The 72,089-nt window shown below is 42.5% G+C and overlaps 1 protein-coding gene and 2 pseudogenes across 2 annotated transcripts; all 3 read left to right on the top strand.

The window, feature by feature from the left end:
• The first annotated feature begins 22,645 nt into the window (after positions 1-22,645).
• LOC114885427 lies at positions 22,646-23,218 on the top strand (annotated as a pseudogene).
• A 7,138-nt stretch (positions 23,219-30,356) lies between these two features.
• On the top strand, positions 30,357-32,093 carry LOC114885425 (annotated as a pseudogene).
• A 27,119-nt stretch (positions 32,094-59,212) lies between these two features.
• NANOG (Nanog homeobox) lies at positions 59,213-64,077 on the top strand. 2 transcript variants are annotated; one of them, XM_029206606.1, is made up of 4 exons: positions 59,213-59,475; positions 61,830-62,098; positions 63,424-63,510; positions 63,657-64,077. In XM_029206606.1, the coding sequence occupies exons 1-4, from the start codon at positions 59,325-59,327 to the stop codon at positions 64,071-64,073; spliced, it is 924 nt and encodes a 307-aa protein (XP_029062439.1). In that variant the 5' UTR covers positions 59,213-59,324; the 3' UTR covers positions 64,074-64,077. The 2 variants fall into 2 exon arrangements, with proteins under 2 accessions (XP_029062439.1, XP_029062440.1); XM_029206607.1 differs by having other exon boundaries at positions 59,325-59,475; positions 63,424-63,506; positions 63,698-64,073.
• Positions 64,078-72,089: the final 8,012 nt, after the last annotated feature.

Genomic DNA, 72,089 nt, shown 5'->3' with positions numbered 1-72,089 from the left:
ACGGAATGCAAAATCTTTTTAAGCACTGATGAAAAATACAAAGAAGGGGTGTCTCTGGACCTCTTCAGCATCAAAGGAAAATCTTGCCAAAATGCTAATACCCAATTTTCTGAATTTTCTCTGAAACACATTGGTTCAGGGAACTAATCTGCTCAATACCTATCTAGTAAGTGTGTCAGGTGAGTGAGCAGACATAGAGGTTTTTGAGTATGCTTTCCTTCCTTTGTCTTTCTTTTATTAGAAAAGACAGAGTAATATGGGAAGAGCCTAATAACATGCCCTCTGATAATACACATGCTCTTCCAGACCACTTCTCCACTTTACATGCCTGATAGGAGTTATATAAACGGATAGGCTGATTGTTTAGGGAGAGTGAGTCATGCTTTATTCAGAAGGTTCTACTTAGGCGAGCTGACTTCAGCTCCCAATAAGGCGCCATGGAGAGCTTGTCTGTGGCTTGAAAGCCATAGAATTATAACCTCTAGGGAACACAGAGGTTTTTCTGCATATGAACGTTCTAAAAAAGACACAGCACTTTGCTACAATTAGACAAATCTAATGAAAGATTTTAAAGGTCTGCACGTTAGTGACCTTCTCTGAAACATCTTGGTAAGCTCCTTAAATTCCGGAAAAAGTTGTTTGGTTCCGATCCATCCCCACCCTCAAGCTGCCTCCTTCTCCCAGTAACAAGCAGAAATACCAGGTGATGTATTTTCACAGGGTGGTGAAAAGTGCCTAGTGAGATCTTACGGCAAAACACAAACAAGCTTTTGGGCCAACTCAATATTACCGATGCTGTTAGCTTCTGTTTGAGGAAGTACTACAACATGATCCTCCCTGAGATCACTTTATAGAGAGATGACGCCATGAGCTCTTTGATGACAGTGAGTGAGCTGTTTTCCAATGGAAAAGGAAAACTTTGTAATAGCTTCAATCTCAGGTCTGAACGAGAAAAGGAGAAATTCTTTTAAAAACTTGATTCACTACAAAAAGCTCTTCATCTAGTTTCCTGAGAAAATGTCCTGCTTTAGTAACGGAAAGGCACTGGGTTACCAGGCTGAGTGCAAACTATATACAAAACCCTGAGTACAAATGCATAATCTTACTTGACCCCGGAACGCACCCTTTTCGGTTAGAGGTGGATGGTGCAGCTCTATGGGTCAGCAGTGGCCCCTAGACCAGCAGCATCGCTCAACTTGGGAACTTGTCAGATGTGCAGATTCTCCTACTAAATCAGAACTCTGGGGAGGGTGGTGGAGGGAGGGTGGAATCCAGCAATCTGTATTTTAACAAGCCTTCCAGGTGACTCTGATGCCCCCTGAAGTTTGGGAACTGCTGGTATAAAGCAGATCCTTTGGATGCACCTGGCAGAGTCTCTGCAATTTCTCTAAAGTTCCCACAATGTCTCTAAAGGGCATGTGGTCACGCAAGCATCGTTTACATATATTGAGAGGAAATGGTTTTTTTTTTCCTTTTTCTTAATACATTTATTTATTTGTTTGTTTGTTTATTTATGGCTGCGTTGGATCTTCGTTGCTACGCGCGGGCTTTCTGTAGTTGTTGCAAGCAGGGGCTACTCTTCATTGCGGTGCATGGGCTTCTCATTGCGGTGGCTTCTCTTTTTGCACAGCATGGGCTCTAGGCAGATGGGCTTCAGTAGTTGTGGCTCGCGGGCTCTAGAGCGCAGGCTCAGTAGTTGTGGTGCATGGGCTTAGTTGCTCTGTGGCATGTGGGATCTTCCCAGACCAGGGCTTGAACCCATGTCCCTTACATTGGCAGGTGGATTCTTAACCACTGTGCCACCAGGGAAGGCATTGTTTTCTTTTTTATAAGAAAATTTTTTTTGCTTGTTCCAGTCCAAGAATTTCACCTCTGGAGATGCAAGACAGATGCCCCCTTGGGACATTTAGAGGGATGCCACTTAATCATGGCCTCAGTTCCCAAAACCAACAAAATAGATCCCTGGTCCTATTGCATTATTCCCAGAGGTCATACCCAGGTGGCTCAGGCCTGCTTTGAACAGTCTTTTTTATTTTCTCCAAAGTAAATGCTTTGGGACATTCAGCTAAGAGTATGGAGGCAGGATGGAGAGGCAAGGGGTGGGACAGGTGGCCCCTCTGCCTCACTGCCCTACTCCCCACCCTGCCACTCCCAAGATCCAACTGCAGCAACTTTAATATATGCTGTTGGAGCTGGAATTACCTCGGCTGCAGTCACCAGACTTGCCCTCCAAAGGATTCTCGTTAAAGGATTTAACATGGGTTCATTTCAATTACAAGGTCTCTAAAAGAGTCCTGTATTGTTATTTTTTGTCACTACCTCCCTTCCACGAGGAGTGGGTAATTTGCCCACTGGCTCCTTCCTTGGATGTGGCATCCACTTCTCAGTTCTCCTTTCCCCAAACAAAACCTGATTTCCTATCACCTATGGTCTCCAGCGTAGGAGAGAACATTTTAAAAGGCTGGAGGGAAAGAAAGCTTTCATGGTAACTCATTTCGTGTGGTTGGATATTTGTTTGTTTATTTATTTATCTATTTTCTTCATTCTTTTTATATTTTTCAAACTTTCTACAAGGAAATAAGATACATTTACTTAAAAGGGAATGCAGGGCTTCCCTGGTGGCACAGTGGTTAAGAATCCGCCTGCCAATGCAGGGGACACAGGTTCGAGCCCTGGTCCGGGAAGATCCCACATGCCGCAGAGCAACTAAGCTCGTGCGCCACAACTACTGAGCCCGCATACCACAACTACTGAAGCCCACGTGCCTAGAGCCTGTGCTCCACAATAAGAGAGGCCACTGCAATGAAAAGCCCGCGCATCACAATGAAGAGTAGCCCCTGCTCGTGGCAACTAGAGAAAGCCCGCGTGCAGCAATGAAGACCCAACGCAGCCAAAAATGAACAAATAAATTCGGGGAAAAAAAAGAAACAGAGTAGAACAGTGCTGCCAGGGGCTGAGGGGGTGGGGAATATGGCGAGATGTTGGCCAAGGGTGCGAACTATAAGTTATAAGTTAAGTCCTGGGGATCTAATGCGCAGCATGGTGACTATAGTTAACAATTCTCTGTTGTATACCTAAAGGTTGCTACAAGGATAGAGCTTAATGTTCTCGCCATAACAACAAGGGAATTCCTGGTGGTTCAGTGGCTAGGACTCTGCGGTCTCACTGCCAAGGGCCCAGGGAAACTAAGATCTCATAAGCCATGTGGCGAGGCCAAAAAGCTAAAAATAAATAAGTTTTCTGGAAAAAAAAAATGGTAATTTTGTGAGGCAAAGGATTTAACTAACCTTATTGTGGTAAACATTTTGCAATATGTACATGTATTGAATCATCACACTTTAAACTTACACAACGTTATACGTCAATTATACCTCAAAAAAAGCTGGGAAAAAAAGAATTGAAAGCCCATATAAAAATGAAAAAATTCCTAGGAAATCACAACATACCAATAGTGTCTGAAGCAAAATATCTGAAGTTATATATGTATTTTTTCAGAACAATTTATTCCTTTAATAACAAATTCATTCATTAATGCATTCATTCAATAAATTCAGTGAATATGAACCGAGGATCTATTATATGTCAGGCACTGTGCGTTGTAATGGGGACCCACAAATGAACAAAACACCATCGCTGATTGCCGTAGACTGAATGAGTTCCCCCCAAGTTCATAGGTTGAAATCTAATTCCCCATGTGATGGTATTTGGAGGTGGGGCCTTTGGGAGGTGATTGGGTCATGAGGATGGAGCCTCATCAGTTAGATTAGTGCACTTATAAAAGAGACCCCAGCGAGCTCCCTTGCCCCTTCTGCTATGTGAGGATGAAGTGAGAGGATAACTGTCTAGCAGACTCTCATCAGACCCTGAATCTGTTGGCATCTTGATCTTGAATTTCTCAGCCTCCATAGCTGCTGGTCTCAGAGAGTCTCCTGGGGGCAAGGGTGGTGGTGGCTGACTTCGGCTCAACCTGGGGACATAGAGACTGGTGGCAGACACACTTAGGAACAGTCAACCGTGCAAACACTGCTGCAGGCTACTGCCATCCTGGCCCATTAGCCTACGTATGGTATTTTTGTGTGTCTGAGGGGGGCCGCGCCCCGCGGCATGCGGAATCTTAGTTCCCCGACCAGGGATGGAACCCGTGCCCCCTGCAGTGGAAGCGCAGATTCCTAACCACTGGACCACCAGGGAATTCCTACGTATGTATTTCTAACTGACTCTAAGTAAAACCTTGTCATGAGGGAAAAAGAAAACAGGTTGGAGTACCATTGATATAACAGCAGCTGCAGACTCAAAGTATAAACAAACAAACACTGAGCCACAAATGCTACTCACTCAGTCCTCAGTCCAGGAGGATTCTGATTAAACAGCAGCAGAAGGAGGCCAGTGGCTCTTAATCATCACTGACTTTGCCCCGCCCCTCTGTCTAAAATGTGAAGGAAGAAGTGCTGTTCCTCTTCCTGGCAGCAGATGGAGCCATTGGGACATCTACAACTTGTTAGAGGTAAAACGCTAAATGCATCTCAGAGATTCTTCTGTGATCGATTCAAAAGAGGAAGGCAAGGGGTCCTTCGTGATCGAAACTGGCAATCCTGACTCTAAGGCATCAAACCTGGTAGGAATTGTAAATCCTGGTATGTCCAGATCCCAGGCACACGAAAGCTTGGCTCAGTTGTGCGTACTGCGGAGAAGCAGGGATTTTATTTAGGTTTCAGGATTTGCACCCCAAGAGAACTTAAAAGTGAAGCCTTCTTCATGCCTGAGACATCTGTGACTAGAGATCATCTTTCACTCCTATCCAAGAGAAACACAAAGATGTTTACCAGGGAGCCTGTCCACAGGCAGGAAATGAGTTAGCCAAGAGGCTCAAACAACCTAATGAAAATACGATTTTTAGGACTTCCTGGTGGTGCAGTGGTTAAGAATCCAGTTCTTCCTTGGGGCTTCCCTGGTGGCGCAGTGGTTGAGAACCCGCCTGCCAATGCAGGGGACACGGGTTCGATCCCTGGTCCGGGAAGATCCCACATGCCACAGAGCAACTAAGCCCATGCGCCACAACTACTGAGCCTGCACTCTAGAGCCCGCGAGCCACAACTACTGAGGCCGCGTGCCACAACTACTGAAGCCTGCGCACCTAGAGCCCGTGCTCTGCAACAAGAGAAGCCACCACAACGAGAAGGCTGTGCACCTCAACAAAGAGTGGCCCCTGCTTGCCACAACTAGAGAAAGCCCTGGGGCTTCCCTGGTGGCGCAGTGGTTGAGAATCTGCCTGCTAATGCAGGGGACACGGGTTCGAGCCCTGGTCTGGGAGGATCCCACATGCCGTGGAGCAGCTAGTCCCGTGAGCCACAACTACTGAGCCTGCGCGTCTGGAGCCTGTGCTCCGCAACAAGAGAGGCCGCGATAGTGAGAGGCCCGCGCACCGCGATGAAGAGTGGCCCCCGCTTGCCGCAACTAGAGAAAGCCCTCGCACAGAAACGAAGACCCAACACAGCCAAAAAATAAAAAATAAATAAAGCCCACACACAAAAGCGAAGACCCTATGCAGCCAAAAATAAATCTTTTTTTAAATATGATTTTTAATTAAGGAGAAATGTTTCCACCACTACTTCCACCAGTGCTGCAAACCATCCTTGGGATGAGGGCTACTTTGTGCAGAAGAGAATGAAAATATCTGCTTTAAGAGAAGGAAAATCATCCTCTGATCAAAGTACCTGTGTTTGAATTGGGTAAGAATGCAAGACATGGGTCACTAAAGGTGTCATTCAGGTTTCGTTTTATGTTGTTGTTTCCCTTTTTATGAACCATCTTGTCACTTCACTCATTATTAACAAAATATGTGATCTGATTATAGGAACACCCTTACCCAACACACACACACTACTGACAAAGCAAAGTACAAAGTGATGGCCATGGGTGGTAATCATGATTCTCTGGTACTAACTGTCTGGAAACAAAACATCCATAGCTTTATTTATTTATTTTTTTAAGTATAAGAGTCATTTGATAATGAACACGTTCTAGTGGAGTGGTGAGTCTAGAAAAGGTTTTAAAAAAATTAAATGGCTTTTTCATATGTAACACTTTGTGCAGTAAATATTATGTTGCCTGTTACACAGAGGTAGAAATGAAGTCTTAGAAAAACTACAGTTTTGACTAAGTCACACAACGAGAGAGTGGAGAAACCGAAACCAGATCTGACTGTTAAAAATTATGCTGTATAGACTCATTCTCTGGGCCAACTCCTAAAGTACATGTTTGGAAGTCAGGAGATGGGGTGTGCAGGCAGGCACTCTCTTATCTAGGATGGGTACCTGCTGACACCACCAGAGCTCTCATCTCATCCGTTCCTGCAATTAGGAGGCTCTGCCAACAATCCTCTTTCTCAGAAATTAAAAGGTTTTGTCCATTATTCATCCTCCACCAGCTGAGAAATACATTCACTTTTTCTACTCCTGGGACCAAATAGAGAAGCAATTTATGGTGCTAAAAACTTGGTTGATCTGGATGAAAGGGAGTAGAGGGGATGGTTGAGGGAATCAGAATTCCAGACAGAGATTCAGTTGCTGTGTGAACCAAGAAAGCAACATTTAATACCATTAGAGCAGTGGTTCTCAACTAAGGGCAATTTTCCCCCAGGGCATATTCAGCAATGTCTGGAGACATTTTTGGTAGTTACTGGGGGAGGAGTTGCTGCTACTGGGTATCTAGAGGGTAGAGGAAGGACACGGAGTAGCATGGGGCAAGTAAGACCAGGGCAAATGGAGGAAGAACTTTAATTTTCAAAAAAGATTTTTTTGGATAAATTTATTTATTTATTTAGGCTGCACTGGGTCTTTGCTGCTGCATGCAGGCTTTCTCTAGTTGGGGGCTATTCTTTGTTGTAGGTTGCAGAGCATGGGCTCCAGTAGTTGTGGCTCACAGGCTCTAGAGCGCAGGCTCAGTAGTCGTGGCTCATGGGCTTAGTTGCTCTGTTGCATGTGGGATCTTCCCGGAGCAGGGCTCGAACCCCTGTCCCCTGCATTGGCAGGCGGATTCTCAACCACTGCGCCACCAGAGAAGTCCCAAGGAAGAACTTTAAAACCTCAGTATTCAAGATAAATGTTTTCAAACGTTATTTTTCTTCCACATTGATATAATCCACTAGTTTTATCCAGATTTCACTAGTGTTACATGTATTCAACTTGTGTTTATGTCTTTGCATGTGTATTTAGTTATATGCAATTTTTCCATGTGTGTAGATTCAGATTCAATCACAGTCAAGATTCAGAGTGATTCCATCACAAGCTACCATTTTATTTTATTTAAAATTTTTAAAAAATTTTATTTTATTTGGCTGCACGGATCTTAGTTGCCTGACCAGCCATCAAACCCATGTCCTCTGCACTGGGAGTGTGAAGTCTTAACCACTGGACCACCAGGGAAGTCCTTAATCTTTATTTTATATTGGAGTATAGTTGATTAACACAAGCATTATTATTATTATTATTATTTTATTTGGCTGCACCGGGTCTTAGTTGCAGTACACGAGCTTCTCTCTAGTTGTGGTGAGCAGGCTCTAGAATGCACAGGCTTAGTTGCTCTGCAGCATGTGGGATCTTAGTTCCCTGACCAGGGATCGAACCCGTGTCCACTGCATTGGATGGCAGATTCTTAACCACTGGACCACCAGGGAAGTCCCACAAGCATTATTTTTAAAAATCTAAATTAATGCAAAAAAATCCATGATGGACAAAATATCAAAACTTTAAATAAAGGCAGGATCAGTAAAAATGTTGAGCATTGGGTTAAATGGAGAGCACATGTTGAAGAGGGGTGGGAGGTGTTGTGAGTAGATCAGTTAGGAGGATTTTAGAGCATTCCTTGCAAGAAGTAATGGTAGACTGGACCAGGGACAGGGTGGACATGGAGCAATGTGGACAAATTCAAGAGATGTTTACGAGGTTAAGTCCACATGACCTGGTGATAGACTGGAAATGGAAGATTGGGGAAAGTGAGGTTTCTAGGACAACTTCCAGGTTTCTGAATGCATGACCAGACGGCAGGGGTTGCCTTTTATAACAGAGAACACAAAATTGGGTAAATGATATATACAGTGGACACTAGAGTGTACAGTGAGAAGAAGAAGAGTTCAATGCTTTTATGTCATTTTTTGGTTTTGGCCATGCCATGCAGCTTGCGGGCCCTTAGTTCCCTGACCGGCGATTGAGCCCGGGCCCTGGCAGTGAAAGGTCCTAACCACTGGACCACCAGGGAATTCCCAAAAAAGTTCAATGTTTAATTTTTAAAATTCCAACCTTAAATATATTGTTTTAGGAGGATTAGAGGAGATAAAACTTTCTGAGCTACATTGCAGAGGATAAGGCTACAAAGGAGACAAACAAGAAATGTTGAGAGAAGTAGGAGGAAAACCAAGCTTCCAGGAAGCCAAGAGCAAAACTAAGGTCTCACATCGATAAAAATGTTTCCATATTTGTATGAACAGCCATGTTCAAATATAGTAATATTTTTCAGCTAGTAAATTTTTTCTTCACTTATGTGGTTGCCTTAAGTAAACCTGTACGCTGTGTTTCACAAAGAGCACCAAGACTTACAGATCTCTGCCATCCAAAACTATGCACATATAGTTTTTGTCTTAATGAAAATGAAATTTTATAATAAAGCATCATTAGTCTAATATACATATGCCGGTGGATATAATTACAGCATCTATTATTTTATACCTTAGAGAGGATTAATTCATGATGTCTTTTGGTGTTCCTGGACCCGATTCCAATGTCGGGGTGTGCAGGATGCATTTCCTCACACCCACAACAAGCAAGTCTCAGGACATCCACTGGGTGTCTGACAATTCATCTCAGTTCTGACGCTATCCACCCCAATTCCACGGTTTAAGAGCTCAGTCCTACAAGATCGCTCCCATGCCCCCGACCCTCCAATTTCAGAAGCCAGTTGTTACCTGGGCTTCTGATGGACCTGCTGTAGATTGGAGGTTCCCACAACCCCCTCCTTCGGTTTGATTAATTTGCTAGAGCAGCTCACAGAGCTCAGAGAGACATTTTACTTACTAGATTGCCGCTTTATTACAAAGGATATACCTCAGGACCAACCCAGATGCAAGAGAGGCACAGGGAAAGGTCTGTGGGAAGAGGGTCCAAGCTTCTGCACCCTCTTCATGTGGCGATGCTCCCTGTATTTCCACTTATTTACCAACCTGGAAGCTCTCAGAACCCCTTTCTTTGGGACTTTTGGCGGGGCTTCATAGCAGACATGATTAAATCCTTGGCCATTGGTGAGTAATTCATCCTCCAGCCCCTCTCCCCTCCCCAAAGTGTATGCATGTTCAGTGTGTGTGTGTGTGTGTGTGTGTGTGTGTGTGTGTAAATCATAATACACACACACAGCCCATATCATAAATACAGGCTATTATTATAGGAGAATTTTTAGTAAATATTTTCCTCCTTTTAAGTGATGAGCAAGCACAAGGAATATGGTTTCCATAGGAAAGAAGTAATAAAATTCATATAATATGGAAGAAATATATTTCGATGGGTTTTTTTCTAATAAATTTATTTATTTATTTTTGACTGTGTGGGGTCTTTGTTGCTGCAAGTGGGCTTTCTCTAGTTGTGGCGAGTGGGCTTCTCATTGTGCTGGCTTCTCTTGTTGTGGAGCACAGGCTCAGTAGTTGTGGCGCATGGGCTTAGTTGCTCCATGGCATGTGGGATCTTCCCGGACCAGGGCTCAAACCCGTTGTCCCCTGAATTGACAGGCAGATTCTTAACCACTGAGCCACCAGGGAAGCCTATTTTGATGTTTTTGCTTTACATTTCTTTGTATGTCTCTAAAATGGGGAAAGAAGAAAGAAGGAACATATTTCCAGGATTTTTATAACTAGTTAACCCCAGAGAAGAACTCTGCAGAAAGATTGTTTTTCTGTACACTTTTCCAAGTATTTGAACCCAATATCTTCCTAATTGCTCCACACGTTAGGGGGAGCAGATACTACTAATCTTGTTTGAACACACGGGGTTAACAAAGAAAAAGTAATTGACTTCTTTTGGACCAGTTTGACTAAGTGAAAGGGATAGACAATATGTTCAGAGAACCTTCTCTCTGGTATCTATTTTACTGCTATTTTGATTATAAGACACCAATCTGTCCCCTCTTAATCTAGTATAAAAATGAGAGAAGGGCTTCCCTGGTGGCGCAGTGGTTGAGAGCCCGCCTGCCGATGCAGGGGACACGGGTCCGTGCCCCGGTCTGGGAAGATCCCACGTGCCGCGGAGCGGCTGGGCCCTTGAGCCTTGGCCGCTGAGCCTGCGCGTCCGGAGCCTGTGCTCCGCAACGGGAGAGGCCACAACAGTGAGAGCCCCGCATACCGCAAAAAAAAAAAAAAAAAAAAAGATGAGAGGAGATTACAAAAAAAGTTCTGAGAATAGTGCCCGAACCATAATAAACAATAAATGTTAGCTAATACTATATAATTTAATATCTTATATGTTATTAATTATCATTTAATGGACCACTAAGAAAATAAAGATGAAAATAAACTATGATGCTTAGACTGTAAGACATATCCATCCAATTTCTGAGTTACTAAAACATGAAATATAGTACTATTTTTAATATTATTACTCACAAACTAAGTTACTTTGTTTAAAATATTGCTTTAAAGTTGTCTTATTTTGGACTTCCCTGGCGGTCAAGTGGTTAAGACTCCACGCTGCCACTGCAGGGGTCACAGTTTCGATCCCTGGTCAGGGAATGAAGATCCCATATGCCGCGCGGTGTGGCCAAAAAAAAAAAAAAAGTTGTCTTATTTTCCTTTTTTTCCCTTGCCATATATTTCCTGTCTAAAGGAAACCCACCCAATGGCAGTTGGTTCCAAAATTGTCATAACCAAATTGAAATGTAATAAACAAATTAATCCACATGTCTCTTTTCCAGAATGGATCAATAAATAAAGGAGTAAAATGTGAAAACGTATGTTGCCAATATAAGATGAATAATCCTGAAAGCAATGAAGAGGGAAACACTAAAAACTATGACTGATGGAATTAGAGAAAGTAAACACATCTGTGTTAGTTCTCATTTTAGTACTTTGTTTTCCTGCTCATACAGTTAGGCTCATTATGGGATATGCCGAAAGGAATTTACTCTATCAGAGTAAGTAGACTAGATACCAGTGCTTTTTACTTTCCCGTAATGTGATTTTGGTCACGTCATTTTCCTATTTGGCTCTCTAACTGCTCCCTACCTAGTTCTTTATCATTTTTAGCATCTATGTAATTTTCTAATCTGATTGATGTTTAAAATGCTACCACTAAATTATTGGCTGGCCCTAAGGAGAAGCCCTGGGACTCGTGGAAAGCGTGAGTATTTCAGAATTTTGAAGTCAATGAGGACTGGAAGGCAAATTCAAAGATGAGAAGCAGAAGCTTCAGGCTAAGATGAAGATGAGTCGCTGTGTCAGGCCAGTCATCTGCTGGGAACAACTAGGGAACCTGGATGAGACAGAAAGGCAACTGTTTGAAAGCATCAGAGAGCTTTCGCTGGAGCAAGGAATGTAAGGGACCGAGACCTGAGAGACAAGGGGAGTCTGAACATGGCATCTGCTGACTCTTAAACAGTGCCTGAGAGTCTGGATATCTGCAAAGAAAGGGGCAACCAGGAGACTGATAAACTGAACAGAGTCTTCAGAAGTCTCACGGGGCAACAGGGAAAAACCGGAGTTTTGGACCCAACAAACAGCACCCTAGGAATAAAAGAGAACTGAAAATAGACTCTTACTTCCTAAGGACTGACAGAAGCGAAAGTAAGTCTTTCTCTGGAAAAAGGTGAGACCATCTAGCACCTCATTTCTGCAATTTTTAAAAAGAAACTTAATTTTTTAGAATGGCTTTAGATTTACAGAAAAATTGAGAAGGTAGCACAGAGGATCCCCTGTATATATTATACATGCAGCTCCCCTTGTTATTAAGATCATATATTAGTGTGGTACATTTGCCACAATGAATGAACCAGTAGGGATACATTTTTATTAACTGAGGCCAAATTGTATTCAGACTTCTTCAGTTTTGCCTAACGTTCTTTCTCTGTTCCAGGACTTAAGCAGGTCACGTCTAGTCCCCTTAGACTTCCCCAGATGATGACAGTGGATCAGACTTTCCTTGTTGCTGGTGACCTTGACGGAGAAACACTGGGCATGTATTCCATAGAAGGTCCCTCTGTTGGAATCTGTTTGATGTTTTTCTCATGATAAATTGGGCTGTAGATTTTGGAAAGGAAAACCAGAGGTAACATGACATTTTCATCGCAACACATGAAGGGTACATATTATCCACTTGCTCATTGCTGTTAATGGTGACCTTGATCACCTGGCTGAGGAAGTGATGGTCAGGTTTCTCCACCATAAAGTTACTCTTTTCCTCATTTTTACTGCACGCTTGGAAGTAAGTCCCTATGCACAACCCACATTATTTTTTTTTAAGATATACAATTTGGGGGGGGCTTCCCTGGTGGCGCAGTGGTTGAGAATCTGCCTGCCAATGCAGGGGACACGGGTTCGAGCCCTGGTCTGGGAGGATCCCACATGCCATGGAGCAACTGGGCCCGTGAGCCACAACTACTGAGCCTGCACGTCTGGAGCCTGTGCTCCACAAAAGAGGCCGCGATAGTGAGAGGCCCCGCGCACCGCGATGAAGAGTGGCCCCCACCAGCCGCAACTAGAGAAAGCCTTCGCACAGAAACAAAGACCCAACACGGCCAAATAAATAAATAAATAAATAAAAATTTTAAAAAGATATACAAATTTTTTCCTTTTTTTTGGCTGTGCCACGCACGGCATGTGGGATCTTAGTTCCCCGACCAGGGATCGAACCCATGCCCCCTGCAGTGGAAATGTGGAGTCCTAACCACTGGAGCGCCAGGGAAGGCCCGGATTTGGAGCTCTTGATGTTCCTTTGACAGATTTCTGTGGCCCTCCCACCCCTCCCCAACCACCACCCGTTGCTCCTGGGCAGAGACTATAAAAACCTGCATATGAATAAAGAGAAAAAGACACATACAGGTAATATCAATGAATCATTCCATGAACAAAACAGTTATTACTTCTGCCAGTGTACTGACTAGATTGCACTTACTCGGAGAATACACAGATTTTTCCCTTGTATAGGGCATTTCGAATTTTGATTCCCATCCTTAAAGAGACACGTCAAGAATGGAGGTAGTTGAACAGGATTATGATTTGAACCCCTCGGGGAAAGCTATTGATGGGCGGGGAAATAGACAGCAACATGGGAGAGGCTTGAAACATGGTCCAGGAGTGTTATACTCAAATTATTAAGTATGTGTTTATTACCCAGAACCACTGTTTCCATGTGGGATAATAAGTATTCTGAGATATTTGTCCTCAACAATCTTTCATTATCATGCAAAAGCTTTTAGCATTATGTTGAGACTAGCTCTGTCTTGATGGATTAGGAATATTTCCCAGAAGTGGAAAAGGGGAAAAGTGTGTATGGTTGAGCCTTGAGGATCATTAACTGAGAGGCAATAATATTTTACTCAGGAAAAGTATGAGAATTTTTGGATATGTTGCAAATACCCCTATTGATCTTCCTTGATGATGAATTTGATGAGGAAGTAAATAACTATTAGGCTTGAGCTGAAAGCTTTGCTGGTGGTATTTAGGATTGACTAGTTACAGAGGAATAAACCCTTTCAGACACCTAACCTTGACACCTAACATAACCCCAACCCAATCCCATCAAAGCCAAATACCTGGGCAACTGTGGTTCACACAGCGAGTGTTAGTTACTCTTCAAACAAAACTATTTTGGAGGACAGCTATACCTATCAAAATGTAAAACACGCCTGTCATTTGAGGAAATTATGCTCCTTCTATAAAACTATCTGAAACATGTGCAAAAAGGACTCATTTCAAGTATTTTCATTTCAGCATACTTTGTAATAGGAGTATTATAAAGTGAATGTTTTAACAAGGTAAAGTATTTTTATATTGTGGAGTTACCTTCTGAACTTGTAGAAATGAGTTAGACTTTCCAGAACGAATTGGGCAGCGTACCCGTAACATTTGTATTTCTATTTTTTAAAAGTTATATATAAATGCTTTTAAGAAGTAAATCAAGCTGATTTACTTCTCTCTTTTTTTTAAATTTTTTTATTTTTATTTTTTGGCTGTGCCATGTGGCATGTGAGATCTTAATTCCCCTGCATTGGGAGCACGAAGTCTTAACCACTGGACCTCCAGGGAAGTCCCTCACATCTATCTATTGAATGGAGAAGACTCTTACAACCTAACTTATCAGCACTTCTACTGTACTTGTACTCTGACTTTTCTCCTGTTACAACAGACAACCTCTCTGTGCTCCTAATGCTAAATTCAGCATTTGTGCATTGGATCCCATCGCCTCCTGCTTAGTCGAGTATGTTGCTCTAACAATCCTCCCCTATCTCCTTCTTTATCAGCTTTTTCCTCTCTGTGGATTATAATCTATGAACATCAATTTTGTTCTCATTTCTTCCATTCTAAATAGGCCTTCTCTTAAAACTCTTTCACCATCAGTTACTGCCCTATGTCCTTGCTCCTTTTCACAGTAAATTCCTCAAAGACTTCAGTAGTCCTTGCCGCTATCACAGTCCAACATGAGCACCCTCGGAGAGGTGGCTTTCCGCATGCAAGACCTAGGCTTCTTCTAGCATGTGTGCTGCCATTTTCTAGGCTGTAAGAGTCTTCTCCATTCAATGGATTGATGCAGAAAGAGAGAAAGGATCATGCATGGGAAGGTTTTTAGAGCCCAAAATGGAAGTGGTATCCGTCACTTCCGTTCACATTTCATTGGCCAGACTCAATCACATGATCATCTTTAACTTCAGGGAAGGCTAGGAAATGTACTGCAGCGATGTACCCCCAAAGAAGAAAACACAGATACTGGTGAAATTAGCAAAGGTGTCTTATCCCCATCATCCAGGTTGCTTTAAAAAGGGCAAGACCCTTGTGTTAGCAACAATTTTCCATACCTTTGCACAACCTCTAATCCTCTAATCCCTCAACATTCTCTCTCTCCTTTAGGGCCATCTTGCTGCATTCCCCTCCTTAACCATGGCCTATAATTACAACCACTCTTGCAGACAGTTTAGCATCCTGGCCTTCCTCTTTCAGTCATTTCTACTACATAAAAATCCATCCCTGGGACTTCTCTGGTTAAGACTAGTTAAGACTCCATGTTCCCAATGCAGGGGGCCTGGGTTTGATCCCTGGTCAGGGAACTAGATCCCACATGTGGCAACAAAGACCCTGCCACAACTAGGACCTGGCACAGCCAAATAAATAAATAAATAAATATTTTTAAAAATCCATCCCTCCAGATCAGTCTGTAATCCCACCAACCCAGGGGTCAACCTTAGCCATATTTATTGTGGGATGACTAGAAATTCCACTTGTCCTGATATGAAGCTATATAACACAGGCATCCATGATTTTATGTTGTTGTCAATAAGATTATAATATTACCAAGCTTATTTAACTTCCAGTTTATAGAAAACATAGGGAATATAAGAATAAGCTATATGATATCAGGAGGAAATGACCAGAAAAAATCCAAACTATGACACATTAAAGAGTATCCAGTCTCTTCGGCATGTCAGTGTCATGCAAACACACTGTCCTAGATGACAAGAGACTTAAAGGATGTTACAGACAAATGTAATGCCTGGTTTTAGATGGGATACTGGATTGGATGGTGGAGCTGCTGGACCAGGGATTCTGAACAAGATCAAACTCCAAGAAATGGATGGAGATAACAATCTTCGTCAAGACTGAGGAGAAGTGGTCTGATTTCCATTGTTTCCTGACTCACTAAAACCAAATATTTCAGATGAGATAGAAGCAGTAACTAGAATGATTGTTGAAAAACCACTGGACTCCTGCGGCTCCCATGAAGCACTTCATTTCTTGGCCAACTGAAACAGACATGGGCAGAACTGTCAACTACTAACCATTAAAAACGACCCTAGGAGATAGGTAGGTACTCATTTCCCTCTGCCAACCCCCTAGCCACCATCTACCCCAAGGTCTTTTTTTTTTCTTCCTCATCTGGTCATTTGTATCCCTGAATATTTCTTCCTTATTGTTGCTGTATACTTAGGTGTTATGACTGCATATAGCAGTTAGTGTGGTTTGGTTTTTCAGCTTCTCATTCTTGAAATGAAGTCTCATTGGCCCTCCTCTGGGCCAATCTTAAGAAATATGTCTTGAAAGTCAGGACAGATCTTTTTTGTTTTTTTAATATTATTTATTAATTTTGCTGCACCGGTTCTTAGTTGTGGCAAGCGGGATCTTCATTGCCACGTGCAGGATCTTTAGTTGCGGCACGCAGGATCTAGTTCCCTGAATAGGAATCGAACGCAGGCCCCCTGCATTGGGAGCACGAAGTCTTAACCACGGGACCACCAGGGAAGTCCCGGAAGTCAGGACAGACCTTGTCTAGCCAATGCTGATACCATGTAAGATACCAGCAAGTGTCTCTATCTTTTCCTGGGGTCAACATGACTTCAATCTTCTTTCTCTAGAGAGATTGCACAAATAGTCAGTCAGTGACACAGGAAAAGAAGGTCTGTCTAGTCCAGTGGTTCTCAAATTCGGCTACACATTGGTGTCATCAGAAGGAGCTTTAAAAAACACAGACCCCTGGGATCTACACCCCCCCAAATTCTGATTTAACTGGTCTCTGGACATCAGGATTTCTTAAAGTTACTCAAGTGATTCTGGTGTTGAGAACCACTGATCTAGTTAGTCTAGTGCTTTTCAAACTTTTATGAATCACCCAGGGATCTTGTTAAAATGCAGACGCTGATTCACTAGGCATGGGGTGGGACCCAATTCTGAGATTGTCTCATATGAACACAATTACATCAAGAATTTCAATTCTCTCATTTTCTAGAGCAACTGGGAAAAAAATTAACAGCGTAAGGAATTTTAATGCCTACTATCAGATATCCCCAGAGGGCTCAAGAATTCTGCGTTAATAGCTTGTTTGTATGCTGACGGGAAAGATCAAGTTCTGAGGGAAATAGTGATGATGCAACCGAGAGCAATGAGAATTCCCAGAGTTATGACCTTGAGCAGTTAGGGAGGATGAGATTAAGTGCGAAACAGGAGGTTCTGGCCTTCCAAAGGAGTGTGGACATGTCATGCAAGGACTGTTTTATGATGCAGAACTGTACCGGCTTTTTAAAAATGTTTTATCAATAGATCAATCTATCAGTTGATCGGATAAATAGGTATATCAGAGAGTTTTTTTAACAGTTGGACTAGAGAAAGAAAATTTTTGATTCTCCAACTGAGAAATGAGCAAATGGTGGTTCTGCATTTTGTACTGAATGCTGAGATTCATGGATAATTGCTTGAGAAAAAAGATGATCCTGCACCTCTGTGTACAGAACTCTCCTTGATGCCGTCGGTGCCTCTCTGCTAAAACAAGAACCCAGGCAGGGGGCTGCTTAGAACTGATCAATAGCCACAGATCTATTTGATTACAGTTTGCTTCTCAGATACACTCATTATTTCTGTTAACGGTATTTCTGGGAAGATAGCTCCAAAGCTTTGTATCTTAAAGTTAATTCATGTCAGTTAATAAAAACATGACCTTGGGCTTCCCTGGTGGCACAGTGGTTGAGAGTCCGCCTGCCGACGCAGGGGACACGGGTTCGTGCCCCGGTCCGGGAAGATCCCACGTGCTGCGGAGCGGCTGGGCCCGTGAGCCATGGCTGCTGAGCCTGCGCGTCCGGAGCCTGTGCTCCGCAACGGGAGAGGCCATGGCAGTGAGAGGCCCGCGTACCGCAAAAAAAAAAAAAAAAAAAATGGTACCAGTTTCCAGAAAAAAAAATCCTGCCTATGAATTTAAAAAGTATTTAGAAAATTCTCACCCATTCTAAAGGTTAACTGTGATTCCTATGCTTCTTGTTTTCTGGAGAAAGTTCACCAGTCTTGGAAGTATCTCTCTTTTCTCACTACAGTGTAAGCTCTACCAGTTCTGGTCCCTGTCTTCCTTGTTCACTAATGTATCCCAAAGACCTAGAAGATTGCCAAGCACATAATGGGCCTTTAGCAAGGACTTGATGAATGAATTAATCAATAATGACTTATAATGCAGTCCTGTCCTCTTGCCAGATTTAGGAATTTGTAATAGTGACAGTATCGACCAATAGGTTTTCCCTGGAAGTTTCCTTCATTTTTTAGTGTCAATATCATGTACATAAAAGCTCTCTTTTTCCTTTTACTTCTCTTTTTGATCCCTGGCTCCCCAAGGCTGAAATGAGCTTGGACTACTCCCCTCTCTCTTATGAGCAATTATACTGCATTGAAAAACGCAAAGCTTCCAAGCTTTGCTTCCAAGCAAAGTCCTGCATGTGTGTTGCTCACAGGCCCGATGGTCCTTCCACACACGTGTTCATTTCCCTGCCTCACTGTTTCCTGTGTCTGTCTCCTATCCTGTCATTTCTTTTTTTTAATTAAATTTATAATTTAATTTTCCACTCTTTTTTAGATTCTTTTTCCATACAGGTCATTGCAGAGTATTGAGTAGAGTTCCCTGTGCTGTACAGTAGGTCCTTATTAGTTATCTATTTTATATATAGTAGTGTGTATATGTCAATCCCAGTCTCCCAGTTTATCCCTCCCCACTATCCTGCGGTTTCTTAGGAGAGTGACCCCTACCTGTCAGAGAGACATCCCCAACCTGTTCCCAAATGTACTCTGAGCAGAAAATCTTCCCCCAAACTATCAGAAAGGTACCTTGAATTGTTGGAATCTGTCCAGTAAATTCGCAGCTGAAGGAAATGTCTCCGAGTTGAAGCCAAAGAACTGAGTTAGACTAAGAAGTTGTTTTTTTTTTGTTTGTTTTTTTTTTTGTGGTAAGCGGGCCTCTCACTGCTGCGGCCTCTCCCGTTGCGGAGCACAGGCTCCGGACGCGCAGGCTCAGCGGCCATGGCTCACGGGCCCAGCCGCTCCACGGCATGTGGGATCTTCCCGGACCGGGGCACGAACCCGTGTCCCCTGCATCGGCAGGCGGACTCTCAACCACTGCGCCACCAGGGAAGCCCAATTTTTTTTTAAATTTCAATAAAAATGCTTATTAGAACAACATAGAACAAACATAATTACAAAATATACGATAGTATTTTAAATTGAAAAAGCATTAATGACTGCAATGGATTGAAAAATATCAAATATATAAAACTCTTTTTCTTTTTGGTTGAAATGGTAAGTTTACTGTATATTTTACCACAATTTTTTTAAAAAGTTTTTAAAATAAGGCATTTGTTGAGTGTAAGGCCATCTCTAATTATCTTAGAAAGGACCTGGTATAGATTTGTTTCAAATACATAAAATTCTTGAGTTCATAATGATAATACTAATAACAAAGCCCATTGATTGTTACTAGGGCACCAATATATTTTTAATGATTTGGATTAAATGAGTCAGACTTTCTACCACTTGCCACTGTGATACTCCTACTATGTGTTAGGGTCAGGCTAGGTCCAGGGGGTTCACAGTGAATAAACTATATCCATCTTCTTAAGTTAGTTCAGCTTGGCAGCCTGCACAATATCTAGCTTTGGGGATCAAGATTCCTTGAAAGCTAGACTTTTTGGCTGGTGACTTCACCTCTTTTAGCCCTTCATCTAGGATTGCTGGACAGTTACCTTTTCTAATCTAACTGAAGTCAGTGAAGTTTGTAATTCACTGGATGTGTGAAATGACTTGTCACCTTTGAATACCCCACTGTAGATCCAATTTTAGGAATTCCTCAAGCCACTAATCACTGGCAGAGATGAAGGACTTCCATGGTAATTTGGTAACTTCCATGGTCAGTTAGCAGTGGGGCTGTCCATGGTGGCACAATTGATGCCCCTCACCCTTTAGCCTGTCCTTGTAACTCCTAGGAAGTGACATAAAGAAAGAAAGAGAAGAACAAGTTTTGAAGATGTGTGAAAAATTCTTGAGATGATTCATGAGGGCATTATGCTAAGTGAACTAAAAGTTAGACAGAGAAAGACAAACACTGTATGATGTCACTTATATGTGAAATCTAAAAAATACAACGAACTAGTGAATACAACAAAAAAGAAACAGACTTACAGATATAAAGGACAAACTAGTGGTCACCAGTGGGGGGATGGGAGAGGGGCAATATAGGGTTGGGGGAATGAGAGGTACAAATACTGGGTGTCAGATAGGCTCAAGGATGTATTGTACAACACGGGGAATATAGCGAATATTTTGTCATAACTATAAATGGAAAGTAACCTTTCAAAATTGTGTAAATGTTTTTAATTTTTTTTAAAAATAAAGGGGGGTTTGATAGGTCTAACCCCCCGACACACACAGTTCAGGTATTACTATACAATTTATACATGAGAAGACAAACAGATGGCATAAACTTATCCAAGTTCACAAAAGTAAGTCAATAATATTTGAATCCATGGCTTTACCTCTTGACTGGGTTCTGGGCCATTATATAAATGGTAGAGTTTTAAAACTGTTAGAGGGTTGTTTGAAAGGACTAATAAAAATTAAGTAAGATTCTTCCTCTGAAAAACAAGTGAACAAAAAACCTAATCAAAAAATGGGCAAAAAAAAAAGGGCAGAAAAAAAAAATGGGCAGAAGATTTAAATAGACATTTCTCCAAAGAAGACATACAGATGGCCAAAATGCACATGAAAAGATGATCAACATGGCTAATTATTAGAGAAATGCAAATAAAAACTACAATGCAGTATCACCTCACACCAGTCAGAATGGCCATCATCAAAAAGTCTACAGGGACTTCCCTGGTGGCACAGTGGTTAAGACTGCGCTCCCACTGAAGGGACCCAGGTTCTGTCTCTGGCGTGGGAACTAGATCCCACATGCATGCCACAACTAAGAGTTCACATGCCACAACTAAGGAGTCCGCCTGCTGCAACTAAGACCCTGTGCAACCAAATAAATAAATAATTTTTTAAAAAGTCTACAAACAATAAATGCTGGAGAGGGCATGGTGAAAAAGGAACCCTCCTACACTGTTGGTGGAAATGTAAATTGGTACAGCCACGATGGAAAACAGTATGGAGGTTCCTCAGAAAACTAAAAATAGGGCTACCATATGATCCTACAATCCACTCCTGGGCATATATCCAAAGAAAACCATAATTCGAAAAGAGACATGCACCCCAATGTTCATTGCAGCAGCATTTACAATAGCTAAGACATGGCAGCAACCTAAATGTCCACATGTCCATTGACAGAGGAATGGATAAAGAAGATGTGATATATACACAAACACACACACACACACACACACACATACACATACACACACACAATGGAATATTACTCAGCCATAATAAAGAATGAAAAATGCCATTTGCAGCAACATGGATGTACCTAGAGATTATCATACTGAGTGAAGTAAGCCAAACAGAAAGACAAATACCATATGATATTACTTATATTTGAAATCTGAAAAAAAAGATACAAATGAACTTATTTACAAAACAAGTAGAGTCACAGACGTAGAAAACAAACATATGGTTACCAAAGGGAAATGGAAGGGAGGGATAAATTGGGAGTATGAGATTAACAGATGAATACTACAACAAGGTCCTACTGTATAGCACAGGGAACTATAGTCAATATCTTGTAATAATGCATAATGGAAAAGAATCTGAAAAAGAATGTGTATATATAGTGTGAATCACTTTACTGTTCACCTGAAACAAACATTCTAACCCTCCCCCGCACCCCAGCTTCTGATTAAATTGCTCTAAGATGTAGCCCAGGTGCCCACAGGCGATTCTAATGTGCATCAATGGTTGAGAACCACTGGTGTAAGGATGCTCTGTTGCTGTAGATGTAGGTGTCTGGGGGCGGGGAGGATATGGGGGAGTGTCTGCTGCTCACGTTACCTAGGGAGTCATTAGATCCTTTGCACAATGCACACTAGATAATCTGTACAGTAGCTGCATCTCCAATCAATACACTTTCATAATCATCTGAGATAGAGATCAAATCATAAAGAGAACTTTCATACCACATTACAAAAACGATTTATATTCTTTGTTTGCTGGGAAATTTTCTACTTAGCTGAGGAAAAATCTAACCCTTAATATTACCCTCATTTCTTCCTTTAAAATTCTCCCAGAATTGGGTAACTGGGTATGCTAGATGCACTATATGCCTAGCCTATTTTTTCCTATTTATTTGTATTACACCAGTGGTCCTGTACATTACAAGCAAAACAATAAAAATTAAAAGAATCACTTCCAGGGCTTCCCTGGTGGCGCAGTGGTTGAGAGTCCGCCTGCCGATGCAGGGGACACGGGTTCGTGCCCCGGTCCGGGAGGATCCCACATGCCGCGGAGCGGCTGGGCCCGTGAGCCATGGCCGCTGAGCCTGCGCGTCCGGAGCCTGTGCTCCGCAACGGGAGAGGCCGCAACTTGCGAGGCCCGCGTACCGCAAAAAAAAAAAAAAAAAAATCACTGCCAGCAGAGACTTCTGGCTGTGTGTGTCTGAGGATCTGCTGTCGCCGGAGCTGCAGCCAGTTTGCCCAGGGGATCGTGTCCCTGCTGAGACTCATGCTGCAGTCGTGTCCCGGTACCTGGGCCCCTCTCCCTCTCCCCCTCAACAAGTCTCTCTTTGTAAGGAACATGGCCGATGATACCAGGTCTTAAGATTTACAACATGAATTCGGTCGTTATGGTCCTGTAGTTGCTGTGTATGTTCCACTTGATTTCTAAGCTCACCCCCAAGAGGATTTGCATATGTTCAATTAGAGGATGTTCGTGATGCCGAAGATGCTTTACATAATTTGGACAGAAAATGGATTTGTGGACACCAAATTGAAATACAGTATGCACAGGGGGATGGGAAGACTCCAAATCGGATGAAAGCCCGGGAAGGGAGGAAATGTGTATAGTTCATCGCTCTATGATAATTATGACAGATACAGACGTTCTAGAAGCCAAAGTTAGAAAAGAAGGCGATCAAGAAGTCAGTCCTTTGATTACAACCATAGAAGATCTTATAGTCCTAGAAATAGACCGACTGGAAGACCACGGCGTAGCAGAATCTACTCCAACAATGATAAGCCAAACTGCAGCAGGAGTATCCAGTACAGTTCTGCTTACTATGCTTCAAGAAAGATCTGAGAAAGCAGAAACAGAACCAAAAAAGAGCAGTTCAGGCGACCAAAGGGTGGATGGAAAGTGTTCAGCATGAATACTGTGCGAATATTTGGACTCCGGTCTGGAAAGATAAAAGAATGTTATCGAAACGACATGGAATCATTGAAAGTAAGCATTTTAGGACAAATAAAAGGTAATTTGGGGTGGTGGTGGTGGTGGGATGAATTGGGAGATTGGGATTGACATATATACACTAATATGTATAAAATAGATAACAAATAAGAACCTGCTGTATAAAAAAATAAATAAATAAAATTCAAATTTAAAAAAAAGGTAATTCAACTTTGTACTTGTGGAAACTAATCCTAAATCTGATTCGGTTTATATTGATTCATGGGTAGCAGGTCCATGTTAAATTATTGGAAACTAGGACGTCTGGGACTTCCCTGGTGGTCTAGTGGTTAAGACTCTGTACTTCCAATGCAAGGGGTGCGTGTTGGATCCCTGGTCAGGGAACTAAGATGCCACATGCCATACAGCATGGCCAAAAAATTAAAAAAAAAAAAAAAAAAAAGGAGACTAGGATGTCTGAAAATCAAGGAAGACATCCATAGTCTCTCACAGTGCCTCTACTGGTTTGTCTCAAACTGAATGCAGTGAGAAAAGGTATGGTCCAATATAAACTTTTCCTTGGGTATCTCTTAAAGTCAGTTCTATTTTCACTATTGGCAAATCTTGCCTTTGCTTATTCCAGTGCCAGTGTTTTCTGCTTAATGGTTTGCTTTGTTGGCATTTGTTTCCTTACTTGTGTGGCACATGTGGTTTACATCTTAAACATTCTCCCACTGTAAATTCCAATTATAATACTTGACATCCAGCTAAGAGGGTCCATCTCTTCTCCCCTCTCTCCTAGTCAGTATATTCAGCAAACATTTACTGAGCCCTTACTGTGGGCAAAAATTGTACTGGGTAATTAGGGAGAAAAATAGATAAAATTCAGTTATTCAATAAATGTCTACAGAGCACAGTCTAGTGAATCATTACACTGTGGCCTCATTGTTTTGTTTGCGATATATTATTCATAACAATATTTTACACCATTTATATCTTATGTAATTATGAAACCCAATATATTATCACAGAAAAGTCACTTTGTGGTTATTTACCATTTAAAAGTATCCAGTATTTGCATCCCATTAATACAAATAATGAAAAAATGATCTGTTTTAATCTGTAATAAACTGATTTATTGTACAGTGACTGTAATATACTAGAGTTATATTAAATTGTTAACTCTGCCTCAAACACACATTAGGAAACAATTCTCACAATAAGTATTCAAGGACTTCCCTGGCGATCCAGTGGTTAAGACTCCGTGTTCCCAATGCAAGGGGCACGGGTTCAATCCCATGTCGGGGAACTAAGATCCTGTGTGCTGCATAGCACAGCCAAAAAAAAAAAAAAAGGTCCCTGAGTCACCATTCTCATTTATTGATTCACTCAGCAATACTCCCATTAATTCAGTATTCTTTTTTTTTTTTTTTTTTAAGTATTTAGTGACTTCCCTGGTGGCGCTGTGGTCAAGAATCCGCCTGTCAGCGCAGGGGACACGGGTTCGGCCCCCGGTCCGGGAAGATCCCACATGCTGCGGAGCAACTAAGCCTATGCACCACAACTACTGAGCCTGTGCTCTAGAGCCCACGAGCCACAACTACTGAGCCCACGTGCCACTACTGAAGCCTGCATGCCTAGAGCCTGTGCTCCGCAACAAGAGAAGCCACCGCAATGAGAGGCCCGTGCACCGCAACGAAGAGTAGCCCCTGCTCGCCGCAACTAGAGAAAGCCCGCGCATAGCAACAAAGACCCAACGCAGCCAAAAATAAATAAATAAATAAAGTATTTAATTTTGCATCAGATATAAAAGATACTCTGGGTACTATAATTAGATTATTTTGAGGCAGACAGAGAGCTGTTATCCCAACTGATTTAGTATGTTCTGTAATCAAGAAAATGTTCACCAAATTATACTTTTTAGTGTTTTTTATGTACATTTTATAGGGGACATGTTCTGTGTATAGTGAATAAATAACTTTTATAGTATCACACACACACAAAAAGAATCACTTCCATATCTATCTGCCAGAAAAAGACCCTATTTTAATATTTCGGTATATAATCTAGACTTCCCAACACAGTTTGCTGATTACCTAAGTGGTAAATAAATATTTATGGAATTAATATATTTTTAAATAAAATTGCATCATAATGCAAATAATTTTTTTGTATATGTACATCTCATTATTTAAGATTTGGTTTCTTTGCACCTTAATTAAATTGAACATTTTTCATGTGCCAATTGGAAACGTGTTCTTTTTGTGTTTTTTGTTGTTTATACACTTTGCCCACTTTACCACTGGGGCTCATTTTTGTGGCCCATTGACATCCAAGATTTGAATGACAGTTACCTTAGTTCTAGTCGCCATCATTTCTGTAACCTCCCCACCAGCAAATTATTGGTCTTTCCATCTCCTTCACCCAATCTGTCTCTGCCCTAGAGTTCTCCCCATCACTTCCAGCCCTTTTAGTACAAAATCCATAGCCTGAATTGGAAAGTCTTCAGGCTGGTCTCCAGTTTAGAAGAACTCTCATCAATTCTCAAATCTAAATTTTACCTAATCAGGGCTTCCCTGGTGGCGCAGTGGTTGAGAGTCCGCCTGCCGATGCAGGGGACGCGGGTCCGTGCTCCCGTCCGGGAAGATCCCACGTGCCGTGGAGCAGCTGGGCCCGTGAGCCATGGCCGCTGAGCCTGCGCGTCCGGAGCCTGTGCTCCGCAACGGGAGAGGCCACAGCAGTGAGAGGCCCGCGTACCGCAAAAAAAAAAAAAAAAAAAAAAAATTTACCTAATCACAACCCAGAATAAACCCCCCAGGAGGTTCCATTAACTCTCATACTCTAATCCCAAATCCCTGTCTTCTCTAACGCTGACTGCAGCCTCATTTTTGGTCACTGCCTTGTCAATAAGTGTACTGGAAAAGAAACCAGAAGAAGGTAAGAGAACAAGTCTTACTTTTATCTGGAGAAATAACTTTCTAGGTGGAGTAAACAGCAAGTGCAAAGGGCTCAGTTGGGACCATGCTTGGCTTGTTAACTGAAAAGCAAGGTAACCAGAGGGGACGGAACAAAATGAGTGAAGGAAAGTGTTAATAGGAGTCAGAAACGTAGCAAGGGATCAAGCCAGATTTTTTTGACAGGTTTAGACCAAGAGTAAAGAAGCAGAGTCACGATGCTGAGGTTCTTGACTCAATCAACTGGACTAATGGAATTGGCTTTACTTGAATGGTGAGGACTGAGAGTGGGGCAGGGGTCAGTGCAGGGCATCATGGTTGAGGTTGGGAGTTTTAAGCTTGACTTATGACCTATTAGACGTCCAAGTAGGGATACTGAATTGGGAGTTTGGATATGTATAAACCTGGAGATTAAAATCCAGACCTAATCACTGTGTGGGTGGTAGCAAAATCCTTGTGATTAGATTTCCGTGCTTGGACAGTATATATAGGAGCTCAGAGCTCTCGGGCTTTAGCTTTGAGAGACATAGTAGGTCCAAAGTCAGGGAGAGGTAGAGAGAAGGAGAAGGAAGAAGCAAAGAAAACTCCCAAGGAGCAGCCATTGACATAGAAGGAATCTCGGGAAAGGATTGGGTCCTGGGAGCCACGAGAAGAAAGCCTTTAAAGTGGAGAGATCTCCGGATACTTCAAGTAAGAGAGGGCTGGGAAATGATCACTAGAGTTTTGTAATGTTAAGATCATTAACTGGTGACTCTGACAAGAGGGGTGTCCATGGGATGTAAAAGCCTGACTGGAGTAAGTTCAAGAGACAATGAGCGAAATAAATCACCAACATGCAAACAGCAACGAGAGAGAATGCTTTAAAGGGTTTTCCTGTAAAAGAAAACTTAAAAATGGGGTGATAGCAATAGAGCCTTGTGGGATTCAAGGGACTTTTTTCTTTCCTAACCTGGTAGTAATTACAGTATGTTTATATTGTGGATGGAAATGACAGAGGAGAGAGGGGGGGAAAGGATGTAACTAATGATTTGAACCTCACACATTTGAAGTTGCAAATTTTAAAACAGAATTAGTAACCTTGAATTTAAATTTTTTAAATTAGTTTATTTATTTTTGGCTGTGTTGGGTCTTCATTGCTGCCCGCAGGCTTTCTCTAGCTGTGGCGAGCGGGGGCTACTCTTCGTTGCAGTGCGTGGGCTTCTCATTGCAGTGGCTTCTCTTGTTGTGGAGCACGGGCTCTAGGCGAGCAGGCTTCAGTAGTTGTGGCACGTGGGCTCCGGTAGTTGTGGCGCATGGGCTTAGTTGCTCCGCGGCATGTGGGCTCTTCCCAGACCAGGGCTCAAACCCGTGTCCCCTGCATTGGCAGGTAGATTCTTAACCACTGCACCACCAGGGAAGTCCCTTAAGGTATTTTTTGATGTAATTAAAATCCATATCAATTGACTTGAAGTAATAAGATTATCCTAGATAATCCAATAAGCCTGATCTAATTAACTAAGGCTTTAAGAGTAGAGTTGAGGCTTCTCTGAAGAGAACAAATTCTGTCTGTGGAGAGCAGCTTCATCGGTGCCAAAGAGTGCCAGCCTGCCTTTTCTGACGGCTGCCCCAAGGACTTCAGACTTGCCTAGACAGTTCCCACAATCCTGTAAGCCAATTCCTTGCTGTAAATCTCTAATACACATCTCCTACTGGCTCAGTTTCTCTAGTTGATCCCTGATTGATAACACAGGGTAATTAATACTGACCTCTTAGAGTGAGCTGGAAATGTTCCTTTCTCTTCTGTATTTGGGAAGGGTTTAATTATTATTTTCATGTTAGTAGAATTTCCCAGCGAAGCCGTCTGCTTATGAGAACCCTTATCAGATATGCTTTTCAATCTAAGAAATTTATTCTGCTGTAAGTGTTCATTTGATTTATCTCAAATATATCTGGGATGTCAGTTCACATCAGTATTTATTGACCTACTTCATAGTGTTTTCATTGCTGCCTTATATTCCATGGCATAATACATGAGGCTTTTTAGCTTGGCAGAGCTGAGTGTAGATCCTAACGACAAATCTTACCAGCAGTGTGAGCATGGGCTGCTCTTTTTCTTGTTTTTCAGGGACTGGGATAGACTGGATAAACCCAGGACTGAGGAGCTTGGGTTCTCTCTGTGGCCCTCCTGTTCTCCAAGGGCCACATCCCCTTGTAAGTTCTCAAGCCTCCTGTTTTTCCTTGGTTTTCTTCACTCTGTCTCACGTTATGTAAACCTTGACCTTTGGAATTTTGTTGAGGAAAAGCAAATGAAACAAACAAAACACAAATGCCCGGGACTGGAGTTGCCTGACCCTATTGCAGTCAGTTACCACAGGCATCCTCAGTGAACAGTAAATTTTCTCTGCTAATACTTACGGATTTCAGTGATAACAGAGCAGGTTCAGCTGCAGCAGAACTGAACAGCTGAACAGGAAGAGAGGCTTTATTATACAGAGAATATGTAATCTTCTGAGTCACAAATGGGGAATGAACCTGTGTGTGTGTTATATATTTTTTTCTGTCTGCCAGCGCTTGGTAGGTGAAGTTAAGCAGGCTGTGTAGACTGTAGCTGATTCGAGAAACCAGATTCCATCTAAAGGGGGCAAGTCCTCCTCAGGTCCAGACAATGGCTGTTCACCTGGGGATTTAGGATCACTCATAGCAGATTTTATTTTTCACGTCATAATTTGAATTTTAACATTGAGCCTCTTGATTTCTTTCTTTTTTTTTTTTTTTTTTTTGCGGTATGCGGGCCTGTCACTGTTGTGGCCTCTCCCGTTGCGGAGCACAGGCTCCAGACGCGCAGGCTCAGTAGTTGTGGCTCACAGGCCCAGCCGCTCCGCGGCATGTGGGATCTTCACGGACCGAGGCACGAACCCGTGTCCCCTGCATTGGCAGGCGGACTCTCAACCACTGCACCACCAGGGAAGCCCAAGCCCCTTGATTTTTAAATGTTGGCTGTAATTCAAGATTTTGCTTGAAAAAGAACATTTTACAATATAAACAAACTATGTGTTTGCTGCCTTCTGCCCACAATGGCCAATTTTCAGCCTCTCACTTAGTGATCTCATTAATTTCCTGGCCTCAGTGGTCTTCAAAGGGCAGTAGATTCATCCCGTCCAGAGTAGACTTGGGATCTTCTCCACTAAATCACTGTCTGCAGGGGACACTGCTCTGTCTCCCTGGATGGAGCCAGAAACCTGGTGGTCAGTGGCCTCACCCCCTCCCTCCCCACCAGCCCCCAACCTTCGATGGACCCTCAGTATCTCTCGGTGATGCTCACTCCTCCACCCCTCCCCCTCCCTCTCCCTGCAGCCCACATCCGCTATCAGCCTAATACCTGTCTCCCTACTGCCCCCTTGTCCCCAGTGGCTCCCTTCTCAGCCATTCTCCCTCGGCAGCCACAATCTCTTTCTGCTTAAACTATTAGAAAAACTTACCTTTGTTCTTAGCTCAAAAACCAAAACCTTTCACTGTACCTAGAGACAATTGCTTGGCCCACGTATAAGTGTTGAGATTATAGTTAAATGAATAAATATGTAGCAGGAAAAAAATTAATAAAATCAAGAAAGAGAAAATTCTAACTTGAATGGAAGATTCAATGAATGAAGAGGCATAGCAATAGCATATAAAAATACAAGGCATTTGATCTTAGTCACTAACTTTGAGTCAAGATTTGTTTCAGAATTATTGCTTTTGATCTCTTGAGTGCCAAAGGTTAAAGGGACATGTGATTAGATTTTGACAGAATATATTAGTTGTCTGGAGAAAGTACAGTTTTTCCTAATTTTTAAAAAGAGTAATAATTTTATCTGAGTATACATGCAGCATGAGATCATTATAGAGAAGCATCTCAATTGGCCAATGAAATCACCTCTGGGACATAAGACTCAAATTACAACAAAAGTAGACAGTAGAACTGTCCCATTATCTACGCAGGAAAATGCATATTCCTATCAGGAAAGATCAGTTTTAAGTACTAAAGCTTTGAAAAGAAGGGGGAACAGATAATAATCCTGTTTCTCTTCCTAAACAGTCAGCCAGGGTAGAGGACGGCGAGGGCCCTGACAGGCGTCAGCATGGACCTGGACCAGGTCGACTTCGGGAGCGCGGCAGAGTTGGGCGGCCAGCAGGAGGGGGGCGATGCACAGGGAGAAGAGGATGCCCAGGTCCAGCAAGAATGCCTGCAGAAATTTTCTACCAGGGATTATATCATGGAACCCTCCATCTTTAACACTCTGATGAGGTACTTTCAGGCAGGAGGGTCTCCGGAGGAGGTGATCCGGCTCTTATCAGACAACTACACAGCTGTGGCCCAGACAGTCAACTTGCTGGCCCAGTGGCTCATTCAGACAGGGGTTGAACCAGTGCAGGTTCAGCAAACCGTGGAAAACCACTTGAAGACTTTATTGATGAAACAGTTCGACCCCCGCAAAGCAGATTCTATCTTTACTGAAGAAGGAGAGACCCCCACTTGGCTTGAACAAATGATTGCACATTCCACGTGGAGAGATCTTGTTTACCAACTGACTGAAGCGCACCCGGACTGTTTGATGCTGAACTTCACGGTCAAGCTGATTTCCGATGCAGGATACCACGGGGAGATCACCGGCGTGGTGGCAGCCTGCCAGCAGTTGGAAGTGTTTTCTAGAGTTCTCTGTACCTCTCTGGCTACACTTTTGGATGGAGGAGAAGACAACCTTGCAGAAAATCTCCCTCAGTTTGCTAAGATGGTGTGCCACGGGGAGCACACGTACGTGGTGGCCCAGGTCCTGATGTTCGTGCTGGCCCAGGAAGGGCAGGGGGGCTGGGCCGTGCGCAGGATTGCACAGGAGGTGCAGCGGTTCGCCCAGGAGAGAGGCCGCGATGCCAGTCGGATCTCTCTCGCACTGGGCACAGCTGCCTCCTACCCCCGGCTGTGTCAGGCCCTTGGGGCAATGTTGTCCAAGGGGGCCCTGAATCCGGCCGACGTCACTGTCCTTTTCAACCTGTTTACCAGCGTGGACCCGCCTCCTGTTGAACTCATCCGGGTGCCGGCCTTCCTGGACCTCTTCATGGACTCACTCTTTAAACCAGGGGCCAGGATCAACCCGGACCACAAGCACAAGTACATCCATATCTTGGCTTATGCAGTGAGCGTGGTGGAGACCTGGAAGAAGGACAGGCGTGTGAGCGTCAATCAAGGCGAGCTGAAGTCAACGGCCAAAGCTGTTGAAACTGTTCACAGTTTGTGTTGCGCTGAGAACAAAGGGGCTTCTGAACTCGTGGCTGAGCTGAGCACCCTCTATAAGTGTATCAGGTTTCCAGTGGTAGCCATGGGTGTGCTCAAGTGGGTGCATTGGAGCGTATCAGAGCCGAAGTACTTCCAGCTGCAGACCCACTGCACCCCCGTGCACCTGGCGCTGCTGGACCAGATCAGCACCTGCCACCAGCTCCTGCACCCCCAGGTCCTGCAGCTGCTGGTGAAGCTCTTGGAGACGCAGCATTCCCAGCTGGACGTGATGGAGCAGCTCAAGCTGAAGAAGACTCTCCTGGACAGGATGGTGCACCTGCTGAGCCAAGGCTACGTACTCCCTGTGGTCACTTACATCCGCAGGTGTCTGGAGAAGGGGGACACCGACATTTCCCTCATTCGCTACTTTGTGACCGAGGTGCTGGATGTGATCGCACCTCCCTACACCTCTGACTTTGTGCAGCTTTTCCTCCCCATCCTGGAAAACGACAGCATCGCTGGCACCATTAAAACAGAAGGTGAACAGCACCCTGTGACGGAGTTTATAGCTCACTGCCGGCCTAACTTCATGCTGGTGGACTGATACACAGCATCCTCCAGAGCTGGAGCAGAACATTCCAGGAGACCCACTGCGGAAAAACCCTTTCCAGAAGCTATCGATGAAGAGGCCCAGTCAGCACGCTGGCAATGGGCTCTGGAGGGAGGAGGTGGAGAACTTTCGTAAAAAGGAAAATGTTAGCAATGCAAGTGGAGAACTGCAATTAGGAACAGTCCCCTTTCCTTGTAAATCCAGGGCTACCCCTAAAATCCTGTTTTCGGTATTCATTTCCCCCAATATTGGAACTAGGTTCCCGTTATCCTTCGTGATGTAGCCAACGGGCAGCCCCAGGGTGGTGGAAATTCAGGAAATGGGGCACTTAGATGAACTATTTTCAAAGTTGACTTAAGTTTTCTCACAAGACCTGAACAGTCAGTTCGTATTGCTGTGAATGCTTTAATTCTCCAAGAACAGATAAAAGCCTTTCTGTGGGTGAAACATGTAGATTCCAGTGTTATGTTGTTCTCGTAAATTAGACACTCGTCCTCAAAATAAAAAAATAAATAACTAAAAATTTTAAAGGCATATGACTTTCTAAGTTTTTATGGAATAGATGCCGTCACCCCAGAGTCAAGAGGCAGGATTAAGCGTAAGTCCATCACCAGCATGAGGAATTTTTCTGCGTGCGTAACTGAGCACACACCACTGAACCCACAAATGCACCCACACAGGCAAGTCTAAGTGTGAGACAGGCTGGGACCTGGGACCCTTTGCTGCAGGGCTCGCACCTGGACACACCTCTCCTCCAGCAACAAAATACAAAGAAACTATAAGGGGCTAAAAATCACTGCATGCGTGCATCGTTGGGGCAAATTATGGACAACAAGATACAAAAGGACCGAAACCCCAACTGCCACTTCTGAAGAGCTGGGAGCAAAAACAGGGTGTCCGGAGCAAAAGCGGGGTACTGCGCATGCCCCCTGCACTCACCACCACCAAAGGGGCGAGCATACCCCTAAAGCAGCCCTCTGGCCTGACCCCTGGACACACCTCTACCTTCGCCCCATAGAAGGAACCATCTCGCCCCCTTGCGGAGCAAGCCAGTGAGCAGGGGAAACTTACTTGTTCTCACTCCCTCCTGCTGCAGCAGGGGCCCCCATAAAGCCTTGCCTGAATTTCTTGTTCAGGCTTATTATCAATTTCTATTGATTAAGGAAACCAAGAACCCCGGTCGGTAACAAGGGCAGGTGAACAAAGACTTTCAAGGAAATATTTACTGTCTCTATTGTGAATTATCAGGAGACAATTACTCTATTTGATACTTGGAGAGATCTAGATGATGGGAAACAATGATACATTGAAATTAGAGTCATTGTAACCAATCCAGTGCTGGACAGTGGTCATCGAACTTTTAGTAATAAACATATTCTTGGTACTTTATATTATTTTGCTGTAAGCATGTTACTTGGTAACATTTTTATTATAAATAATACTTATTATACTTGGAACTTCAGTAACTTTAATGTCCTTTTTTTCAAATCAGAGACTTTCTAGAAAATAGAAAATTCAGTCATTTATTTATAAGAGCTTTTGAATGCGTTTCTATAACAATAAACTATATTTTCAGGACTTTTCTTAGGTAAAACTGTCTGGTGCTGAGAAGTTTATCTCTGAAATTCAAGCAGAGCATCTGGGAGAGAAGACCTAGAGAAAGACAACCATGGACCTATGTCAACAAGGGCTAGAAGCTGGTGACAACATCACAAAGTCTGAAAGTTGGAGTCAGGGTGAATTAAGTAGAAATCAAATAATAAGCAAATTCATTGCCTCTTATCTTAGACTCTATTCTTACACCTATAACCAAATCACAGAAACTCATTACTAATTCACTCTTAATTTTTAGGCCACACAGGCACATCTAGTTCACCGAATAACTGGATTCCCCTGAACTACAACGCAAATCAATCTTCGGAGGATGGTATCAAAGACCTGAGCTTGGAAGAAATCATGAATTCAATACTACAAATTTTAGCCCAAGATGCAGAATATATGGGCCATCTGCTACATCTTCAGGGCACAAAGAGACATGAAAAAGGCTTCCTAAACAACTCAGATGCTTCTCAGTCTGCAGGTATTCCATGGAATTATTAATATGATACTTTTCACTAATGTATTTAAACATGCACTGCTATTGCATGAGGGTCAAAGAACATGGAAATATACAGCATAAAATGCAAAAGTCGCACCCCCCCTTCATCAGACATTTTATTTCATTCCCCTTTTGTAACCACAGTCACATTGTATGAGTGCCATTCAAACTCTCCTTCCATACCTGCACAATCATTTAAGTACATAATATTTTTTTCTTTTTTTAAGAAACTACATCTTGGGCTTCCCTGGTGGCGCAGTGGTTGAGAGTCCGCCTGCCGATGGAGGGGACACGGGTTCGTGCCCCAGTCTGGGAGGATCCCACATGCCGCGGAGTGGCTGGGCCCGTGAGCCCCTGCGCGTCCGGAGCCTGTGCTCCGCAACGGGAGAGGCCGCGACGGTGAGAGGCCCGCGTACTGCAAAAAAAAGAAACTACATCTTTTATTTATTTATTTTTGATGTTGGGGGTAGGAGCTTATTAATTAATTTATTTATTTTTGCTGTGTTGCATCTTCGTTTCTGTACGAGGGCTTTCTCTAGTTGTGGCAAGCAGGGGCCACTCTTCATCGCGGTGCGCGGGCCTCTCACTATCGCGGCCTCTCTTGTTGTGGAGCACAGACTCCAGAGGCGCAGGCTCAGTAGTTGTGGCTCATGGACCTAGATGCTCCGCGGCATGTGGGATCCTCCCAGACCAGGGCTCGAACCCGTGTTCCCTGCATTAGCAGGCAGATTCTCAACTACTGTGCCACCAGGGAAGCCCCAAAGTACATAATTTTTACATACACGAGATTATAATTTTGAAAACTTGAAATTTGTATAGAATTCTTAAAGTAGGTATAAAATACTTAGGCAATCTTCCAGTGATGAACAATAGGTTTAAAAAAGTAACATTAACTGTAATGTTACAATAAACATACTTTTCCATACAACTTTGACATTGGTGTGATTTTCACAATTCACATGCATGAACCATCTTACAACCTATAGTTTTTGAACTTTCTGAAATGTGCTGACCTTCACCTACTATGGCTAAGATCAGATCTTGTTATCTGGTGTATTTCACACCAGAAATCTCAAACTCCAAATCCCTTTCCTTAACTTTTTTCTCTTTTTTTCTCTTCATCCAGCGGTTTCATACTGTCCTTCCACAGCTTCAATGCACCTTACAGAGAACTTGTGATTTGATGCCTCAACTTTCTTCTATCTAGCAGCATCCCGCCAGCCTCATTCAGCTTCTTAATGCCTGGATCATGTGGTTAATAACCTGAACTACCATCTTACCACAGTTGTCTTGCCCTTTTGCCTTCCACACACCTGACAAAGTCTCAGTCTTTCAGGAGTCTCCAAATGCCCCTGTCACAAGGCAGTTGAATGTCTGTTGGTAAAAATCAGCTTAAAAAATCACAGACAGGGCTTCCTTGGTGGCGCAGTGGTTGAGAGTCCGCCTGCCGATGCAGGGGACACGGGTTCGAGCCCTGGTCCGGGAGGATCCCACATGCCACGGAGCGGCTGGGCCCGTGAGCCATGGCCGCTGAGCCTGCGCGTCTGGAGCCTGTGCTCCACAACAGGAGAGGCCGCGATAGTGAGAGGCCCGCGGACCGTGATGAAGAGTGGCCCCCGCTTGCCGCAACTAGAGAAAGCCCTCGCAGAGAAACGAAGACCCAGCACAGCCAAAAATAAAAAAATAAAATAAATTAAAAAAAAAATCACCTGAGAGGGAATTCCCTGGTGGTCCAGTGGTTAGGATTCTGCGTTTTCACTGCTGAGGGCCCGGGAACTAAGATCCCCGCAAGCCGTGGGCGTGGCCCCCCAAAAATCACCCCAACTGAGTATGACGTGCAACAAGGTTGGGGAGCACCAGGTGACATTTACAATCCCTCCTTTCTCTTATCCCATTTACTCCAATCTACTGAAGACCAATGTTGACTGCACTTCTGTTCTGAAATTGCAGTGGCACAGACACTCATTGACTTTCACATTGTCAAATCCAATGGACTCTTCCGTCCTTAACTTTGCAGCTCACTACCTCTAGTATTCCCACTCCAACAATTCTTCAATCCTCCTCTCACCTTCCATTCCCCATGACACAAGTTTATATTCCATGCTCTCCTAACAGGACAATCATTTCCTTCCTTAGAGCTCCTTTTCATACTCACCTTGCAAAGCCACCACTCTCTAAATCCTCCATTCATTTCATATTGCACCTGAGCAGCTGAAAAGCATTTTCTCCTGTTTAGTAGGTTGCCTTTTCATCTTGTTGATGATTTTCTTTGCTGTGCTGAATGAAGCTTTTTAGTTTGATATAGTTCCATTTGTTTACTTTTGTTTTTGTTGCCTTTACCTTTTGGTGTGAAATCCAAAAAGTCATCTCCATGACTGATGTCAGGGAGATTACTGCCCATGTTTTCTTCTAGGAGTTTTATTGTTTCAGATCTTAAGAGTCAAGTCCTTAATCCATTTTGGGTTGATTTTTGTGTATAGTATAAGATGGTGGTCCAGTTTCATTCTTCTGCATGTAGCTATCCAGTTTTCCTAACACCATTTATTGAAGAGACTGTCCCTTCCGCATTGTATATTCTTGACTCCTTTGTCAAAAATTAATTGGCATAAATTAATTAATATATGCATGGGTATATTTCTGGGCTCTCTACTCAATTCCACTAATCCGTTTTTATGCCAATACCATACTGATTTGATTACTTCTACAATTTGACCTTCACTTCTACTTAATGGTTTTCTGCATCCTGGTATTGTTATATTTTTCTATATAATATGCACCTTGCAGATACCTCAAATCCCATGTAAAAAAAAAATGGTTGATAAATCTCTCTCCCTGAATATACATATTTCATTATTACTCTACTTCCTACAACATAAAATTTAATCTTTTTTTCTGATGTAACCTGCAGCCTGAAAAGGGTGTAAATTTGCCTATTTAGGGGGCTGAGGACATTGGAGAAACAAATGGAGACTTCGGGCATGAGATGTGGGAGATATTTCAAAAGATAAAATTTGAGTCCCAAAAGTAAAAAGGAAGTTGTAAGGTAGGTGAAAAGATCTGGAAAAAAATGTTAGTGTGGTGAGTGAGATGGGCTAGGGACAGATCTCGAAGGTTCTTTTATGGCCTGTTAAAGGGTTTAAATTTAATCTGTAAGTAATGGGTGGCAGACATTAAAAAGTTTAAGTAGGAGAGTGATAGGCTTAGATAGACATTTTAGATCTATTACTCTAATATCCATATAGAGGATGAATTTGAGATAAAAGTGGAAGACAGAGATAAACTAGAAGTCTCTTAAGTAGTCCAGTAACAATATGATTAGGGCCCCCCTAAAAAATCAGAAGTCAGTAGCAGGAGGATGATAATAATAATAATGAGTAGTGAAGGGTGGAAGAATACGCCACTCCAAAATAAGGCTTGTGGAGTTTAGGACATGTCACCCCAAAATATGCTGCTTTGCCATATTGGCTTTAAGCTGAAGCCACTTAAAAAGCAACAAATGCAGGGAGTGACTTTCTCTGAACTTCCCTTTTCTCCCTAAAGACAGATCCTCCAAAAGGAACCCAATTATCATAAATCCCCTCACCAGGAATTTCAACAACAAGGGAAGTTTTTTTTGTTTTTGTTTTTTGTTTTTGGCTGTGCAGCGAGGCATGCAGGATCCCTGACCAGGGATGGAACCCGAACCCCCTGCAGTGGAAGTGCGGAGTCTCAACCACTGGACTGCTAGGGAAGTCCCAAGATGGACTCATCACAGGAGAGAGACTAGAAGTTGACACTACACCCTGACAAACTTTGTCACAAGCTGTCATAGCTCCCATCTATTCTTCTAAGGGCCCATTCATCTTTCCTAAAAATCTCTTCCCATAAGAAGTCTACATTCCCCTTCTCCTTTACCTATTTTTTAAATTAATTTATTTGTCTGCACCGGGTCTTAGTTGCGGCACTCCGGATGTTCATTGCCACGTGCTGATCTTCACTGCTGTGTGCAGGATCTTCGCTGCGGCATGCGAACTCTTAGTTGCGGCATGTGGGATCTAGTTCCTTGACCAGGGGTCAAACCTGGGCCCCCTGCATTGGGAGCTCGGAGTCTTAACCACTGGGCCACCAGGGAAGTCCCTCCATTACCTATTAAAATGGTATTTAATCCTGGATTTTAAAGCCACCTCTTTAAGTTACTCACTTTTCCTAGGTATCTCCCCAGGTATCCATGGGGTATACATGTTCATAAATTTGTTTGCTTTTCTCTTGTTAATCTGTCTTTTATTACAAGAGTCTCAGCTAAGAAATCAGAAAGGTAGAGGGAACATCATTTCCCCTTTTCCACAATAGTAAATAACAGCTAACATTTATTGAGTGCTTCCTCAATAAATGATACAGATACAGAAACTGAGGCCCTACATCAACTAGTAGGATTTCAACAGTCCTCTAGTCAGAAACTTCCGATTGAACTCAAAATGTGGGTAAAAAAAATAACCTGAAAAAAAACAAAAAACCTGAGATGCTTGTTATATGTACAAAATTCTAGTCACCACCTCCTCTTTTTCCAAAATTCTAACTTACAGAGTTTGGAATTGGGTTATGGCATCTCAAATCGAATATTTAAAACAGCTTTATTGAGATATAATCCATGGACATACAATTTACCAATTTAAAGTATACAATTCAATGATGTGGAATATATTACATCATTACTTTTTTTGGAATTTACATTTTTTACAGGCATCCTAGTTAATTCTATGTAAGTGTCCAAAGTGCAATATTTTGAGAAAAATTATCTTAACCACTATGCTCAGTGCCTCTTAAAAAAAGTACATGTGGGGAATTCCCTGGTAGTCCAGTGGTTAGGACTCTGCGCTCCACTGCAGAGGGCATGGGTTTGATCCCTGGTCAGGAAACTAAGTTACCACATGCCATGAGGTTCAGCCAAAAAAAAAAAGTTCATGTGAACAAGCCCAGCACAATACCTACACAGTAAAATTTAGACACTCAATACACATCGAATGTGAATGTGCAGGGTGCAAACAACCATAAAAAGGAATGCAAACACCGAACTTCTACTTCATGTGAGACATTATGGTGAAAGATTAAAATCTGATATTCAGTGGAATCTAATATCCAATTTCTTTTGGATGATGACATGACAGCACTTTATAGCAGAAAAATATTTTCTTCATAGTAGGGCTTGCTTTTATGTAGTGTAATTTTTAAATTCTTTCAATTTGCAATATTATGTAGTTCATGGCCCCCTTCATCAAAATCTGTATTAAAATATTTTTATTCATTTAGCATTTATTAAAATATTTACTGAGCATCTTCCTATATAAGTGGCATGATGCTAGGTGCTAGATGAGCAAAGTAGACAAAAATCTTATTATCATGGCTTTCTCATGATTGAAGAGTCTATGGGGGGACTTCCCTGGTGGTCTAGTGGGTAAGAGTCCCCGCTCCCAATGCAGGGTGCCCTTGCTTGATCCCTGGTCGAGGAACTAGATCCCGCATGCCACAACTAAGAGTCTGCATGCAGCAACTAAAAGATCCCGCGTGCCGCAACTAAGACCCAAGCAGCCTAAATAATTTTTTTTTTAAAGGGTTTATGGGGAGTACTTAATGTTAATCATTTGTACAGTTTTGTGTTTTTTTTTTCCTTTTTGGCCATGCCCTGTGGCTTGGCTCTCAGCAATGAAATCACTGGACCGCCAGGGATTTCCTGTCCAGTTTCTTAATTTTCAACTTATCCTAGGCAATTATTATTTATCTCTACATTTTGGTCATAATCGGATGCCACAATTATATTAGCAACCTATGTTAGAAGATAAGTGGTCATCACAGAAAATTAAGCCATAAAAATGATATACTAACTGCTTTTTGAGTCTTCATTTTCCTGTGAAGAATCACATATGTAAAAATATTAAGTAAGATGAAATGCTTTTCTCTTGTTAATCTGTTTTATGTCGACTTAATTCTGGGACCCTGTCAGAGACCATAGGGTAGACGTAAAGTTTTCCCTTCCCTATAGCTATTTTATAGATAATGGAACTAGAAATCAGGTTAAATGAACTTGCCCAAGATCCAAATAGCTGGAATTATGGTAGATCTGGAATTCAAACCCGGGTCTGACTAACCTCAAAACTAAAATCTGCCTTTCCAACTTCCCCAAAACCATACCGCACTACCTATAATTTGTAGAAGTGAGTATGGAAGAATGCGATCAATCTGAATTTTGTAAGAGGAAAACAGAATCCTAAAAACACTATCTACCGTGACCATAGAATCTTCATCTTTTTTAGTTATAACCTTTGACGTTTTGGAGAACACCCGCCATCCTTAACATAAAGATCTTAAGGAGAAATAATAATGCCTTTAAAAGCAGTGAGTATGAAACAAATTATGTGTTCAAGGAGTAGGCAATAAATACAAGTAGAGAAAAAATGCAAGTAGAGGAAAACTGTAGAAAAAAGAGAAATAGAATCTAGAATAGATGAGGACATGGGTGAAATGGGAGTCCTTAAAACAAAATAGACCAACTGTCACAGCCAAGAGGAGCCTTGGGAGGCATAATGACTAAATGTAATGTGGTATCCTGGACGGGATTCTGGAAGAGAAAAGGAAAATAGAGTTGAGCCCTCCTGCCCCTTGGTAGCCGGCAGCCGGAAAGCGGAACCTAGACACGGGCGCCCCTGTTTCCGGCCGGCGCGCCGGTACAGCACCAGCGGCGCAAGGCTCTGCGGGGCTCGGGAGAGCCTGCGATTGGTAGACGCCCCCCCAGGCTGGCTGCCGCGGCTTGAGGAGGCGTTTTCGCCTCGATGGCGACCACTCGTGGGCTCCCGAGGACGCCTGGATGGGCACCCACCCTAAATACTTAAAAATGATGGAATTAGATGTAGGCGATGCCATCCAAGTGTATAGCATTCTTTGTTTACTAGGACCCCATGGAGAGTAAACACTGGCACAAAGTAAACGGTGTTTAATTACCCGACCGCCAGTTCAATCGGACTTGTCGGTACCGAGACAGGAGGTTACAGACTGTGGTGCCTACACCCATCAGTGCTACGCTCAACCATTACAGATTCTTTCTCTTAGAAGATGGCATCTGTACTTACGATGCTTAATTTATTCATAAAAGGTGGAATCTGAGACCCATCAGACTGCTTTACTTCATCTTTTACCTGGAAGATAGTCAGGGTTGACTTAGCTGCTCCCATTCCCTAAGTTTTCTTGCTGAAAAATAAAACTTTTCCAGATAGAAGTGGGGTTTTTTTTTCTTTTTTTTTTTTTTTTGTCAAAAATATAGGGTAGTTGCTCTAGAATGTTCTCATCTGGAGACAGTTTAATTACAGTTGTATACAAATTTATGCCTAGGATATGTTTGGAGGGGTGGAAGACACATGTTTCTTCTATCAACCCACACTCATAGCTTTCTCTTTGTTCATTGCTGCCACTGCTACGTCATTGTTGAGACTGCTACCTGTTTCCCTTACTTAACCCTCCCAGTGCCTTTTGGCCCTTCAGCTAGCCTGGAATGGCATTACATACACACTTTGACACCTGGAGGGTTTACTTCAGCTGCTTTTTCATCTCCAGGAGAAAGTAAAGCTTTCCTTTCGATTGGTTTTCATTCCAATTACTGTTACATCCCTCTTTAGTTGACTTTAAGTCAAAACTAAAAATATCCTCTTCCAGAGTGTAAACTTACAAGTCTAGATTAATAGGGACCAAAGAAGTTCTACCTACCAGAGCACTGGGCCTTCCTTTCCATGCTTATTACCACCACCCTTATTATATTGTAGGTAGGATATTATGAGATAATGAAGGACAGTATAAGCCTTGAAAACAGCTTTATTAAGTAGGTCCAGTGACGCAACTTTTGTCAATTCCTCGCAATTAAGTAAGTTGTCTAAAGCATAAAAAAATTACATGCACAAAGATGTTCCAAGTGGCATTGGTTGGAAGAGCCTGAATTACAAGCCACTTAAAACTTTAGGGCAGGTTTCAGCAAATTTTTTCTGTAAGGGGCCAGAAAGTAAATATTTTAGCCTTTGCAGGCTATATAGTCTCTGTCACAACTTTTATTTTTAAATAAATTTATTTATTTATGGCTGTGTTGGGTCTTCATTGCTGCGCGTGGGCTTTCTCTAGTTGCAGAGAGTGGGGTCTGCTCTTCATTGTGGTGCACGGGCTTCTCATTGCGGTGGCTTCTCTTGTTGCAGAGCACAACTCTAGGCCCGCAGCCTTCAGTAGTTGTGGCTCACGGGCTCAGTAGTTGTGGCGCACAGGCTTTGTTGCTCCACGGCATGTGGGATCCTCCTAGACCAGGTCTCGAACCCATGTCCCCTGCACTGGCAGGCGGATTCTTTTTTTTTTTAGAAATTTTTTCTTTTTAAAAAATTTTATATATTTATTTATGGCTGCACTGGGTCTTCGTTGCTGCACGCGGGCTTTCTCTAGTTGCGGAGCGGGGGTTGCTCTTCCTTGCGGTGCACGGGATTCTCATTGCGGTGGCTTCTCTTGTTTCAGAGCACTGGCTCTAGGTGTGCGGCCTCAGTAGTTATGGCTCGCGGGCTCTAGAGCGCAGGCTCAGTAGTTGTGGCTCACGGGCTTAGTTACTCCGCGGCATGTGGGATCTTCCCGGACCAGGGCTCGAACCCGTGTCCACTGCATTGGCAGGCGGATTCTTAACCGCTGCACCACCAGGGAAGCCCTCACAACTTAATTCTGCTGTTGTTGCACAAAAATAACCACAGTAAGTATGTAAACAAATGGGCATAGCTGTGTTCTGATGAAACTTTATTTACAAATGGGCACTGGTGGGAGGACCCAAACTGGGTGCTGGAGGAAGGATCTCCATCTTTTTTAGCTTTAACCTTTGACATTTCAGAGAGCACCCGCCATCCTTAAGATAAAGATCTTGGGGAAAAATTATAATGCTTTTAAAAGTGAGTATGAAACAAATTATGTGTTCAGGGAGTAGGCAATAAATACAAGTAGAGAAAAAGTGTAGGAAAAAGGGAAATAGAATCTAGAATAGATGAGGACATGGGTGAAATGGGAGTCCTTAAAACAAAATAGACCAACTGTCACAGCCAAGAGAAGTCTTGTAAGGCATAATGACTAAAAGTAATGTGGTATCCTGGACGGGACTCTGGAAGAGAAAAGGAAAATAGAGTTGAGCCCTCCTGCCCCTAGGCAGCCGGCAGCCGGAAAGCGGAACCTAGACACGGGCGCCCCTGTTTCCGGCCGGCGCGCAGGTGCAGCACCAGCTACGCCCCAGAGATTGGGAGCCCGCCCCACCCCGGCTCCGGGGCTCTGGAGGCGGTGTTTTCAGCTCGGTGGCGTCCGCTCGTCGTTTCCCCGATGGGTACCCACTCTAAGTACCTAAAACTGATGGTATTAGATATAGGAGATGCCACCGAAGTGTATAACATTCTTTGTTTACCAGGACCTCGTGAAGAGTAACAGTGGCATAAAGTAGTGTGCCAACCCTGGTCTAAGGAAGTAGTCCCTAAGCAGAAATATATAGCCAATGAATGGTACATTATGTACTCATTAAAACTTAGTAATAACTATAATGAAAGACATAAGAAAATGCTATATTAAGTTTAAAAAGCAAGATACAGGAATGTGTGAATGGGTATGATCATGGCTGTAAATAACACACCAAGCATATAATAAAAAGATAAAATAAATTACTAACTATGGCAGGGCAGTAAATGAGTGACTTTGTCTTTCTTCAGTAGTTCAGGGTTTTTTTTTTAATTTGCATTACTTTTACAATAAAGTGTTTTAAAATAAAAAAGAAAGATAAGGGAATTGCCTGGTGGTCCAGTGGTTAGGACTCCACACTCTCACTGCCAAGGGCCCGGGTTCCATCCCTGGTGGGGGAACTAAGATCCTTTATGCCGCACAGCGCCGCCCAAAAAAAAAGATAAAAACTTAGAAATATGAAGAAAGTATGGGCTTTTGTTAATGACGGTGTATCAGTATTGGTTCACTAGTAGTGACCATTGTACCATACTAATCTAAGATTTAATAATAGGGGGAATTAGGTATGGAGTATATGAGAACTTAATGTACTGTCTTCTTAATTTTTCTGTAAATCTTATTCTAAAATAGCTTATTTTTTAAATTACCCCCAAATGAATAAAATATACCTAGAATATTATTTTATTTTTTTACTCAATATATGTTTGCTAATATCGTTCAAATTATGTCAAAGGCGAGTGAGTTTTTAATGTATTTTTTTAAAGATCAATAAATATTTATATACACCAAATGAAAAGAACTTTGTTAGTAATGAACGCCAAATTCAACAAACCAAATATGTCAACTGCCACTTTCAACACCTAGGTGTTAACTTTGAGTTTATTCATAGGTAACATACAAAACAGCTGAATCAGTCAGGATTCTACCGGTAGGTTATACATATACATATATTGGGGTGGCCAAAAAGTTTGTTCGGGTTTCTGCAATATCTTACGGAAAAGTCCGAACGAACTTTTTGGCCAACCTAATATATAGATATCTATTTCAAGGAATTGGTTATGTGGCTCTGTGGATCCAATAAACCCAAAATCCAGAGGGTAGTCCAGCTGGCTAGAAGCTCTCAGGTAGGAGCTGAAGCTTCAGTCCACAGGTGGAATTTCTTCTTCAGGAAAACCTCTGTTTTGCTTAAGCCTTCTCAACTGATTGGATGAAGCCCACCCACATTAATAAGGATAATGTTCTTTTACATAAAGTCAGCTAATGGTAGATGTTAACTGCATCTACAAAATACTTTCACAGCAACACCCAGAGTAATGTTTAATTGAATAACTGGGTACTATTTTGACTAGCCAAGTTGACACATAAAATTAAGCGTCATAGCTCATCCCTTGTCAACACGACACCCATACACATCTCCTTAAACCATATTTAATCTCCAAGTAAAGAAAATAGCAAAGTCATATTTCTACCTAACGTAACACAACTATCCTGTGTACAACCAAAAACGTGCCCTTTCCCAGTAAGAAAAGGCAAAGTGTGGGTGATGTTTACTCTTCTTGATACACTGTATCTTAAACACTATGATGTACAGTTAATTATTATCGGACTTGCCTGGCTGTCCAGTGGTTAAGACTCCGTGCTACCACTGCAGGGGCATGGGTTCAATCCCGGGTCTGGGGAAGTTCCGCATGCTTTGCGGTGTGGCTAAAAAATAAAATAAAATAAAGTTAATTATTATCAATACATCTATGTTAGATGATACGGGGATCAGAGAAGGATGCAAACAAAAATATTTGCTACACACACACACATTTGTAACTGTTATGGAATGAATTATGTTCTCCTCAACCTCTTGCATTGTAGCCCTAACTCACAATGTGACTATGTGTGCAGATAGGTTTTTTTTTTTCTTTTTTTTGCTGCACCGTGCAGCATGCAGGATCTTAGTTCCCCGACCAGTGATGGAACCCATACCCATTGTAGTAGAAGCTCAGAATCTTAAACACTGGACCACCAGGAAAGTCCCCAGATAGGTCCTTTAAGGAAGTAAATAAGGTTAAATGAGATCATAAGGTAGGGTGCGAATCTAATAGGACTAATGTCCTTGTAAGAGGAAGAGATACCATGAGTGCACACACACAGAGGAAAGGCCATGTGAGGGCACACCAAGAAGGCAGCTATCTTCACGCCCAAAGAGATCAAGATCTTGGACTTCCAGCCTCCAGAACTGTGAGAAAATGAATCTTTGTGGTCTAAGTGACCAAATCTGTGGTATTCTGTTATGACAGCTTGAGCAGGTTAATACAGTAACCAAAAAGGGAAGAAATACTCATGACAATTACAGTCTGTTTCTGCAACTGGTCACATGGTCACATGGTCATAAGAAGTAGGAATAAATACTACTTTCTTCCACTACGCATTCCATATTTCCTTTGCATGCCAATAGTAGTATACAGGGGGCTTCCCTGGTGGCGCAGTGGTTAAGAATCCGCCTGCCAATGCAGGGGACATTGGTTCGAGCCCTGGTCCAGGAAGATCCCACATGCCGCAAAGCAACTAAGCCCATGTGCCACAACTACTGAGCCTGCGCTCCAGAGCCCGCGTGCCACAACTACTGGAGCCCATGCACCTAGAGCCCGTGCTCCACAACAAGAGAAGCCACTGCAATGAGAAGGCCATGCACCGCTACGAAAAGTAGCCCCCGCTCGCCGCAACTAGAGAAAGCCTGCTTGCAGCAACGAAGACCCAACGCAGCTAAAAATAAATTTAAAAAAAAAAGTAGTATACAGAGATCTAATGCATACTATAGTGATTATAGACAACAATATTGTATTTTAATCATCAAGCTTGCTAAAAGACTAGAACATATTCCCTTTGCCCTCAGCAAGCACTTCAGCTCTAGTGATTCTCTGCCTAATGGAATGACTCAAACCTTCATTCCTGAAGAAGAGTCTGGGGCAGTAGTAGTCCTGTTTAGCTTGGGCTGTTGTAGTTTTCTATTGACTTTAACCACAGGGCATGACTTCTAGATCAGCAGAGCATAAGGTCTTGGTGACTGGAAGCAAAAATTTTGCTAGTGTATCAATACGATAAGAGTAGGTGATGCCACTCCCATTTCTAACCCCTGGATTCCTGGACTTGTAAATCCTGGCTATGGGAGAAACATTACCATGTATTGGATGCCATTTAGAGCACATACAGCCCTCCTGGAGGACGACGTTGCCCCAGACCTGAAAGGTACTGCCACCTAGCTGGCACTATACTAAGTCTTCTAAACACCCCCCCCTTTTTTTCTGGCCGCACCACATGGCATGTGGGATCTTAGTTCCCCAACCAGGGATCGAACCCGTGCCCCCTGCAGTAGGAGAGCAAAGTCTTGACCACTGGACCACCAGGGAAGTCCCGAGGCTGTTCCCCCTACAGTAGTAATATCAAGCCAACTACTTTAGGATGATGGGAAGCATTGTGAGTTCAGTCAATTCCATAAGCCTGGGCTCACTGCAGCACTTCATTTGCAATGAATTGAGCTCCTCAGACAGGAGCAATGCCGTGTAGATACCATGATGGTGCATAATGCATTCTGTAAGTCCACAGATGATAGTTTTGGAAGAATCATTGCATACAAGGAAGGTAGATCCATATCCAGAGTTAAGTGTCTATTCCAATAAGAACAAAGTGCTGTCTCTTCCAAAACAGAAGTGGTCCAATGTAATCAACCTGCCACCAGGTAGATGGCTGACCACCCACCCCGGGGAATGGTGCCATACTGCGGACAAAGTATTGGTCTTTGCTGCTGGCAGATGGGGCACACAGCAGTGGCTATAGCCAAGTCAGTCTTGGTGGATGGAAGCCCATGTTGCTAAGCCCATCCATAACCTCCGTCCCTGACATCATTCTACTCCCCACTACACCCTGTTGTCTCCTGGACTCCCTATCTCCCCTCCAATCCAAGAGAAATTTGCCAAATATCTTTGCTATTGAAATGTTTATTTTGCCATTATATAAAAATTAAGGGGAAAGTGAGTTATTTTTAACACTTAAATCTCTGTCAAGTTTTCGCTATCAAATTTTTTCTTACACCCTGTCTGCTTGGTCCCTAAGATGTCTGAGTTTACAGCCCTGTTCTACCTGTTCACTCTGGTTGATTTCACAGCTTCAACTACCAGTGGAACACTATGAACACACTAATCTCTATGAGATGAGACCTCTCTCAAGAGTTTCATCCCTTATCCTAACAACATCTAGATGTATTTCAGGTACATCAGTCTAAATATACCTGGAGAACAAAATAATGCCATTTGCAGCAACATGGATGGACTTAGAGGTTGTCATACTGAGTGAAGTAAGTCAGACAGAGAAAGACAAATACCATATGATATCACTTATATGTGGAATCTAAAAAAAAAAAAAAGAACAAATGAACTTATTTACAAAACAGAAATAGAGTCACAGATGTAGAAAGCAAACTTATGGTTACAGGGGGTGGGGAGAGGGATAAATTGGGAGATTGGGATTGACACATACACACTACTATATATAAAATAGATAACTAACAAGGACCTACTGTACAGCACAGGGAACTCTGCTCAGTACTCTGTAATGGCCTCTATGGGAAAAGAATCTAAAAAAGAGTGGACATACGTATATGTATAACTGATTCACTTTGCTGTGCACCTGAAACTAACACATTATAAATCAACTATACTCCAATAAAAATTCATTATAAATAAATTTGTGTAATATATTCCTTAAAAAAATAAACATATCTAAAATTTAATTACTTCTCTGCTTCTAATTCAAAATTGAATGACTGGGGACTTCCCTGGTGGCGCAGTGGTTAAGAATCCACCTGCCAATGCAGGGGACACAGGTTCGATCCCTGGTCTGGGAAGATCCCACATGCCGCAGAACAACTGAGCCTGTGTGCCACAACTACTGAGTCTGCGCTCTAAAGCCCGCGAGCCACAACTACTGAGCCTGCGTGCTGCAACTACTGAAGCCCGTGCACCTAGAGGCCGTGCTCCACAACAAGAGAAACCACGGCAATAAGAAGCCTGCGCAACTGCAACAGAGTAGCCCCCCCCCCCGCTCGCCACAACTAGGGAAAACCCATGCGCAGCAATGAAGACACAACGCAGCCAAAAATAAATAAATAAATATAAATATAAATATAAATATATATATATATATATATATATATAAAGAATAAGATCCAAACTCTTTAACATGACATAGGCTTGTATAATCTCACTCTTATCTGTACACTAATTGTAGCATCACCTCTGTCCATACTTGCACCAAACTCTGCTTAGTCCCCAGTAGATGTCAGGCTTTTTCGTGCTTGCTGCCTTTTCTCTTACTCCCTGCTTACCTACCAAGCTTTAATTCAAGTACCACTTTTATGATATTCTGAAATCTTGTCCCTCCAAGAGACGTCCCTCCTTTGTACTCCTGCCTGTCTCACACATATTTATACCACAGTTCCAGTAACACTTTAATGCAGTAACACTTTAATCCAGCTTAATCCAGTAACACTTTAATACACTCATTTGTCTGCATGGCTTCTTCATATTACACTATAAAAACTTTGGTACTGGGAAGCATGCATAATCTATTTCTTCCTTCCAGCATCTGACACTTCAGAGATGCTTCATAAGTATTTGTTGAGTGAATGAATTCATGGATTTCCCAAAATGTAGCACACATAGAGAAAATAATAATAGCTAACACTTACTGAGCACTTACAACATGCCATGTACCTGTTGGGAAATTTCCCCCTCTAACCCTCTTGAGTTCTCGTGGCTGGACTAAAAATTCTTTTTATTTTAGAAAAAGAAAGAAATCTTAATAGTGAGCATGGAGGTCTCATAGAAATAGGACCTAAGAAGTGGCCAAAGCAAGCAGCTTTTATACTTTTTAAACAAAGAAACAATAGATTTGTGAAGAATTGACAGGACCAAGAAACTCAGACTTTGGGAGCTAAATTAGTGAAAAATCTAAACATAGTTTGGAATTGGGGTAGTAAATTAAAGAAGTAACTAGGTTCGGGGGTGGTGGTGGTGGGATGAATTGGGAGATTGGGATTGACATGTATACACTAATATGTACAAAATGGATAACTAATAAGAACCTGCTGTATAAATAAATTAATTTAATTAAATTAAAAGATTTTTTTTAAAAAGTAACAAGGTTTGCTTACACCGGCTTCTTGGTCAGAATCCCCTATTTCTGAGGATGACAGTGGACTTCTACCTGCATTTGTGGGGAGTGCACCTTTCACAAGAGAGATTTATTTCTTGCTTTCAGGGAGACAGAGGGGAGGGTCAGAGTGTCCTTCTTGCATTGATCGTGTCTCAAGTAAGTTTAATTCAAAATAATCAATATGCCGTTGAGGCGCATTTTGGGGCAGCCCACCCTGGGCCCCAACATACCTTTCTGATGAGTTGGTATGTATTATGTCATTTATTTTTTATGCACATGAAAGAAACTGAGGCATAGAAATGTGAAACTACTGGTTACATAACCAGTGGGTGGAAAGGGGATTCAAATTCAGGCTGTGTCTGAAACACAAAAGAATCTGACAAAGGTCTAAGGAACTTGGATTTGGAGATTCCTGGGCCTCTAACAAAAATGCAAGCTGGCCCGCTGGGGTGCAGGAAATGCCTTCTCTCTTCATCTGGGTGGTTGTTACTTGAGTTCTATGCGTCAGTAAAAATTCATTATGCTGTGCAACTTGAGATTTGGTCACTTCACCGTACATTATTTCTCAATCGGAATTTAAAAAAGAATGTTACCATATGATATCACTTATATGTGGAATCTAAAAAATGACACAAATGAACTCATTTACCAAACAGAAACAGACCCACAGACAGAAAACAAACTTATGGTTACCAAACAGGACAGCAGGGGCATGGGAAGATAAATTAAGAGTTTGGGATTAACATATATACACTACTATATATAAAATAGATAAACAACAAGGACCTACTGTATAGCATAGGGAACTATACTCAATATCTTGAAATAACCTATAATGGAAAAGAACCTGAAAAAGAATATATATACAAACATGTGTAACTGAACCATTTTGTTGTACACCTGAAACTAACACAACATAGTAAATTAACTACATGTCAATAAAAAATGCTTAAAAAAAGAATCCTTCCTTAAATTTGAATTTCTTTTTCAACGCCCTGCTATTTGCCCTAGCTCTGACTTCTTTCTTGAGGTGAACTTATTTACTCCCGGGGGGCAGGAACCTCTTGTTCCCTCTTCCTGTCACTTCTTTATAATATTGGAATACTCTGGTGTCCTGAAGTATTCTAAGTACAATATTTAGATGGAGTATTGTTAGGGTTTAACAGCTTTATTTCATCCCAACACCAGTCAACTAGAGGAACAACTAAGGTGCTGGATTGTTTCCCTTATTCCACCCCCACCAGCATCACCAGCATCACCAACACCCTCCTCAAACTCCTCCACAATCGCCTACTTTTTAAACTTCTCCTTCCTCATTCTCTAACACCTACTGAGAAGCTGGGAAGCTTATTCTCTTCTGGGCCAATAGTATCACCTGGTTCCAGAGCAACTGTATACATTTGCTAAACTTTGGTAGACATTCCTAGAGGGTCCTCCCTTCCCTGGGGGCTAGACCTTATGGGGGTGAAAAAAAAAATCCATTTTTACTTGGGGTCAAGGATCCCCTGAGGGTAGGGTGGGGAAGGGAGTGATGCTGTGGTGTCAATAGTGTTGCACAGGGTCAGGATTCTGACAATTTGATTTGATGGTTTCCCCTTCCGAACTCGCCACTAGGAGACGTTAGAATTTGGGATACAGAATAATTTAGTCCTTGCATATCAAAAGTCTTTAGTTAGAGTAAGATCTGACGAATCCAAATCAGAACCACAAGGAAGAAATTTGGGGGTTTTTTGTTTTTTGAGAGTTCTTGTAATTTTCCAATTTTCTGAATATCAGTGTTTTAGCCACTGGAGTTGATTTATTAACTTAATAAATATGCATGAGATTTTTTTCCCTACTGCCAAGCATTGTATTCTAAACCAGTGTTCCTCAAATTTTAGGGCACACAAGAATCAGAGATTCTTAAAAGACAGATTCCTGGGCTCCACTCCCAGACTCTGATTCAGTAAATCTGGGGTAGCACCCAGCCCAAGAATTTGCATTTCTGACAAGCTCCCAGACGACACTGATGTGGTCAGAAAGCGGAACCATTCTTTGACTAGCATTGCACTAGGGTTATAGTAACAAACCAGGCTCTCAAGGAGTTATTATTCCAGCCAGAATCCAAATACAAAAAAACTATCCCTAAAGTGCAAAGTGACAGCTGCCGTGGGAGGAGTTAGGTACAGAGAGAAGCACCTAAGTCACTGGAGAAGGGAGACTATAGCAGGTGACACCTGATCTGAGTCTTGAAAGACTAAAAATGAACCAACCAAAGAGAGGGGAGAGAAGCATTCAGGACAGAGGGTTTGCTTGGGTCAAGCAACTTGCCAAAGTTTGAAATTGGCTTGAGAGGCAGGCAGAGAGCAGGCTGTGAGCTTATTCAGAGAAGACTTAAGCAGAGGGATAATATGGTTGAACTGAAGGTAAATCATTCTGGAGCACAGTGGGTGCTCCGGAGTTAACCTGTGGAAGGTGAACTGGAGGTCTGGGCAACAGGTGATGCCTGAACGAGGGTAAAGCGGGTGGTACAGAACATCCAGGGGACAGACTGGTGAAGTGTTAGGAAATGAATTGATCGTGACAGAGTTATTCTTAACTACATGAAGTTTCAGACGTTGGAAAAAGGAGTCAACGATGTGTCACATATTTTCCTGTTAGTTGAATCTTTTATGATGATGTCTCACATATTTTCCTGTTAAGTGAATCTTTTATTGGACTTCCAAACTTGTACTCATGGCAAGGTCACCAAAACAAAATTGGGCATGAGTAATTTACTTAAGCGGGATGATAGATACATGTTGAGGGTTTATCACATTGTCTACTAGGTAAAAAGCTTCTTTTGGGGGAAAAAAAAAGGTGTGTTTGTGCTCTTATAACAGGCGAAGTAAGTGGAGAATACACTGTGTAATTCCATTTGTAATCTCTAAACCAGCAGTTTTGGTGGTTGTATGGTTCATTTTTACAACACAAGTAATTTAAGAGTAATCTCCCAGAGGAGCCAGAAGGATTATTTGTTGCAAATTAAAAGTCAGCTCTTTTCCAAGAGTTCCAAGGTCATTGAATTCAGTTTAGGGAACCTGAGGCAAAGAGCATTGTTGTTTTTTAAGGGTTATTTTGAATATCACATTGAAGTGCAATTTAATATTTAAATGTTAGGAAATGGCTCCTACCCTCTATTTACTTACAAAGTCCTAGATCTTTTTAAACCCATTCCTTCATTAACAAACAATGATCAAGAGCAGCTACTATTGCCTATTACTGTTCTATTAACAGTCCTTCTCAAACAACAGCTTGCCAAAGATTCACCTGGAGAATTTTTTTTTTTTTTTTTTGTGGTCGGCGGGCCTCTCACTGCCACGTCCCCTCCCGCCGCGGAGCACAGGCTCCGGACGCGCAGGCTCAGCGGCCATGGCTCACGGGCCCAGCCGCTCCGCGGCATGTGGGATCCTCCCGTACCGGGGCACGAACCCGTGTCCCCTGCATCGGCAGGCGGACTCTCAACCACTGCGCCACCAGGGAAGCCTGGAGAACTTTTTAAACAAAGATTCCCGGCCACCCCTACCAGAGATGACGTAAAGCCCATCCCTTTACGTCCCTAACAACTCCCAAGAGATGCTGATGATGCTGGCCTATGGACCACACTCTTCTAGGGCTGGAAATAGCTGCCCTCACAGAATTTATATTTCAGTGGTGGTGGGAAATAGATGATGACAGACAGATAGAAGATAGACAGATAGATAGAAGATACATTATGCAAGATGATGATAAGTACTATGAAGATAAGTCAAGTGGAGGATAGGGTGGGGGAGACATAACTGAGAATGGAAAATTAAAGATTTAAAGGAAGGGAGAGATCAAGCTGGTTATAATTCTGGGGGAGGAACTGATCAGGGGCAAAAGCCCTGATTCTGGAGGTTTCCTGGTTTGTTCCAGTATCAGGAGAGGGAGGCCAGTTTTGTGGGGATGAGGGACAACACAAGGACACGAGACGGAGGTCAGGTACAAGGCCAGAAGTGGGCTTCTGTAATTCAGTATATTGACTTGTTACTCTGAATGTGAGAAAACTAAAGGAGGACTGTGGGCAATGTGTGACATGTCTTTAAAAAAAAAAATCATTCTGGCCCATACGTGGTGACTAGATTATAGCCTGAAGGCTAGGGTGCAAACAGGAAGACTAGTTGGGAGGCTATTGGAATAATCCAAGCGACAGATGGTGGTGTGGGGAGGGCTGTGGCCTTGGAGGTACTTAAAAAAGGTCAAGTGCAGCTGGGGCTAGCACACATGCCAATGTGAGCTTACTCTTTTGCCAGAGGACGCAGGTAATTCAAGCCCCCAGCTCTCCTGTGACGCAGGTAGTAACAAAATAAATGCATGTTCTTTATAAGAAATAACCATTTCTCGCTACTCTGCTGATTTTCTATGCCCTAGTCCATGTGATGATCAAAAACTCTCTCAATGGGCTTCCCTGGTGGCGCAGTGGTTGAGAGTCTGCCTGCCGATGCAGGGGACACGGGTCCGTGCCCCAGTCCGGGAAGATCCCACATGCCGCGGAGCGGCTGGGCCCGTGGGCCATGGCCGCTGAGCCCGCGCGTCCGGAGCCTGTGCTCCGCAACGGGAGAGGCCACAACAGTGAGAGGCCCGCGTACCGGAAAAAATAAATAAATAAATAAAAACCTCTCTCAAACAGTGGAAAAAGGAAACATGGGGAGAAAAAAAAATTACAAGAAAGAAGCAATTAGATTCTTCTATATTTTGATGGCATTAGTCAAGAAAGATACCTTTAGGATTTTGTGACTAGAAGGATGGAATTGTCATACACTGAGATAGAGAAGACTAGAGGAGGAGCCTGTGTAAAGAGAAACACTGAGAGTTTGGTTTGGGAAACATTAATTTTGTGATGCCTACTAGAAATTCAAGTGGAGATGCTAAGTAGGCAGTCGGATAGATAGAGACTTGAGTTTGGGAAATAGGTCTGGGGTAAAGACATACATGTGAAAGACAAAAGCCTATATTGATAGATGGTATTTAAAGGCATAAGATAGAATTCCCTGGTGGTCCAGTGGTTAGGACTCTGCGCTTTCACTACCGAGGGCAAGGGTTCAATCCCTGGTCAGGGAACTAAGATCCTGCAAGCCTCGTGGCCAAATAAAATAAAATAAAGTCATAAGATAGGCTGAGATCACCAAGGTAGTGAGTATAGGTAGAGGTTTGAGAACTAAACTTGGGTACACTCTAATTTTTAGATATGGGGGTGAGGAAGAACCAGAAAGGAGACAGAGAACCACCAGGTTAGTAAAAGGAACACCAGGAAAGTGTAAACTAATGAGAGGAAGAGATTTAATTTAAAGCTTAGATTTTTGGGTTTTTTTTTTTTTTTTTTTTTTTTTTTTACTATTCCTGTGGTCACTTTTTACCTCTTAGGTCTCTCAACTCTAATTTCCAAGGACTTATTAAACATCTCCATCTGTATTTATTTATTTATTAAAAGCACAAAGCTCAAACATACTACATATCAGACACTGGGCTGGATGCTAATTACTGTGGCTACAACACTGACACAACAGTGCCTTATATACAGCAAGAGCTCACTATAGATGAGTTCTGTCATTTTCTCTCACAATCCCTTCCACTGCACCCTGCCTTTGAGCCATGTTAAGTGACAGTATTGAAACCCATCATTTTCTCTAATGCTTTTGCCCAAATTGTTCATTTTCTGGAATTCCCTTCCTTATCCTCTCAACATTTTTCTATCTCAGCTCAAGTTAAGATCCTCCAAGAAGTCTTCCCTGGCTCCTTTCCCCTTCTGCCATCTTCCTTGTTTATTCTCCCTTAGCATCTCTTGAATACCTCCTGGCATTTGTTTGTTTGGTTGGTTGGTTGGTTTTCAATACTTATTGCACAACATTGTAATTGTCTTTTTGGTCTATTTTGACTACTCTACGAAACTGTTAGCTCCTCAGAAGTAGAGGTGACATTTATTTATTTTTTTTCCTCTCAGGCATGTGCTAGGCACTCTTTTACTATCAGTTGACCCAGTGACAAATAAATATTTCCCGGCCCACCAATGTTTGTTATATCACTAAAATATATACACACATGTGTATATGTATATCGACAAGAAACTCAAGTGTACCTGATGGGGTGAAGAGTAAAAGCAATGATCCATCAATAATAAATTCAATAATTCCACCAGTAATAAATCAATAATAAATTTTATAATTCCACACGTTTGCTGTATACCCCATGCCTGAGAACTGGGGGGCGGTGAAAGTCTGTGTTGACACTTGTGATGATTGCTACCTCCCCCTTATCCTTGACAAATGCAAAGTTAGCAGCGCCCGCTCTCTTAAAAGACTGTGTGGCCCGAAGTGCATTTCTTATCCATAAATAAAGCGTAAATCATATCTGTAAAATGTTTCTCCTTTCTCATATTCAGCTTTTTTTCTTTCCTTCTTCTCAGACGCTGCTCTTAGAACAATAAAATTTACAATCCGGACTTCACTGAATCACTTTTTGCACTTGAGGCTCTGGACCTGAGTCCCCTATAACACACCCCTCCTCCACCCACCCAGAGCACCCCGACAAACCCGGGGTCTCTGACAGCTTCCGAGGCATTCTCAGCCTTATTCAAATTGCTTTCCTGGACAAAGAATGTAGTAAGCCTGCCTTCCAGCCAACAGCCCCCTGCCCTTTGGTCTTTCTCTCTGGAGGCTCTTACCTTAGATACAATGGGGCCCAGGTAGGGGGATGGGGTAAATTCGTCTCAGGCTTTCATGCAAAGACTCCCATCAGCAAAGAACAAAACTTCCCATACCTGCAGTTTAGAGAGCTGCAGGCAAACCAAAGTATTTGGTGTCCTTGACTGTCCCCATTTACCAAACAGTGCTGACTGAGAGCCAGGAAATCTAGTTTCCCCCTTTTAAATTTATTTTCCCCATTTTATTGAGATGTAATTGACATACAATGTTGCATTAGTTCAAGGTATACAAAATAATTATATATATATATATTGCAAAATCATCGCCACAATCAGTTTAGTTAACATCCATCACCTCACATTCCTTTATTTATTTTTTTCTTTTTTGGCCATGCAGTGCGGCGTGAGGGATCTTTGTTCCTGGACCAGGGATGGAGCCCATGCCTCCTGCAGTGGAAGTGCGGAGCCTTAACCACTGGACCTCCAGGGAAGTCCCTCACATTCCCTTTTTTAAAAAAATCATATTCTATCTCTAATGAGACAGAGGCTGTCTGCCTGAAGCACAATGTATTCCACCCACCCTCTCCTTGATTCCCCTCTTCCAAACTCTTTTTCCCCTCCAGAATGACGGTCTGAGAAGACAAAGAAAAGATTACATAGAATTTCATCCCCTTGTGTGGACCTGGCAATACTCCTGAGCTTGCAAGGTGGCCTCTTTGAATTATGAGCAAAAATCAGCTTACGTGGGAGCAAAGCCCGCAGGTGGAGACCAGAGCAGCAGAGTGCATGGGAGGATTAGCCAAGAACTGTATCTTAGGAAAATATATAATTGGAATTTGCTAAGGGCTTACTTTTGGGGACAGGAGATTGGGAAAGAAGAAAAAAAAAATCTTAGAATTCCTGAATGTTGAATTTGGGAATGGGGAGGAAAATTGAGAACCACAGATTGTTATACTTCTGCCCATAAATATGTTAGTGCTGGAACCCAATATTAAAAACTGTTCCTTTGGAAAACAAACCAAAAATAATAAAAGAAGACGACGAGAATGAGGATGGAGTGGGGTTGAAGGGCCTGACAGGATTGCCAGGCCAGAGAAGGAAAAGCTAATTAAAAAAAGCGCCAACATATATACACTACCAAACGTAAAATAGATAGCTAGTGGGAAGCAGCCGCACAGCACAGGGAGATCAGCTCGGTGCTTTGTGACCGCCTGGAGGGGTGGGATAGGGAGGGTGGGAGGGGGGGAGACGCAAGAGGGAAGAGATGTGGGAACATATGTATATGTATAACTGATTCACTTTGTTATAAAGCAGAAACTAACACACCATTGTAAAGCAATTATACTCCAATAAAGCTGTAAAAAAAAAAAAAAAAAAAAGAAAGAAAGAAAGAGCCAGAGGGGAAAAAAGACAAGAAGATGACTGCTTGGGAAGGAGGAATAGACAGGAGGGCGAACACTGGTTCTAAAATGAACCTATCACATTTGCTCTGGCAAGTCCATTACAGGAATATCACCTGCCTAGAGAACGTTCTTTTTTCTCCCTGTTTTCAATTGGGTTCGTTTACAGGTCAATAAATTTTATTATTTTATATCTAGGAGTCCAGTAATGTCCCAGGTAAAATAAGAAGGTGGTGCTTTCATTCTATCACACAATGTTAGATTTCACGTTCTCTAGATTAAAATAAAAATCACAACAAAAAGGTAATTTCAAATTTAGAGGTCATGGATATAGGATCCTGAAAGAATTTCTATTCACAGCCATGTTTGTAGATCACTGATGTGTCAAATGACTATTTAGCACTTTACTTTCCTTGATTCTTACAACACAGAGAAGGTACTTTTGTCCCTATTTATAGATGAGGAAACTGAGACTTATTAAAGTGGCTGAGCCAAGATTCTATCCAGTAATATGTGTATAAAAACAAATTTTAAATCCTCCATAGTAATGGTTTATGTATAAGGACTAACCCGGCACCCAGGGTCCTAGGTCCGCAGGTCCTTTCCTCTGGCTTTTGTCTTGCTGAAAAGACTTGCTTTTCCGAAAGCTAAAAAAAACAAGAAAGAACTTAGGTGGGAGTTGAAAACAAGTACTGTTTTTTACCATCAACCGATGCCCTAACATTCAGCGTGTATTTTACTGTGACCTTAGAGTGAACCAAAGAGGAAAAGGGCGCTTGTTGAAGTTTCTGCATAACTAGCCTGATTCTGAGACCCTAAGGGGTCTCAGGTCAAGGGCATTAATTGTCCTAGTGGGAATTTCAACCACCTCAGCTGGGCCTCAGGAACTGGAAGTGCATCTTTGATCTTAAAAGGTGGAAAGAGGGTGAACCTAGAAGTACTTCACTGCTGGGTTTATTTTGTTTCCAGGTTCCGAGGTCCCAGTTTTCCAGCTCCCCACCCAGTCTAGGCTACCCAGCAGCTCTCTTTTGCATTACAATGGCCTTGGTGAGGCTGGCAGACAGGATTAACTCGGAATTCGCAAGGGTGTGTGTGGGCGTGGGGCTGCCAGGAGGGGCGGGTCGAAGTATGGCTGAGCCTTACTTATAAGTCTAGAGCCTCCACAAATTTTTTTGTCATCTTCCTACACTGGGCTGGTAGGCTTCTGTTATCACACAGGTGACTTCCCTTCATCCCATGTTTTTAATACTTTTACACCTGGACATCTTCACCTTTCTCTAAGCTCTTCTACCTAGATTCTTAAGCCTGGACTTTTCCTACCATCTATCTAGCTCTTTGGTTTTCTCCCTCTCCTTCAATTCAACAACATGAGTGTGGACCCAGCTTGTCCCCAAAGCCTGCGTGGCCCCGAAGCATCCAATTCTAGGGAATCTTCACCAATGCCTGAGATTTATGGGCCTGAAGAAAATTATGTGTCCTTGCAAATGGCATCTGCTGAGACCCACGACATGGAGACTGGTAAGAAAATACTGAATCCTTGAGAGGCTAAGCTCCTTCAGGGAAAGGGAAAGAAGGAAAGAGGCTAAGGGTTATCTGTTTTCCTCTTGAGCCCATCAATATAAGCAGGTGTCATTATCTATTCATCCTCTCGACACCTCTTTTTCAACGGTAACTTGATGGGGTCATGCCCTTTCCCCAATGTTCCGGGCGATAAGAGCTGTGGACGGAGAGACGCGGGATACGGGACTCAGCCATTCAACTGTACGCGGTGTATTTGAGAGCTTACGTGTGTAGGCACTGTGGAAACGCAAACGTGATGTGATAAACTGATGTGTAAATCTTAACGTATATGAAACGCACCTTTTGGAAATGTTTTACCTTTCTACTACAGTAGCGGTTGGCTCTTCCCCTAACCTCTGGATGTGAGGACATTATTGGGCAGCTGAGTTTGTAAGCACCTGCTATGCTCAAGTCTCCTAAATCCCGAGGAAGCGTTCACCCCATTTTATGGTGGATGATTCCAAAAGGTTTAATATACCGACAGTCAAAGTGGTGAGAGCTCAGATTTGAAATCCAGTTTGGCTTTGAATTCTATACTCTTAATATTTAGGCTTCTAATTGGTAATTTTGGGTGTGAGAGGTGCTCGGATATTGTAAAGCCGGCACAAACTTTTTTGGAAATCAGTTTGGTAGTAGTTGTTACAAATGAAAAGGTAGACCAACCTTTACCCAGGCATGCTATTTTTAACATTTATGGCATAAAATAGCTTAAAATCTGTTTACATTTATGATTACAACCATAGAAGTAAGTTGTGGAGAAAGGAATAAGTAAACAAAATAACTTAGATTTGAGTGCTGGATTTTAATGTTACCCTATTTTTCCAAATTTTGTGTTAATGTCCTTTTATAATTTCAAATGTTGAAAATACAGCTACAGCGTTGGATTGTGAGACAAATAGCTCGGGAATGAGCAATGGACATGTCCTCCTAGCAAGCCAAGTGCAAGTCTGTATAGATAATTTTTTTTTTTTTTTTTGCGGTACGCGGGCCTCTCACTGTCGTGGCCTCTCCCGTTGCGGAGCACAGGCTCCGGACGCGCAGGCTCAGCGGCCATGGCTCACAGGCCTTAGCCGCTCCGCGGCATGTGGGATCTTCCCGGACCGGGGCACGAACCCGAGTCCCCTACATCGGCAGGAGGACTCTCAACCACTGCGCCACCAGGGAAGCCCTGTATAGATAATTTTTAAGACATGCCCCATTTCTAGTCATTAGCTGAGGACTTTCCTTCTTAGATCTACTTGTGAAATTGTGAAGTCTTTTGCCTTTTAAAGCCTGTCCATTTATTCCACGACTAGGGTAGAATTGGAGTTAAGCACCGGGAATACGTCTGTGCAAATAAATCTAAGTAATACAGGATATAAATTTTTAGTTACAAAGTCAATAATATATGCCAGGCCCTGTGCTAGACAGTTTCTGTTGCCTCATTTTGTTTTTAAATTTTTTATTTCTGTTACCTCATTTTAATCGGTGAAAGAAACTCCGTGAGATATACTGTACAACACGGGGAATATGACAAGTATTTTATAATAACTATAAATGAAGTATAACCTTAAAAAATTGTAAATCACTATATTGTACACCTGTATTTATATAATGTACAGCAACTATACTTCAGTCAAAAAACCACCAAAACAACCTATGATTAGCTTAGTCCAACCGCGAAAACAAACGAAAAAATCATGAGGGAGGAATACTTTTGGAGATGAAATCACAAAGTCTGGGTTGAAACAGGAGCTTTATCAGAATTCACATTTCCCGATAGTCCTGGTATTAAGACCGGGCAGCAAACTTGATTTTATAGGATCCCCAGAACCTGGATCATCTGTTTCAAAATTAAGTACGTGGGAGTTCCCTGGTGATCTAGTGGTTAAGATTCATCGCTTTCACTGCCGTGGCCCATGTTCAATCCCTGGTCAGGGAACTGAGATTTCCCCCAAGCCATGCGGCTCCACCAAAAAAAAAAAAAAATTAAGTAGGTGATGATTAAGGTACATAAAGGAAGTTGTGGAAGGACACAAAGGCGGGAGTCAAGTGATGATTCTGACCTTTGAGAACAGCCAGGGTGTGGGCTCCTGAGCTTTGATTGGCAGAAAGAAGAGGTTTGAGTCCCCCTCCGCTTCCCAGCAATACATATTAGCCATGTCCGTGACATGCAAAATGGCATTTGCGCAAAGGTTAGCGAAGTGTTCAGGATTGCTTAAAAATAAAGTTATTACTCATTATCTAGCTCTGAGGACTTTAATAGTGCTTTGAAAACAATAAACTTTCAATATTTGAAGTTTTAGAGAAAAGTGTCATTTTGTTCCCAACAGTCTCTCCTCTTCCTTCCTTCTCCATGGATCTGCTTATTCAGGACAGTCCTGATTCTTCCACAAGCCCCAGAGTAAAACTACTGGCCACGGCTGCAGACAAGAGCACAGAGAAGAAGGAAGAGAAGGTCCTGGTCAAGAAGCAGAAGACCAGAACCGTGTTCTCTCAGACGCAGCTGTGTGTGCTCAATGACAGATTTCAGAGGCAGAAATACCTCAGCCTCCAGCAAATGCAAGAACTTTCCAACATCCTGAACCTTAGCTACAAACAGGTATGGTTGTTTTCTTGTTTGATACAACAAGAAATAAGAAACAAGGTTAATTTCTATGTACTCTGTTTATGCACCCCTACAAACAAGCTAACTTTTTTTTTTTTTTTTTTTTTTTGCGGTACGCAGGCCTCTCACTGTTTTGGCCTCTCCCGTTGCGGAGCACAGGCTCTGGACGTGCAGGCTCAGCGGCCATGGCTCACGGGCCCAGCCGCTCCGCAGCATGTGGGATCTTCCCAGACCCGGGCACGAACCCGTGTCCCCTGCATTGGCAGGCGGACTCTCAACCACTGCGCCACCGGGGAAGCCCACAAGTTAACTTTCAATATGAAAATGGAACTTTTTGTAATGTGTTTTGTGGCAATGCGTCAATTTTTTTTGACATTCTTTTCTTTATATTCTTTTCCATTACGGTTTATCACAGGATATTGAGTATAGTTCCCTGTGCTATACAGTAGGACCTTGTTTATCCATCCTACATGGAACAGTTTACATCTGCTAATCCCAAACTCCCAGTCCATCCCTCCCCGACGCCCTCTCCCAATGTGTCATAATTTATTTAACCACTTCCCTTGTTGCACAAACCAGAATTGTGAAAATGTTTCCAATTTTCCTTAAAAAAAGGAAGAATATACCCCCCTATCTTCCGAGTTAGAAGAGTCCCTAGGCAACACTTGTTCTTACTAAAATTAAAATTGTATGTTTTGTTTTTATCTGCTAATCATTTTTCATATATTTATTGGCCATTTTATTCAGTTACTGGCGCCATACTTGGAAAGTCCTATTCCATGATCTTATTTCATATATATATATTCTTCTACCTCTCTGATCTCATTTTCTAACTCAGAGTTTACAAGCCATCTGCAAAGTTTAGTTTATTCTGTGCTGCAATATAATTTGATATTTTCTAAATAGCTGTCCTTGTGGTATGTTTCATAATTCCTGAATTAAAATACCATTATCACATTAAGTGTAAATGTGCTTATATGGAGGTGGGCTTTTCATTGCAAACCAATTACCTTTAACTGTGACTAATGGCGTGGGTAGACATTTAAATGTGAACTTCCTAGTTAGTAGCAGACTTGCGGTGTGTTCTGTTCTATCTGGTTAGGTTTATTAAACATAAAGTAGCCCACTGACTTGAGGGGCTTGAAATTCACTCACAGATTGAAGGTTTAAGACAGGACTCTAGAAGTTAAAATTTTGTTCTGAGTTTGAGATAGTTGTAGCTATCGGAAAAAGCAACAAACAAAAACTTAATATTCTTTGATCCCAGTATATCCTGCATTACTAGTATTTTGTGTTTTCCTGTTACCTTTTCCCTGCAGGTTAAGACCTGGTTCCAGAACCAGAGAATGAAATGTAAGAGGTGGCAGAAAAACAACTGGCCCAGGAATAGCAACATTGTGACTCAGGTAACAGGAAACTTACTTTTCTGCTCTTTCCTAACAAGGACTTTTTAGATAGATTTGTATCCATTGCTGAAGCATGCAGTCCCAACTTCAGACAATTCTGATTTTCCTTGTACCTTTTCAATTAATCCATCCTTCTCTTTCAAAAGGGCCCAGCAACTACAGAATACCCGGGCTTCTATTCCTACCACCAAGGATGCTTGGTGAACTCTTCCGGAAACCTGCCCATGTGGGGTAACCAGACCTGGAATAACCCAACTTGGAGCAACCAGAGCTGGAACAGTCAGTCCTGGAACAACCAGAGCTGGAACAGTCAGACCTGGTGCCCCCAAGCCTGGAATAATCAGACTTGGAACAATCAATTCAACAACTATGTTGAGGAATTCCTGCAGCCCCAGATCCAGTACCAGCAAAATTCTCCTGTCAGTGATTTGGAGGCCACCTTGGAAACTGCTGGGGAAAGCTATAACATAATACAGCAAACTGCTAAGTATTTCAATTCCCAACAGCAAATCATGGATTTATTCCCAAATTACTCTCTGAACATACAGCCTGAAGATTTGTAACGATGGCTGTATTATTCGATCTCAATTTGAGCCGTGACTGTATTACTTCCCTAGAATTTTTCTTTTACAATTACGTCTCTCTCTGCCTGGATAAGCTGCTTTTCATTGTGCCTTTGTGTCAATTTGGGGGTATATGATTGGTGTCTAATCAAAGAGGTTTCAGAAGCATTGGCTTCTACGGACAACATGATAAAAGATGACTGGCGGCTATAGATAACTAGGTTATAATACTATTTTTCGGATATCTTTAGGATCTAGAACCTAACCTCAAGAATAGGGAGCAAAAGTACAAAGATGTGTGATGAAGGATTATTCGTATTTTCTGGGATGGGGAGGCTTTACTTGTTAAGAACCTCAGTTGTTAAGGTGAAGGGTTAAGCTACAATGTGCTTCACTGATTTCCTCTACCCGTTTTTGCTTATTTTACTTACAACCCCTAATTTTTTCCACCACTCTAGTATTTGTAGAAAGATGTTTTGATTTGTCCACATCATAATACTACCAGTTGGCTGGTTCATTTATAAGTACAAATAAATAAAAAAATTACCCATTTTACATTTAGTTGTCTCTCCCCTGATTTCACCCAGTGATTCAATGAGTAAAAATCTGACTAAACATGGGAGTAGTTTTTGATACGGGGGGAAGAAGTTAATCTAGCCATCTGGGAGACTACTATCTTAGGAGTAAAGGAAAGGTAACCAAATATACAATACTAGATGACTAATTAAACCTGAACAAACTTATTTCCTCCTCGTGTGTGTAATGTTGAAACAAAATTTGTGGTTGTTTGCAGTTAAAGAAGAGTGCCACATCTGGAAGATCGGGAGCAAAGAAGTGATAAACAAGAGTTCTTAGGTTTGTAAAGAGGCTAAATGAAGGGCAGCCAGGGGCGAGGCAAATAATGTAAGGTAGACAGAGCTGAGGGAGGAGGGGGAAAGGTGGACGAATTAGAATCTCCCCCTGTAACTCACATATGAAAGGTTCTGTGACTGCTCTTCTGCCAGAAAAAGTTATGTTGAAATAGGTTTTCTTTTCTTTTTCCTCTTTTTGGCTGCGCCAGGTCTTAGTTGCAGAACGTGGGATCTTCGTTGCAGCATTCGGACTCTTTACTTGCAGCAGGCGGGCTCCTTAGTTGTGGCATGCTTGCAAGAGATCTAGTTCCCCAACCAGGGATCGAACCCTGGGCCCCCTGCAGTGGAAGTGCTGTGTCTTACCCACTGGACCACCAGGGAAGTCCCAAAATAAGCTTATTTTTAAATGACAGCTTTGACTTCTTTTAATTTTTTTTTTTTTTTGCGGTACACGGGCCTCTCACTGTTGTGGCCTCTCCCGCTGCGGAGCACAGGCTCCGGACGCGCAGGCCCAGCGGCTATGGCTCACGGGCCCAGCCGCTCCGCGGCATGTGGGATCTTCCTGGACCGGGGCACGAACCCGTGTCCCCTGCATTGGCAGGCGGACTCTCAACCACTGCGCCACCAGGGAAGCCCGACACCTTTTATTTTTTAGGACACTGTTTAAATGTGTAGACCAGCTACAATGCACAGGTTTTTTGTTTTGTTTTGTGTTCTTGTTTTTTTTTGGTGGGGGGGCCTGTGGGATCTTAGTTCCCTGACCAGGGTTTGTACCCGCGCCCCCTGCAGTGGAAGTGCGGAGTCTTTACCACTGGACCGACGGGGAAGTCCCCCCAAAGCACAACTTAATGCATTGTTTTAATGTATGAATCTATTAATGTTTAACATTAAAAAAAAATCATAGACCAAAATATAAGTAAATTCTAAGGCTGATTTGGAATAGAATTTTATCTTTTTTTCAGGTAAACTGTGTTCTCCCCTTAGAAGGAGCTATGCCTGATACTAACCCTTTTTTTCACTGTCCCTTTCCCATCCTGGCTGGCTGTTGATCTGACTGGAAGCCGTTTAATTCCTCACTCTGCCTTCTTGCTCCATGGAAACCTCCAACTTGCCGCAGCAGCAGAGATACTGAGAATAACCAGAGAGGTTTTCTTAGTCATTTCCCTCGTGGCTCCCCCCGGTTTTCCAATGTTGCTCTATAATACCAATGAGTTTAGACATTTGACTAAAGAGGAAGTCAGGGATAACTAATTTCTGCCAAGACCTAAGTTCACACAGTATTCTTTTTGACTGGCAGATATTTTTGCCAAGCATCGTGTTAACTGAACAGAGAATGGAAACAGAAAGCACTGATTGTGCTACATGAAATAACTGTCAGCACTTTTTTTTTTTTTCTCCATTATGTGGGCCTCTCACTGTTGTGGCCTCTCCTGTTGCGGAGCACAGGCTCCAGACGCTCAGGCTCAACGGCCATGGCTCACGGGCCTAGCTGCTCCGCGGCATGTGGGATCTTCCCAGACCGGGGCATGAACCTGTGTCCCCTGCATCGGCAGGCGGACTCTCAACCACTGCACCACCGGGGAAGCCTAGAGAGATGGATTTCTGATGTTCATCATTTTATTTGCTTTTGGAAATTAGCTATTTACAGAAATGCCATTCATCTATTGTTTCTTTTTTTTTTTTAAGATTTTTCTTTAATGTGGACCATTTTAAAAGTCTTTATTGAATTTGTTACAATATTACTTCTGTTTTATGTTTTGGTATTTTGGCCCCAAGGCATGTGGGATCCTTAGCTCCCGGACCAGGGATTGAACCCGCACCCCCTGCATTGATTGGAAGTCAAAGTCTTAAACCACTGGACTGTCGGGGAAGTCCCTCATCTATTGTTTCTTATCCCCAATGGATATTAAAGGTAAAAAACCTAAGGCGGCAGGATAGTAAAATCCACAACCACCAAGGAACCAAAGAAAGTTTTTATTTAATTTTTTAATATATATTTGTTTATTCATTTTTGGCTGCGTTGGGTCTTCGTTGCTGCGCGCAGGCTTTCTCTAGCGGTGGCGAGCGGGGTCTACTCTTCGTTGCGGTGCGCGGGCTTCTCATTGCGGTGCCTTCTCTTGTTGCAGAGCACGGGCTCTAGGTGCACGGGCTTCAGTAGCTGTGGTTCGTGGGTTCTAGAGCGTGGGCTCAGTAGTTGTGGCGCATGGGCCTAGCATGTGGGATCTTCCCAGACCAGGGCTCAAACCCGGGTCCCCTGCATTGGCAGGCGGATTCTTAACCACTGGGCCACAGGGAAGTCCCCCAAAGAAAGACTTTAAAAAGTCTTTTTTTAAAAGACTGGACATTTTGATTGCAAAACTAAAAGAATCTTACTATTAAAAACGAATTTAAGCAACAGAGAAATACATAATGAAGTGAATCTAGTAAACATTAGCAATTTAGTATATTCCTACAGGTGTTTTAGTATATGTAATATGGGTGGTTTTTACAGGTCAATTTTAATGGGCTGTTAATACATTGTAACAGGATTATACCATACATTCCTCTTCTGAAAGCCTTGTTTTTATCCACTTGGCATTACACTTTTCAGCCTCTTTGCATGTCAAAATTTAGAGATCTATCTGAGATATCTTAGATAAATGTTAAAACCTGACAACTACATTCAAGCACATTAAGATTCCCTATTTTCCTTATTAAATGTTTTAGCCGAGGTTGAAATAGTTTCTTCCTTCAATATTCTCTATCAAAACATTTCTGATAACGAAAAGAGTGAAATTCAGGTAAGCAAGTATCTTTCCCCACCAATGAATTTAACTGCTGTATTGACTCATGCTAATTGCTGTATAATATTACACATAATTTGTTTCTGTTTTGATTATTTGCCATTACAAATTATGTTGCTGTTAACGATAGCAATTTAAAGTCTTTCAGTTATCCTTGCTTTTGGTCATGGGATTACCAGGTATATTAAGTATAACAGAAGGGAATAAGGTGAAAAAGGAAATTATAAAGTCACCTGCCAGCCTCTCTCATCCTTCCACATCCCTTTTGAAAATCTTGCTCTCTTCATCCTCCTAAAGGAGGTGGATGTTACTTCCAATGTCATATTTACTTTATTATATTTTAGCTTTTAAAATTCACGTTGTCTTGATTTTCAGCTTGCGTCTCCATTTCAGTTTGTGACTGAAGAAAAGAGGCACACTAGGTTGAATTTGCCTGGGTCTTCTGAATTCCACAGTCTGGATTCAAAGCCCAGAAGTGGGAGGAGTACAGGCTTTGCTTAGTGAATTTCAAGCACCCAGTTCTCGGGGTAAAGGACAAATTTCATCCTGTTCTGAATAATCCTACTATTCAGAAAACTTGGTGTCTACAGGGAAAAAAACGCCATGACTTTGAGACCCAAAGGTAAAGGCAGACAGCTGCGAGACGAGGCAGGAAAGGGGGAGGGCCCTTAGTAAATACTGCATGCCTCCCGGGGCCCAGTGAGCTTTGCCTCAAGTGGGAGATAAAGGGAATTTGTTAGATAAAGAAGCAGTTGGGGCCGACAAAAGCTTCTGGCACAGGAAGTTAGTTCGACCGAAATGTAGGCATTTGAATAGATTCCTCTGTGTGAGGTTGAAGTGAAACCAGATTGAAAAGCAGCAGCTGGTGGCGAGCTTCTCCTTAAGGGCTTCCCAGTTCCTGGGTGGTTGATGTCTACCCTGTGGTCCTGGGAGAGAGTGTCCTTGAGAATTTTAAAAGGTTAAATGCCTGGGAAATTAATGCAAAGTAGCTCTACCTCCAAGTATAACTGCGAAGCAACCTATTGAACAGAAAACCTCACAGATCAAATTGAGATGCTAGAATCCTATTAAATGAATTAAACTCACATGGCACAAAGCACGGGGCAGGAGGTGGGTCAGTCTAATGCACTTGGGGTCTCAAGAGGGATAGAAAGTGTAGCAATGTTCGTGAGACCCATCTCTCGGATGCATGATGTGACAATGACTGAGGATGGAGGACGAGAATTTGAGATTGAATTAAGGCCACGGTTTTGCAGAAGAAATGTAGCTGGACAGTCGGGCAGGCTTGCTCTGTCTAGGACATTGGAGGCGGCAGGTACTCCTGGCCACAAACATAGTTCTCCTTAGCTTGATGAGCAGCTGTGGAGTTTATTTTCACAACTTAGGCAGAATACAAGTGGAGTTGGAATGGGTGTCACCAATGGATGGCCAGTTTAAGAGCTATGGATGTTGGGTGCCTCTAGTACATAAGGATATTTAGTGATGGAATAAATAAGAGTATTGGGTTCTTCTTGGTCCTCCCATTCTGTTCTGTGTTCTGTGCACATGTACATCTAAATCTCATGTCTTATTTAGCTATAGTTAATGTGCCATATAGGTTACGTAAATTTCATTTGTTTTCCACAGTCAGAGTGAATACCCTCAGACAATACAGTAAATGCACTTTACACCGATTTACACCCATTAGCCACACAATTCCTGTCCTTCTGCAACTCTTCCCTAATTCTTAGTTAGCCTCCCCCAGATCCTAGATATCATTTCTTAGGTCTCTTATCCGTCCTCAGCCACTTAAACCAACAATCCATTCCCCAAACTGAAAGCCTTTGTGGATTCCTTCAGTGCTGTCTGATGAACCATTAAACACAAGTACACCAATTCTCACAGATTCCCTGATCAATTTCTATCTCATTAAGTCAATAAAAATGGTTCCTTTTATCTACTGAGACTCTACCCTCTACAGATAAAAAGCCCTTAAGTATCTGCTATATCAGTCTTTGTCAGGATAAGAGAAAAATGATTTATTATTCTTAATTCCATGGATGGCTCTTTGCCTTTCCTTCGCTGTTTGCATCTTCCAAAAGAATTGTAAAAAATCGAGTTTCAGGGGCTTCCCTGGTGGCGCAGTGGTTGAGAGTCCGCCTGCCGATGCAGGGGACACAGGTTCGTGCCCCGGTCCGGGAAGATCCCACATGCAGCGCAGCGGCTGGGCCTGTGAGCCATGGCCGCTGAGCCTGCGCGTCCGGAGCCTGTCCTCCGCAATGGGAGAGGCCACAGCAGTGAGAGGCCCGCGTACAGCAAAAAAAAAAAAAAATCGAGTTTCAACTTGGAGGAAAATACTTATAGAAGTATTTTACATTTATACAGGCCTCTTTTATGTAGGAAAATAGTTAAAATTTTTATTTCATATGATCCTTAAGCTACCCTCTGAAGCTAAACTACCTTTTTTTTTTCAGGGAAAAGGAAGTAGAGTTTATTGGTGGGCATGGGTAGGGAGTGGGCAGCGCCAAGGCTCTCACGAGTGTAGGGCCCACCATTTGTCCAGGGGGCCACGATTAGGGATGTACTTGACCTCACAGCCATCTGGAATGAGCCGCTTTTCTGCCACCATGTTTTCAAATTCATCTGCATTAAACTTAGTAAATCCCCACTTCTTGGAGATGTGGATCTTCTGGCGGCCAGAGAACTTGAACTTGTAAGTACCATTTATATATAAAAAAACTGAACTTCCCTGGCAGTCCGGTGGTTAAGACTCTGCACTTCCAGTGCAGGGGCACAGGTTCCATCCCTGGTCCAGGAACTAAGATCCTGCCATGCAGCAGGGGCAAAAAAAAAAAAGGAAAAAAACTGACATTCTGGAAACTTAAGTAACATCCAGTGTTGTATTAGATATTATCTTAGAGGACTCCAACAAACATTTATAGCAACTATGTGCCCAGTACTGTGATAACTACTTAAATTTCATTCTCTCATTTAGTTTTAGTAAAACAAGATGAGATATTCTTTTTTTTTAACTTTTTATGGCATGTGATTTTTAAAAATATATTTTATTTACTTATTTTTGGCTGCGTTGCGTCTTTGCTGCTGCACACGGGCTTTCTCTCGTTGCGGTGCGCAGGCTTCTCATTGCAGTGGCTTCTCTTGTTGCGGAGCACGGGCTCTAGGCACGCGGGCTCAGTAGTTGTGGCTTGCGGGCTCTAGAGCGCAGGCTCAGTAGTTGTAGCGCACAGGCTTAGTTGCTCTGAGGCATGCATGGATCTTCCTGGACCAGGGCTCGAACCCGTGTCCCCTGCATTGGCAGGCGAATTCTTAACCAGTGCGCCACCAGGGAAACCCAATAATACACCTTTTTAACAAGTACCCTAGATAATATTCAAGCACAGTAAAATCAGAGAATCAGAGTCTCCTGAAAAGAATTTGAATTCATTTTTACAGCAAAAAAATCCTACCGGGGCTTCCCTGGTGGCGCAGTGGTTGGGAGTCCGCCTGCTGATGCAGGGGACACGGGTTCGTGCCCTGGTCCGGGAAGATCCCACATGCTGCGGAGCGGCTGGGCCCGTGAGCCATGGCCACTGAGCCTGCGCGTCCGGAGCCTGTGCTCCGCAGCGGGAGAGGCCACAACAGTGAGAGGCCCGCGTATCACACACACACACACAAAATCCTACCAGAGGAGGTTCCAGGCTGGTGAACATATGGAGGTGCTGGGAGGGTGATGTTCCTGGAGAGGGCATGGAAGCTCCACACCTCTCCCCCATACCTGGCCCTGTGCATCTCTTCCATCGGGCTGTCCCCGAGTTATATTCTTTGTAATAAACCAGTGATCAAGGTCACAATAAGTACATGGCTCCAGTTCCTTCAGGAGGTGCACATATGCTAAACCAGGCATCTTCATTTTTAAATAAACCTGAGAAAATCTGGAAAATAGAATTTAAAAAAACCTTAAAAACCACTTTTGAGAAAATCATAATTATTTTAGCCAAAAGGAGGTAAATATAAAATAAATTGCATCAGTTTAGGTATGAAAAAAATCCTACTGGATTTCTGTAGCTAATTTTGCAAACTTTTACACTAGGTTGGCCAATCTTTTACAGTCATTCTTTTTTCAGTGTTCAAGTTGTGTTGTCTTAGAACAATGAAAGTTCCTTCAGGTTAGCTGTCTATGTACTTTTGTTGGGAGAATGTTCGTCATATCGTTCATTGTTGGAGGGACAGCTGGCTGTTCTGACCCATTTTACACATTCCCCTGGAACTGGCCATTTCTCCAAGGAGCCTTGGTTACTTTTACTGAGGAATAATATTCGGAAACCAAAATTCTCATCACTGATGTTGCCTATGGTTACTCTGGTTCCCAAGAGAGCTGCTGCTGTTATTGGCTTTACATGCAG

The sequence above is a fragment of the Monodon monoceros genome, unplaced genomic scaffold (assembly GCF_005190385.1).
Source record: "Monodon monoceros isolate NGI ecotype Baffin Bay Population unplaced genomic scaffold, NGI_Narwhal_1 Super_Scaffold_6, whole genome shotgun sequence".
NCBI lineage: Eukaryota > Metazoa > Chordata > Mammalia > Artiodactyla > Monodontidae > Monodon > Monodon monoceros.
The sequence above is the reverse complement of the archived record's forward strand: the minus strand, read 5'-3'. Positions and strand labels throughout refer to the sequence as shown.

Coding starts and splice junctions, on each gene's coding strand:
- NANOG (XM_029206606.1), top strand. CDS start 59,325: ATGAGTGTGGACCCAGCTTGTCCCCAAAGCCTGCGTGGCCCCGAAGCA. Junction 59,476..61,829: donor GACCCACGACATGGAGACTG/GTAAGAAAATAC, acceptor TGTTCCCAACAG/TCTCTCCTCTTCCTTCCTTC. Junction 62,099..63,423: donor TGAACCTTAGCTACAAACAG/GTATGGTTGTTT, acceptor TTTTCCCTGCAG/GTTAAGACCTGGTTCCAGAA.